The 71,329-nt window shown below is 47.9% G+C and overlaps 1 protein-coding gene and 1 long non-coding RNA gene across 2 annotated transcripts; one reads left to right on the plus strand and one right to left on the minus strand.

The window, feature by feature from the left end:
- Positions 1–4,941: 4,941 nt before the first annotated feature.
- Positions 4,942–7,255, minus strand: LOC125130319 (uncharacterized). Its single transcript, XR_007135716.1, has 3 exons — positions 7,056–7,255; positions 6,725–6,909; positions 4,942–5,100 (listed from the first exon to the last, which is right to left on the minus strand). It is a non-coding gene; the product is annotated as an uncharacterized LOC125130319 (long non-coding RNA).
- A 5,796-nt stretch (positions 7,256–13,051) lies between these two features.
- Positions 13,052–49,290, plus strand: E2F7 (E2F transcription factor 7). Its single transcript, XM_047788378.1, has 13 exons — positions 13,052–13,291; positions 14,006–14,098; positions 19,818–20,093; positions 22,531–22,699; positions 27,854–28,144; positions 29,346–29,504; positions 30,933–31,067; positions 38,197–38,382; positions 38,903–38,975; positions 41,016–41,511; positions 42,614–42,869; positions 44,468–44,889; positions 46,466–49,290. Exons 2-13 carry the CDS (start codon positions 14,006–14,008, stop codon positions 46,634–46,636), a joined length of 2,727 nt encoding a protein of 908 aa, XP_047644334.1. The 5' UTR covers positions 13,052–13,291; the 3' UTR covers positions 46,637–49,290.
- Positions 49,291–71,329: the final 22,039 nt, after the last annotated feature.

The raw sequence follows: 71,329 nt of genomic DNA on the forward strand, positions 1-71,329 counted from the left end.
TAGTAATTTTTACATTGTGTCTATTTTACCACAACAAAAAATTGAAAAAAAAAAAGTTATTTCAAGGAGTTTACATATAGTGAGAAAGAACAAAAATGAGCAAATAAACAACATAAAAACATGCTGTGCCAAATGGTGGAATGTTCTAGAGAAACACGAAGCAAGCAAGGAGACAGGGAATCAGGGTTGGACTGAGGATGGTGCGGTGGCCAGAGAGGACTTCACCAAGGAGGTGCTGTTTCAGCAAAGACTTTTGCGGGCCAGCTGCCCACAAACCTTGCCCTTCTCTTCCTAGGGCAGAACTGCTGCCGGCGGTCTCTGAGCCACGACCGCACTTCCCAGCCCTTCTCACATCCTGCTGGGGCCCCATCATCAACTCCCTCCCTAGAATCTGAGCAGAGGCGCTTTCTCTCACCTCAAAGTTGAGGTTTTTACTGAACCTGAAGTGGCTCCTTCACTGCCTCTTTCCTTTTCCGCCAACCGAAGCAGAAGTCTCTGAGGCTTTAGAGCAGTGCTGTCCAAGAGAGATATACTGTGAGCCATACGCGTTATTTTCAATTTTCTAGTTGCCATATTAATACAGGTATGAATATTTAGTGTAGAATGTACGTACTATCACTTTCTATAGTGGCAGTGTCATAGCTAAGGAAGTTTATCCAAGATGTGACTCATGTTAAAGTCTTCGTGGGTTAATTTAACCTATGAATTTAATGGGTTAAATTCATTGCAATTATGCATTTTTGAACTCAATACTTCCATAGTTTATTTCAATATGTATGGAGTATAAAATATTCATGAATACTTTATATTCTTTTTCTAAAATCCGGTGTGTGTTTTGCACTTGCAGCATATTTCTAGTGTTACCTGCCACTTTTCAAGCACTTAGTAGCCACAGGTGGCCCCACATTAGACAGTTCAGGTTTGGGGTATGGTGGAGGTGGGTCCCTGAATCTCCAAGTGGAAGACGGCCATGCTCCAACCATCCACATTTTAGTATCAAATGAGAGAAAAGTAAACTTCTTTTGTGTTAATCTTCCAAAGTTTTGAGGCCCATTTGTTATAGCAACTGACTCCTTGAAGTGGAATATTAAAAAAAAAAAACTAAAATATAGAGCTTTGGTTTAGCAATCCGGTAAGAGGTAGATTAGAAAACAGATCTTCGAAGCTGGGACTCGGAGACCCAAGTTACATGGTTAAACTATTACATACGCATGGAGACAGAAGACAGAACAAGTACGTGGTGATCCTGTAGCCTTAGAAGCTGTCTGAAAGATCCAGAATGCCAACAGCTGCTCTGTTAGTGTACTAGGGCTTCCAGAACAAAATACCACAGACCGGGTAGCTGACACAACAGACATTTATTTTCTGGGAGTTCTGGAGGTTGGAAGTCCAAGACCAAGGGCTAGAAGGGTTGGTTTCTGGTTAGACCTGTGTCTTCACGTGGCCTTTTCTCTGTACACATGTACTCCTGGGATCTCTTCCTCTTCTTGTAAGGACCCCAATCCTGTTGGGTTGGGGCCCCACCATTATTACCTTGTTTAACCTTAAACCCCCCCAAGTGCCTCCATCTAAGTAAGTCACATTGAGGTTAGGTTCTGCAATATAACGAAGTGGGGCGGGGGCGGTGGATTCTGCCCAAAAAGATGCTGAGTGTTCCTCTCTGCACTCAACAAAGATTTCAAGAAAGAAATGTGCTCAGGAAAGAACTGGCTGGCTTGCAAACAGAAATGGAAGGGACTAAAGAAAATCTAGAAATAAGGTGGGCTTGGGGTCTTGCAGGCTTATAAAGCTGCCTGCAGATAAGACCTGAAGTGTTGAGCAAAAGCACCAGGAAACTGTCTCAGTTAAGCACAGGTGTGCAAAGCGGAAAGTCAGGCCGTGGTGCCTCAGCCTCTTCCCACCAAGTCTACTGCCTCCCATGAACCCCTTAAATTAAGAGGAGACATGGAGGAGCAAGAAAGGAAAGAGACAGAGCAGGTCCAAGAATCATTTCCAAGAAAGAACTTGGGATATGGTTACTGCACATGGAGCTGACTAGAAATCAAGGGAGTAAGTTTTCTAAAGAATCGAAGTCGCCTGTGACAGTAAAACATCCTCCGAGGGACCTCAATATCCAGCAGCAGGAAGCAGGCTGTAAAAGCCGCGCAAGCTCCAAGGAGGTCATATTCCTTCACGCTCATCAGCAAGAATAATGGGTGAGAAAGAACAGCCCTGAGGCCAGAGGCAAGGGCCACAGAGAACGGTGAACAAGCAAGTTCTGCCCATCGAGCAGGACCAATGTCCAGGGAAGGAAGCTGCCTGACCTCCGGGGCCGGGAGCCTTCCAGGGTCTGTCCAGTCGGACTGCTCCTTGCGACGGACCCACCACCGCCTTGGATCTCCCAGTCTGCCCTTTTCCAAAATACAAGTTTCCATTGCAGTTATCCTGTTCCTAGTCCTTTTTTTTTTTTTTTTTTTTTTTTTGACGAGGGAAGGGGGAGGTGGGCAGACAATTCGTGTTTGAATTCACTGGTCTCTGGACCAAAGGGACACATGACCAAAGAAGTCCCTGGACCTCAGCACAGCGGAGCGGGGGGGGACTGTGGGTCTTTCCTTCAGGGAGGAGGTCGTGCACACAGATATTAGGTGGCCAGATGGCAGTCTGTGGCGTAAAGGGCCAGCTGCCCCAGGAGTCCTTACTCCCTGTTCATGGATTCTTGTTAGATTCTTGCTGGGACATGTTCCAGAGACAGCGGTAATCATCACAGCTCCCCCTGAAGCCAGAGCGGCCCTGTAACTAGTTGTTCTCTCAAGAGAATGTGAGAACACGTGATGTATTCCTGTCCACTGTCTGATTTCCCTTCCACTATCTAGAAACAGAGGCCTTGGGGTGTTCCCGTTGTCTCTCAGTGGTGATGAACCTGACTAGTATCCATGAGGACACGGGTTCGATCCTTGGCCTCACTCACTAAGGATCAGATGTTTGGATGAGCTGTGGTGTAGGTCACAGATGCATCTCAAATATGGCGTGGCCGTGGCTGTGCTGCAGGCCAGTGGCTACAGCTCCGATTCGACCCCTAGCCTGGGAACTTCCACATGCTGCAGGTGCAGCCCAAAAAAGACAAAAAACAAAAAAGGAAACAGAGGCCTTGGAGGCCTGGCCTAAGAGACTGAAGAGCCACAGAGGGAAGAAGCCTGGGTCCCAGAGAGGCCATTTTAGCGAAGCCACGTGCCACCCAGGAGTACCAGCATCAGCTGTCATGTGAGCGAGAGGTAAAGTGCTTTGTCAAGGCATTGAAAACTGGAGGTTTCTTTGCTGTGAAGCTAAGAGCACCCTAATTAACAGGAAGGAGAGAGTACGGAGAGGTACGTAGCTCCCTGGACAGAAAGCATTCCAGACAGAGGGAACAGTACATGCACAGCCCTCGGGCAGCAGCAGAAGTGTGTCCAGGGATTAGCAAGGAGCAGAGCACGACCAAAGACAAGCACACAAGGGGAAAAGCTGAACCGATAAGATCAGAGCTGGAAAAAGGGGCCAAATCCTTAAGACCTGGTCAGCCACTGTAAGGACTTGGCTTTTACTTTGAAGGAGCTGGGGAACCATGGAAGCGTTTGGAGAATAAGGAAACATTTGGACCCTCCAGCAGGTGCTTCAGAACAGATTACAGGGGGCAACAAATAGGTCTGTTCAAACAGTCCGGGGAAGAGGGAAAGGTGGCTTGGAACTGCGAGGTGGTGGCGGAGGTGGGAAGCTGTGTTTGGATTCTGGGTATATCTTTGAAGCAGTGCCGGAATTCCCTGGTGGCCCAGTGGTCAAAAATCTGGCCTTGTCCCTGCTGTGGCTCAGGTTCAATCCCTGGCCCGGGAATTTCTGCATGCCATGGGTACAGCCAAAAAGGAAGAAAAAAATTAAGTAGTGCCAAAGACTCCTTGTCTGAAATGCAGGCATAAATGATATTTCTGCTTCTGGCTGGTTCATGTCAGAGAGCTCTATGCATCGAGAGCAGAAACTGGCTCTGAGCAGCTCCGAAGTACTTGGTGTCCTCTGCAGGGAAAAGGGCCCCGTCAAGGCATGACAGCAGTGTGGTTTCACCCTGGCATCAATAACTGATGTGTACAAAGTCCATGAAACTAACCAGAGGCCTCAGGAAAGCTTTGGAGCCCCCAGCCCAGAGAAACTTTCCGATGATATTTGATGCTATTAAAATATATTCATCCTCTGTGCCATCATTAATGTGAACGTGAAAACTGCCACTGGCCTGAGAGACAAGAGTGCTTTGGGTTCTTTCAAACAGCCAGCTGTGACTATTCCAAAACAGACAAAACTGACAGGCTACCACTTTAAACGGGAAAACTATCGAGATGTCAGGGTTTTTTTTATTAAAAGTGTAGCTGATTTAAATGTTGTGCCAATTTCTGCTGTACATCAAAGTGATCCAGTCATACATACTTATGCACTCTTTTTTTTTTAATATTATTTTCCATCATTATCTTTCCCGGGAGATTGGATATAGTTCCATATGCTATACTCTAGGACCTTACGGTTTATCCATTTTCAATGTAATTGTTGGAAGATGTCAGTTTTTTGGTGTGTTTTTTTTTTTTCTTTTTTTAGGGCTGCTCCTGTGGCATATGGAAGTTCCCAGTATAGGGGTTGAATTGGAGCTGCAGCTGCCAGCCTATGCCATAGCCACAGCATAGCTGTGGGATCTAAGCCTCCTCTGCAACCTACACCACAGCCTGAGGCCAGGGATCAAACTTACATCTTCATGAATACTAGTCAGGTTCTTAACCTGATGAGCCACAATGGGAACTCCCAAAGATGTCAATTTGAAAGCCAGGAAATTCAGTGAAGCTTGACTCACAGACTGTACTGAGGGTTACCCTCTCTAACTTCTAATTGCATATTTAACATAAGAATCACTAGATAACCGTGAGAGCAAAACGAATTACTTACTACTGCATAAGCTTTAATTCATCTCTTGCTGTCCCTTTCAAAATTTTAGTCCCGTGGTTACAGCACATGGTGTCCTCACTGGCAGCACTGTCTGCTCTCTTCTCCGCGTCATACGTCCTCAGCTATGCTCCGAGTTGGTCATTTTTCACTCCTTTAGAAGAACCACTGGGAGGAAAAGCAGGTAATCCATTTACATAGCTGTATTGGGTTTTTTCCCACCGTAGAGCACGGCGACCCTGTTACACATACATGTACTGTTCTTCAACCAGCAGCTTCACCTGGTTTAGGCTGACAATGACGAAGACGGAAACTTTTTGAAATTTGTAATTATTTTTTTAAAATCACAAGATTACAAAAAGTTTAGGAAAAGAGCAAACATGCAGTAGCCTAAGGGGATGCTCTAACATCATGCCACTGTAATTGCAAACATCGGGAAGGTATTTAACCATGAGACAAGTGAAGAAATGAGTAAAATGGAAAAGTGTGCTCCCGAGTGATGTCAGCAAGCTTAAGAAAACGACAAAAGTGGCCACATGGGAACGCGATGAAACAACGAGAAGCCCAGTCAACTGGGCGTTAGAAACAGGAAGAAATCCTCCTGGAATCAAAAGGAAAGGCGGAATTTAACATCATCAGCTTGAAGCCTGATGAAAACTGAAAACAACGAGGAATTACACACTCACGAAGGATGCTGGACCCATCTTCTAAATAGGGGGAAGGCCTACGAGGGGAGAAACCAACGCCACCGAGTATTAGACTCCATTCGCAAAAAGCAAAACACATGAGGAATAAGAAAATATTGTCACTTTAAACTATATAAAATATAAGATAAAGAAAACTATGCTCCCTTGCAAATAAGGACTTACAATTTTTAACAATTAAACAAAAGAAACAATTTAGGGGCACCCTTTTGCCCAAAACACAATCATTTTTGGTGGGACTTTTATAACACCCATGTGGAAAGGAGAGAAAGGAAATTAAAGTAAGCATGTCTTTAAAAGATAGACCAAAAGAATATGTCCTAATTTGCAAGGCCTTGTGGGTTCCCATGCTACTTGTATCATTGTTTATAATGGGTGCAGCTGAATATAAGAACAAAACAAAAGGAGTTCCCACTGTGGCACAGAGGGTTAAGAATCTAGTGTTGCCACAGCTACGGCATAGCTGTGGCTCAGATTTAGTCCCTGGCCTGGGAACTTTCACATGCCACCAGGGTGGCCCCCCCCCAAAAAAAAAAGAAGAAAGAAAGAAAGAAAGAGAGAGAGAGAGAACGGAAGGAAGGAAGGAAGGAAGGAAGGAAGGAAGGAAGGAAGGAAGGAAGGAAGGAAGGAAAAAGAAAAGAAAAAAATAAAAACAAGTCTCAGCTGTTCCATCACAGAAGTGGCAGGTTATTTGACAGGCACCCTCTGTCTGGAGATTTTATCCACTGCAGATTTTATACATCTTTTAAATTTCTGATAAGAGTAATAATCCAGGATCCCAAACGATTCCATGAAAGTGGTCATGCGAGCCTCCACCCTGCCACCCTCCTTCCTGAACATGTCTCCTTTTATTGGGAGCCTGTGTCTCTTCCTACCCCCCAGGAATGCAGAGTCACCTCCATTCAAGCCTTCCTCCTGGAGGAAGGAACACCTCCTGCCCCCCCACCCCCATCTTACCAGATTCCACTCACATCTGCCCCACTAACCACACCTGCCCTTGGCGCTCCCTCCAGGCCTTGCACCTTTAAGGTCTCATCTACAGCCTCACTGATAAACGTATCTGATGTAGTGAGGCCACTAGTACACACCCAAGACGTGGCCCTCTAGGTTTGCAACTAGAGGAGACGTGAGGAGCATTTGAAATCATTCATCCAGAGGGCGGCGGGGAGTGTGGGAGGGCCTGGGAGCGTGGGGTGAGTAGATGAAAATGACTGCATTCGGAACGGACGGGCGAAGGAATCCTGTGTGCAGCGCCGACAGCTCTATCTGATCACTTGTGATGCAACGTGGTGGAGGGTCATGTGAGAAAGAGAACGTAGATAAATGTATAACTGGTCACTTTTCTGAATAGCAGAAACTGACAGAATATTATAAAGCAACTATGATAATATTTTTTTAAAAAACCCTTGGTCTACTTACCATGTCTCAGCCACTGGGGGTGGGGAAGAATTATGAGTAGAATACAGTGTCTACTAGGCAGACTTGGCCTCCAGCCCAGGTCCCAGGCCCGAATGCTTAGGAATAAGGATAAGAAGTGAAAATAAGCACACACACAGAGTATTCTCTGACTCCCTATTTCAAAACCGCAGGGAACTAACCCGATAAGACTTCGCTGGGGGATAGGAGGAGGGCGCAAGGTGGGGGCCAAGGCCACCTCCCATCTAGAGCAGCAGCACCAGCAAAGAACCAGACCTGGCTTCACCTGATAGCAGCGGCCGCAGGCAGCGCCCTTGATGAAGGCCGCAAGGTCATCACAGAGCATCCCTGACCTTCTGAGTGCCAGGAGCTCCATGGGTAGGAGGTGGCACTCCATGCGAGAAACCTGATGTCATGCATGCCCAGTGGGGGCAGAAAAAAACCAAGATATGGAGGGCCAGAATGTCAGGGAAGGTTGAATGGTCTTGAGAGTATGTGAGCCTGGGGATGCCCAGGATTTACTTGGGGGTGGGGGTGGGGCAGAAGTGAGTCTTTGAACAAGGCTACAAAGTCCAGTGTGGTAGAGACGGTATTACAGAGAAACAACGCTTTATACTCCAAGGCGCTCACCGTGCCGCACCCGCTGCCCCCGCCAAGGTGTGGTCTGAGGACAGGCGTCTCGATGGCTCTGAGGGGATGTGAGTCAAGTGACTGCTCTTTGCAGGAACAAAGAGGGGCCTCTTGCAGACAATACCTTGGCCTTTGTGTATCAACACGTCCCCAGTTGCTTAGTGAAGTTGAGGGCTGTTATCTCTCTGGGGGCTGAATACTTCATTTGTCCAGTCTTTCCAAGGCTGAAGGACCCTGCGTAGGATGAGGTGGCTCGAAGTTGGGAGAAGGCAACATGTGAAGTATTTAAGGTTGAGTGTCTGGGCCCTGACGCCCTAACCCCAAACCCCTTTCTCTGCTTCCCAATGAAAACCATTACCAGTCAGTCCTACAAAATATTCTAACCAATACATGCTATTACGAGCATGCTGTTAGGAGGTATGAAAAGTTCCATTCAGCCATTTGACTCTAAGCTTAGAAAAAGGAAGGCGGCAGACATGCGTCTTTGGCCCGAAGCTTTTTAATGTGCTCGTTACTCATGTGTGTATGTACATGTGTGCTACGATGCACAGCAATGTGCCCAGTTTCACCAAATATGGAAACAGAAAGGTGCTTTCAGCAAACATTCTTTCCTATCCACTCTAGGTGATTAGGCGTCAGTAGCAAACGGTTTCGAGAGGCATCCTAAGTGTCCAATAGATACTCAGAATGTCAGAATTGCACTGGAAGGTCTCTAAAAGCCAGACCTTCCATTTTAAAGAGAAAATGCGGTCTAGCTGGGCAAGACCTTTTGTTCCATCCAGCAAGTTCATGGCCAAGCTGGATCTAGAACCTATGTCTCGCCCCTGCTCAAAGTGAATTCCTTCCCTGCGGGATGAGGCTTTGGAGATGAAAGGGCAGCTCAACCCTATTTTACCCAGAATCTGGTTTCAGGGCAGTGGTCAATCCCCATGTTCACTCTACAAACATCATGACCCTTCCAAACAACCGTGCCCAAACCTGCACCATAAATGTAGCATCATGCAAAGGGAGGTCCCATTATATACTCTCCATTATCACGCGACTCCTAGAAAGACCCAACCCAGCTCAAAATCCACCCCACCTAGTGTGTTCCGAAATATTTGTGACAGCACAACCCACTCCCTGCAACCTTGCCTAAAACATGCACACACGTGCATGCATACACACACGCACCCAAAATAGGCTCTTTCATTAAGTGAGAACACAAATCACACAACCATTAAGGAGACTGACGCTGCTCGACGGTGCCAAGGATGGCAAGGAATCTATAAAGAAGGAATCCCCTCTGTTCCCTGTGGGGACATGTAATCAAAGCCTAGGCACCTTTTCGGAACAGATGGATATCTGGATGTCATTTGAGATGGGAGCCGTAACTGCCCTTTGGTATTAATACGACCTTTTAAAAAAAAAAAAGTTTCGAAGCCCATGAGCAGGAACCAGTCACAGACTCATTTTCCTGACCTTGCTTGCGGTCAGACAAGGATAAATCTTCTGCCTTCTCCGAACTTGCAGGCGATCAGAGAAGCAAATGGGTCACGTTCCTGGACTCGGGAATGGCTGAAGACAACGGCCATCGTACACGGCAGCCCTCAGTTTAAGAAGCAGCATTAAACTGATCCACCAAAGAGACCTCAGAATTGCCAGGATGTGAAGCCAACGTCCCTCTGTGATCCATGTGGTGAAACATTACCTTCTAACTGCCTCCTATGACCACGCATTTGCAAACAGATGTTACACCGAGATGCCTGCTCCCAGCAGTGGAAGAAAAGGGAAATATCAGGCAAAGGTGATACATTCACCGGACAACTCGGACTCAATGACATGAATTGTATTTTACCACAGTGTATTCTTTCTGCAGAGTGGGATCAATCTTGAGACTTGGAGCCCCAAAGGGTACAAGAGTATCTGCAAGTCTGAGAAGCTGTGGAGCAAGGCTTGTGCACAGAGGAAAGTCAGGCCTCATCTGGCTACCTTCTTCTGATCACAGCCCTCGCTGCTCATTCTTCTGTTGTATCTCTACCTACCCACCAGATTTCTCATTTACAACCTCAACCCCTTCTGAAAACCAGTGATGACATGGCCACAAAGCAGCAAGACCCAGCCATTGGAAACCTCTGCACCTATTCCAGAGGGTGACACACCTTCCCCCTGCTTCCTGTTTTCATTGATGGGAACGGAGGATCCATCCCTGAGTCAGAAGCATCCAAAGCAGTCGAGGAATAACTATATAATTAGCATGAGCCTAAGGACCAAGACACTAGGAATTGAAAAAACACTGAATACTCAAGTCCAAATCCAGATTGAGTAAACTAGAAATCTCTGAGTGTGCACTTCAAGTAGAGGGTTTTTTTTTTTTTTTTTTTTTCATCTCTCCAGATTAATTTTAAAGCATAGTCAGGGCTGAGAACCACGGTTTAGCACCATAGAAAACCCTGGGGATTGTGGCCATATAGGAAATAGTGTACTATTCCAAAGTCAGTGAACTTTCAGGCAGAGTTATTGAGGTAGAACTGCAAATACTTCCAATAGCGTGAGATGCGGTGCGGCAATTTTAAAATACGGCCCCAAACTCTTGGACACTCCTCCCACTGAGAAGTAGGGCCCATGTTCTTACGCCTTTAATATAAATTGATCTTTGGCTGTTTCATGTTTAAAAGTATCACAGAACTGATGCTTAGTTCTGAGGCGACATTACGGAGGGCAATGCAATGTCCACCTTGTGGGCTGGAAGACTCATGCGGAGACCTGGGTCACCGTGTGAGTCTAGCCACCTTGAACCACCACGCTGTGACGAAAGGCAAGCCACACGGAGAAGCCACATCTTCGTGATGCCCTGGCTGAGTTCCCAGCCACTGTCAGCATCAACTGAATAACGGAGAGACTGACAGATTATTTACAAATTCCGGGAGCTGAAAACATCAATATAAGTAAGTGTGTTGGAATACAACCTGTGAATTTGCCCATCAAACATGCATTTTCCAGCTTTCCTCCAAACCTAAGATAACTCTTGCTTTAAGCAATCAGTGAAATTACAAGTGTCTGAAGCTACATATTGAGCTGTTGCTTGTTTCGAATAGATAGAGGCTACATTTTAATTGAAATAGATCAAATACTCTGAAAGTGCTAGGAAAAGGTCCATAACATAAAACTGCCTAACTTCAAAGAACCAATATTATTTTCAAAAGTCAGAGAAATGAACAGGATTTACCATTTGGAATGTTGATCCAGAAGGCAGAAGGGGGGTCCCCCAAAAAGGCACACCCAGGTCCTAATCCCTGGAAACAGTAAACGTCACCTAATTTGGAAAAAGGGCCTTTGCAGATGTAATTAAGGCTCTTAAGATGAATCATCCTAGATTTTACACATGGGACCTAAATCCAATGACAAGTATCCTTATAAGAGGTGGGCGCGGGAGGGCAGAAGAGGAGAAGGCCACGTAACTGCCCAGGCAGAGATCCGAGGGAGACAGCCATGCAGACATCAAGGATTGCTTACAGCCGCCAGAAGCTGGACGAGGCCAGCAACAGGTTCTTCTCCACAGCACCAGAGGAGGGTCGCCTTGCCAACATCTTGATTTCGGACTTCTGGCCTCCAGAACCACGAGAGAATAAATCCCTGGCTTACCAACCCATTTGGGGTAATCAGTTACGATAGCCACAGGAAGTCGACACAGCTGGAACTAAAACCCCACACATTTCTTCATCTAATTTTCTGCTTCCACATAAGTGCAAACTAACAAATTGCAACTTTATTCTTTAAATATGTCTCCTTATACTTCTACCTACAAGACAGATTTCAGTTCTAAATATCATTTTATTACAAAAGTGTCAAATTTTTATTACTATTCTTATTTATCTTTATGGTTAATGTTTCCAACGTTTTTTAAAAAATCTTCTTAATGTATGACCTAGCGGTGATTTTTAGGCTGTATTTATGAGCAATCTAAATAGAGTAGAGACTGAAGCACTCGATTAAGTATTCCGAATTCTGCAGTATGTTTATGCACACACACATGTACAGACGTGTGTATATATTCATACTTATATCTACATACATACATGTGGAAGGTGAGGGGTGGAAAATAAAGCACTTGGTTCAGAAAGAATAATAAGAATGACATCCTTGCTCGAAAGCATACTGCTTGTGGGAAGATGTCTGCAGACATCGAGGAAGACTGGCAAGTTCCGACAGCGGAAAATCCTGCAAAGCGACTCACCAGCGCTCCTCGCCACGGTCGGGGTCATCAAAGACGGGGAAGGCGTTGGGGAACTGTCACAGCCAAGAGAAGCCTACGGAGATATGGAGACTAAATATTACGCTGTACCTTGAAGAAGGGAAAAGGACCCTGAGTAAAGAGTCCGGAGAGTTGAATAAGATGACGACTTCAGTCAAGAATAATATGGCGCTATTGGTTCACTCACTTTAACAAATGTGCCACACAGATGCAGAGACCTTAACAGGTGGCACCGGGTCTGGATACATGGGAACTCTGTACTATCCTCTCCGTTTTTCTGTTCTTGGTATGTGTATTAAAACACACACACACAGAGGGCTGCCGCTATCAACATTCACGTTTAAAGTAAGTAAATAAGGTTGAGGGAAGTGAAACACTTAATACAAATCAGCAACGTTGAGGAAATTTTCTCGACTGTTTCCCAGAATGCTAGTCCATTGCAAGAAGTTACTTAAGAAGGCTGGAGATGTTCTGAAAAGGGATCACCACCAAGCAGCATTTCTGGGTTTGCAAAGAAAAAACCCAGCTGGTTCTGCTGGTAGCCGAACTTCCAGGACTAACTGGCGAGCCATCTGCTCGCCGCAGAGAGTGGTAACCATGGTTCACGTGTCGCATCGGCTTTCGCGTTAGGAAGTTTGCCCCAACAAGCCTGGGCAATTTCGCTTCCGCGCGCAGGTTGCGGGGGGAGGAAGGGGTGGCGGCGGCAGCATCCAGAGGGTGTATATCGTTTTCCAAACCCCATCTGCTCTCCCCTCCCCGGGCTGTGCCCGCGGTCTCCCCGCGCGGCAAGCCGAGGGCATGAGAGCGGGCCTTTTACGCGTAACAAAAGAGCCCTCCTCCCCGGCACCTCCTCCCGCCGCCCCGCGCCGCCCCCACCTTGGCTTCCCGCGGCCGCGGGGCCCGCGTCCCCGGCAGGAATTGGCTCCCGGGCGCGAGGTTTCCAGGTACCCGGAAGGGGGAGGGGGCCGAGGCGGCAACAATTGGGCGGGTGAAGGCGAAACGCGCGCCCAGGAGCGCCAAGATTCCGAGGGGCGGAGAGCCCGGGCCGTGCAGCCGCGCGATTGGCCGGGGCCGCTCCGCCGGCCGCCGCTGATTGGTGGGTTCTCAAATTCGGTCTCAAGGCGCCAGAGGAGGTGTTTTAGCGGGGACCGCGGTCCGAGGCCGGAGTCGCGCTCGGCGGGTCGGAGCGCTGGCGCGGCCGAGACGCCGCGGGGTCCCCGCCAGCGCGAGGCACTCGGAGCGGGGAGCTGCGCGCCTCGCTTTCCCCGCCCGATGCCGCCGATCGGCTGCTGATCTCCTCGCGCAGCTGACCCCGCGCCGCTGCGGGGTGGTGGAGGTCTCGGGAGACGCAGGAAGCCTATCTCGCCGAGGGGGAGTGAGTAGCGTGCGGCCCTGGCGCTGGCGGGGAGGCGGGAATCGGGGGCGGGGGGGGGCGGGGAAGGGACCCTCCCGCCCCGTCCGCCAGCCTGCCACCTCTCCCCTCCCGGGCTGGCGGGGAATCGAGGCGTTCCTGCCGCCGGGCCAGGCACGCGTGCGGTGTCTTGGCTCCAGCCTTCCTTACGGCCGGCCTTTTAAGGTACTTGCCCTTCCTCCCGATCTGGGGGTTCATTGGAAGAGTTCATCCTTGGGGTCTGTGCAGAGGCCTGCGACGGGGCCACGCTCAGCGCTGAGTGGGTTTGGTCGAGCGATCAGGTTTCCTTCCCTCTGATTCAAAAGCCCCTCAAAGCCGAATTCCTCCCAGTTCTTTGCGCCAAAATTAACTGACCTAGGAGACCCTGTACTTTGTGACAGATTTGCCCTACACCGTCTTGAATTGCAACTTGACTTTGTCCTGCTGCTTTTTACAAAAATGACCCTTTTCGTCGGGGTTTTTTCCTTCCCAAGTTTTCGGAAATTACTAAGCACTCTTTAAAGTGCTTGTGTTCCTTCATGTGCTTTTGAGAGAGGTGGGGTGTCTGTGACCCTGGAAATTCCCAGGATGGGCTTAGGGAGGGGACGTTCCTGTTCATGAGCAAGTAATAGATATTTCTGTTGAAAGAGAAAATATCCCGTTGTAAAGTCATTTTTCTAATGTAATCCTGCGTTACAGATGGAGGTAAATTGCTTAACACTAAAAGACCTGATCAGCCCCAGGCAGCCCAGACGAGATTTTGCGATTGAAGACGGGGAAAATGTGCAAAAGGTAAGTGAATGGGAGTCCTTTAAACTCGGTCTTGCTTAGGATGGCGATGTCTAATTCAGCTGAGGATTCCAGCATGCCGCTTGTATTTGTCTTAGAAGCATACTTGCTGATTTGGGTGACCCTTACAGAACTGTGCTTTTTCTTTTTAAAGGACGAGGCCTCCAATGGTCAGTGTTGAATGTCTCAGGCGTTGTGCGGTAGAAAGAGACTAGGTTAGATGCAATGTTGAAATCAATTCATATGAGTCAAAGATATGCAGGTACTAAGGTCTGTCGTACTTGCAGTTGCGAAGAGTAGAGTTAGCTGTTACTGGGCAGGAGTGCTAAGCCTCAGTTTACAGGCAAGTCGACTTTTGTACCATAGATGCTAGCTTACTACGTGCCCTGAAATGTTCTTCACGTGGCTGAACCAGCTCCTAGAGGCTTTTCCTCTCTCCCAGCATCGTAACCTGTGCCTCCCGTAGAGGGAGAAAAAGCGACTGGCGCTCCCCAGCATACTCGGAGTATTTTACAGAGCCCGGCTGGTTTTGCGCAGAGCCCTCCCGTGTGGTTTTACTTGCGATTTCTAAGAAGGTGGTGGTGTCCACAGAAGCGTTAGGACGTAAACTTGCCGCAGCAATATCTACACTGGACCCACGTCAGCACAATGTGCTCACCGACCAGTGCCCTCCTGAAAAGGTGTAATAACTTATTAGCAGCGAACATTTAAGCATCTCTCAGCAAAGGCAGATAGATATAATGAAACTGGATTTGGAATCTTTGACGACCAATCTGAGCTTAGCAGCTTCCTCGGGCACTGAACTTCTGGAGGTTCCTGGGCTTGACTTAACATCCTCAGTGAAACTGCCTGGTTACAAAGCACCTGTTACAGGGGCCTTTGAAGAATACTTGACAGCCATTAATTCTGGGTAGGTGTGAAATTGTATGCTTTTTCACGTAGGTTTTTTTTTTCTCCTAGCACTCAATTTATTTTTCTTAGGAAAAGTAGTATACCAAAACATTATTGTTTTAAAGACGACTTTTAAAAAAATTCCCTCTGCTACAGGAGGGTAGCAGTGCTCAGACTTTAATGTTTATATCCAAAGTCTTCATTTGGGGTGTTTCAGAGTGAAACTTTTTGCCTTTATAATCTGGATGGAACAGCCTTGAAAGAATGTGGATACTCTTATGAAAAGCCAGAGTCAGCGTCCCCCACTTTCCCTCTGTGTCAGAGATTTTGTCTAGTACCTTCCAGAAGGGGACTCTTCCTACTCTAGTGTGCTCAGTGCCTCTGTGCCCAGGTGAGCGTTTGTGTTTTAGTGGGTGTGGAGAACCTCAAAGGACTTCATAGAGACCTGGGAAGGTGGCTTACATGTGTGAAGTAAGTGTGCCTGAGCAGGGGTTATTTCACCTGTCAAAGAGGAGGCCCTTGAAGAGAACGGGGAGTTCCTTGAGATACCAGGTTGGGCTTTTGTCTGTCTTTTTCTGCTGCTGTGGCGTAAAGGCAGGAAGACTTCTAGGGATGGGGTGTAGTGGGATTTGGAGCCAGAGATTTGGGTTTGATTCCTGCACTACCATTTATTAGCTCTGTAACCAGAGATAAATGTATTCATTCAGTCTTTCAACACCATATGTATGTTCCTGGTGCTGGGCGTACAGTGGTTTAATAAGTCTCCTATCCTCTCTAAGCCTATTTTTTCTTGCTTAAGTTGGAATTAATAAACAGCCCCTGCTCTTTGGGTGTCTGTACAGCACCCAGCAACACATGCCATTCACACCTTACTCAGCTGAACGGACAGACCAAAGATGAATAGAATGCAGGCCCAGGCTGGCGGCTGGTTACCCAAGAGACTTTCAGAGCCTTAGATGAGCTGCCGTTCATACCATCACATTGACGAAGAAGAAGAAAGAAGTAGGGAGAGAACCAAGAGAAAGGGCGCTAGTGCAGAAGAACTGAGAGTTTTAAAGAACACAGAATAATCAGGAGTCTTGGCCACCCGGGTGAGGTCAGGTGGGATATTTTTGCCGTTGACGGGTCCAGCAAGAGGTGACCTAAGTGAGAGCGGGGATCAGAGCCGACGGTGGTTTGAGGAACCCCTGGGAGTTAAGAGGGCCGAGTGCTCAGTGTGGCAAGTGTGTCCCGAAGGGAAGGCGTAGAAGCTTCCAGTACCTTGAAGAAGATGCTTCTGAAATGTCTTTGCAATAAGCCTTAAACAGTAGGTCGGGTTTCAGCGGGCAAGGCGGAGCCCATGGCTTTAGAGACGATGCGATGGTAAGAACGGCGGCTCAGATATGATAAAATGCAGGGCGGGTTTAAAGAAAAACCCGCACAACTGGGGGTGTGCGTGAGATGGACTGGGGAAGAGGGTGGCCACGTGTCACCAGGGCCCTTGCACAGGCTGATGATGTTAGATGACAAAGCTGAGACAGAAGCAAGACTGGAACCTTTGCACGGGCAGGCCCTTCCCGTGCCAGCCCGCAGCGCAGCCATACTGCTGGCGTAATGAGTCATGATCAACAGCGGACATGTGCACAGCACCTCACAGACCATAAGCCGCTTTCATTATCTCATCTGATGCTCACAGCAACTCCATGGGCAGGGGAGCCAGGGTGCATCGCCTCAGTCTGCATATGGGAACCGGAGAACCTGCTTCCTGGGTATTCATTCCCCCGCCCTCTCTGGTTGAAGAGGCAGACAGATCTGCCCTGGAGTTTAGCATGCAAGGGGCTGACTGGGGCACGGCCCGGGCATTGGTGCCCTTTAAGGGAAGGAGAGGCAGCAGAATTCGAGGGAGAAGCATAGCTGCAGAATAGTCTCAGTGGAAGTCTAGTGTTTACCCTGCAGGGGCTTCTGGGATGGCCCCTCCGCGGCGTCCTGAGACAGGGCAAGGGGACCAGGCTTTCAAACGTCAGTGCTCCTCTCCCTGCACTGAGGACAGAGCCAGCCTCTTGGGAAGGGGCGTGATCCTGGCTGAGTCAGCCCCCTTCACCACCCAGCTGGGAAGCCTTGCTGGAAAGCTTTGGAGAAAGGTCCTTCAGTCTGAACGCCTAATTTTATAGATCTGGAAATGTGGGCCCAGACACGGTGAACCACTTGTCCTGAGACAAAAACCAGGTTTCTGACTTCTCATTACAATCCCCTCTCCTCTGCCTTCTACAGCGATAGGCTGGCAGGACAGATGGACAGAGGGAACGGGGTGTGGGTGGACTGCACCTGCCTTCCCACCCACCTGAGACCTCAGAAAATGATTTGCTGGGCAGTTTTTTCTGTTGGTGCAGACGTGCGATGGAATCGAACCTACCACGTGACCTAACGCCCCTCCTGCTTAATTACTTACGTGGCAGTGAAAACAAATCAAAGCGCTGAAGGAAGTAACCCATCTGAATTGCCCTGAATTGCTCCTCGCTGCGGAAAGAGTAGGAGCTCACTGTTCTGGGAGGGCAGGTCCTACGGAGGCAGGAGCGGAGGAAGGCGAACCTCCGTCCAGCTCCAAAAGCCTGGGCCACACCCTCCAGTGTGGGGGCAGCTTTTGGAAGAACTAGATAATTAAGGCACCGTGTTCCCCATGTTCTCCGAGCACCTGCGTGGGGCAAGGCATTGCATCAAAAATTGCAGGGAATGAGACATGTGGCACGAGCTCCCAGGCCTCCAGAAGCACATAGTCCTGTTAACGAGATAAGACACACATCCAGGAAAGTCAACAGCTTTCCAAAGTGCTGTCTTATATTAGCCTTCGGTGCCAGGATGGACGGTAACAGAGAGCAAGACTGGGCAGGGCGGGGGGGGGGGTTAGAGAAGAGCTAAGTTTTATGGAAAATTCACTATGTGCCAGGAACTGTCCCCACAGCGCTGGTGGTTGCTATTTGCATGAACTTCATTTTCAGTTGAAAGACTTAAAGTGCAGTGAGAAGGAAGAGCAGAGCCAGGCGAGCTGGCCGTACCCGCCTGCCAGGAGAGCTACTTCCCCCAGTCGCCCCTTCATAGGTGCCAGTGGGCATCACTGGCCAGCTGGTACCTTTTGTTGGCACCTCCAAAAAGATACCTTCTTCCCAGTTCACACCCAGGAGAAGCTTTTGCAGAATTTTAGAAACTTCTGCTGTCAGCTCTTCCTTGCATGACTGATGAATTTTACACTGTATGTGACTTCAGCCAAGGTACCCTGTGGTGCCTCCATTCCTTCGTCTGTGCTCTAGAAAAATAACAGTACCTAGGGCACAGGATGGGATGAGGAGTAAACAGGGGTAAAGTACACGAAACAGGTGTCGTGTGCAGCACCTTGTAAGCACTCAAGGCTTTCCCGCGAGAGGTCCTGTGCAGACGACGTCCTCGGAGTAGTACACGGATAGGACGGGTTACGAGAGGTGAGTTAGATGCCAGTGCCCCAGGGTGGATGCTTCCCCCTGCGGTGGCATGAGAAATCGTCACCCCTCTCCACCCCCTTCCTGCTACTCCAAGGTGGAACTGCACCACATCTAGCAGGCAGTTTCTGCTGATCCTGCAAATACCAACTCCAGTTTCTGCCAAGCAGTTCTTTCTCTCTCTTCACATGTTGCTCAGTTATAGGAAAGCCCTTTTTTTTAAACCACGGCTCAGCCCAAATCCGAGCGTGCAATAAGCTCTAGAGTGATACTCTGAACAGGAAAGGGAGTGGCAAGTATTTAACCCTCTGCCTTCCTAATTACACACGGCCCTGTTGCCTGGAAGTGAATTCAACCACGAGGAGAGCAGAGTTTCTGGTTTTGAGTGACGAAATCTTATTCTGGGGGAAAGAGCTTTTTTGGAGTAACCTAGTGGTTCCAAATGTGACTTCTCCATTCTCAGTCCTTTTCCTTAATGGATTCATCCGTGGACCCGTTATGAACTAACCTTTTCTGAAAATTTTCGAAGACGCCCTGCTCAGAGTGTGATCTGGAGGCAAGTGCTAGTCCACAGACTGTGACCCACCTGCAGAAAACCGAGACCAGTGCTTGAGAGTTGAACACTCAGGAACCTCTGAGTGTCGTTGGATCTTGCCCCTGGGACCGCGAAGCCTGTGATCAGTGGTCTCTCCTTGTCAGGCAGGCTCGAGGTCAGACTGAGTGGCACACGCCAGGGGCCTGCCACCTGAGATGGGAGTTCCAGATGAGTCCCGTGAGGTGAGGCCACGTATTGGCCTGTGGGAGTCAGGACAGAGGAGCCCGGTCCTTGACCACAGGCAGTTTGAGAAGCACTGCTCTGGACGGGTGACGTTAGATGGCTGGCTGGGTTCACACGTGGCATTCTCTTAAAAATGCCCTCCATCAGCTGGTCCTGCTAATTGCTCTGTGAGCACCAGTGAACACTGAGCGAGAGCATAATTGCCCTTCACTAGTTGGGGCAACCTTGTAAGTCGTGCTTCAAAAATGTGTCACTTACAAGCCAGATGGACTCCACCCACCTTTGCCCTGAGTGGCCTCCTGGTGCCGCCAGAAGCGTCCGCCAGTGACAGATACGCTCGCAACCTCGTTCACAGCAATGCCGTGGAAAACACGTTTAAAAGGAGTGGCGGATGACAGTGGGTTTCTCTTTGGAGTGACCGCTTGGTTCCCGTGGATCCTTTTGCTTATTGTCCTTCGTCCTGCCCTGGTAGCTTTCAGCCCCGAACGTATGGTCTGTTTGCATTTTCAGTTCTCGGTGAGTGACGGGAACAGAGTGTACTCTTAGCTGGTACCTGCCCTTTCTCATATTTGCTGCAAGGTTTTTGTTTTCTTTTTTTTAATAGGAAAATATATTTGTTGATTGCTCAAGGATGGCCCCAAAGACGCCAATAAAAAATGAACCCATTGACCTATCGAAGCAAAAACTGTTCACTCCAGAAAGAAATCCCATGACTCCAGTTAAGCTTGTCGACAGGCAGCAGGCAGAGCCGTGGACGCCCACAGCCAACCTGAAGGTGCTCATTAGTGCTGCCAGCCCGGATATAAGGGACCGAGAGAAGAAAAAAGGACTGTTCAGGCCCATTGAGAACAAGGACGATGCGTTTACAGACTCCCTGCAGGTAAACAGGCCTGCTCCTCCTAAGGGCTCTCTTAGAATTTAAAAGTTTTTACTTGACTGTTAAAAAGTCTCAGAATTCTCCATTTTTTGCTTACTATTGACTCAAAAGGAGTCCTCAATATTTTTATTTATTTACAGCTAAAATGGAACTCTCCTTTGGTATCTCATTCCTCATACATGAATGCTTTCTTCTGTAAAATACACTCTTGACCAGTACATTTTAAATGATAAATTTTTAAGCAATGATACTTACTAATCTTGATTTAACGAAGAAATTTGCATTACTTTTAATGCTGCCATAAATTATAATTTTCGCTCCAATTTTAAGGGTAATATTAATCTGGATATTTTTGACTTGGGAAATTTTATCATTCTCATGTATGTTTAGTTCATTGGTTGGGACTTTAGAGTCATCTTTAAATTGCCTGTACTCTGGGGAACCAGAGCTACTGAACAAGCAGCATACCCATGCTTTTTTAAAAAAAAAAATCAGTGGTCAATCATTGTCACTCTCCATCAAACTTTTTCCCAGACTTGCTAAGAAAAGTCACTCACAGATGTGTTATTTGTCTTCCATTTTTTTCTCCTTTTGGTGGATTTTTTTAAGCCATAAAAATAACCACAATGAAGAAAATGGGAAGGGAGAGTAGAAAAATCCCAAATTACACCATGAAATCAGTAGAACAAAATGAATAGAATACTCGGTATACTGTATTGTAACAGAACCACAGTGTAACAAATACCAATCACACAGGTGTTTGTTTGTTTGTTTGTTTGTTTATGGCAGTTCTCCTGGCACATGGAAATTCCCCGGCCAGGGGTTGAATCTGAGCTGCAGTTGTAACCTACGCTGCAACTGTGGTAATACCAGATCCTTTAACCTCCTGCCCTGGGCCAGGGATTGAGCCCACACCTCGGCAGCAACCCAAACTGCTGCAGTCAGATTCTTAACCCACTGCGCCACAGCAGGAACTCCCAAATTACATGGGGTGGGGGGGGTTGTTTCTTGTTTTAAGGCCACACTTGCAGCATATGGAAGTTCTCGGGCTAGAGGTCGAATCGGAGCCGCAGCTGCCAGCCTGTGCCACAGCCACAGCAACTCAGGATCCAAGCCGCATCTGTGACCTATGCTGTAGCCTGTGGCAATGCCAGATCCTTAACCCACTGAGCCAGGCCAGGGATTGAACCCACATCCTCACGGATACTAGTTGGGTTCGTAACCCACTGAGCCACAACGGCAACTCCTTTTTAATATCTTTTTAAAACTGATTCTCTGATATCTTTTGATAAACTATTTGGTCATATAAAATGTACTTATCATGTGTACTATCGTTAATGCTCATGAATCTGCCTACCAACCCAGAACCCAGACAACACTCTTAATTTATATCTGCCCTTTCCACAGAGTAAGCTCTCTCCAGAATGTGTATTCATCATTCCCTTGCTTTCTGTGCCGTTCATATAAGGGACTTAAGCACCCACAGATTTTTTTATCTCCATGGCCGATGGGGGACGGGGGAGGAGGCGGTCCTGGAACCAGTTTCTTATGGATACCAAGGGATGACCATAGTATATGGTCTTCTGGGACTTCTTTTTCAATCAGCATGCATCATTAAGATTCATCTGTGTTCCTGCTTATAGCTATGGTTTTCCCATTTTCATGGCTGTATGATATTCCATTGCATGGAATGGATATACCATGACTTATGTATCCATTTCCTGGTTTGTAGCCATTTGCGTTGTCTCCCGTTTGGGCTAATAGGAACTGGTTCTTATTGAAGCTGCTGAAATAATCATGTCACTTTTCTTCTTGAATATGTTCATCAAAAAGCCTTTTCCTTCCTTGGAGCTTGAATTGGGCCTTTTTCAAATGTGGGTTGATGAGATAAGGACACTAGTTTAAGGTACTTACAATAAGGAAGAAGAATATCTAGCTGCCCTTGTTCAGTTCCACCAACCCTTGGTAAATTGTAAAAAAAAAATAAGCATTTGATGACACAATGCAGGCCAGTACATCTCAAATTCTCATATTGACAGAATTACACAGGATCTTAGCAGAAGACAGATTCTGATACATCGAGTCTGAGATGAGGCCTGAGGTTTACATCTCTTCACAGGCTCCCAGTGACACTGATCTGCAGGGCCTGTTCAGACCCCACTAGCGGCAAGGGTGTAGCAACCGATGCGTGACTGCTTTATCTGCATTTCATTGAACCAGCAGACTCGGTCTCAAAGCACAAGGGACGAACAGCTGGGTTCAGAGGCAGCAATAGGTAAAAGAAAGGCTAGGAAAATGAGATGAGGAAGTCTCTTTTAACCAGCATCCAGGGCGGGATGGGTTACGCTCCCCCGACTCACCAGTCTACCCGCTGCAACGGCAGTTTCTCCTGCAGGATGTTAACGGTGACGTCTCCCTGCTCCCTGTCTGCCCTTTGTAGCTTGATGTTGTTGGGGACAGTGCTGTGGACGAATTTGAAAAGCAGAGGCCAAGCAGAAAACAGAAAAGTTTAGGACTCCTGTGCCAGAAGTTTTTAGCTCGCTACCCAAGTTATCCACTGTCCACTGAGAAAACCACCATCTCCTTAGATGAAGTTGCTGTCAGCCTTGGTATGTATCATCCACTCAGCTGGAGGCCTGTCTCCAGGTACAGTGGGAAATTGATTCCTCAAGCAGGTCGGAGGTTTCGGGTCACCTCCTTTACGAAGTGAAGAGCAGGCCCTTGAAAAGAGCGAGGACACAGGGGCAGGCAGAGCTTGCTTCTGTCCTCAAGTGTCTCATCATCCGCGCGGAATTCCTGGGAGACTTCTAGGTCTCGGGCTCAAGCCAAAATCTGGTTTTCTTAACCTTAAAAAATGTCTTTCCTGGGAGTTCCTGTCGCGGCTCAGCAGAAACGCTGAGGATGCGGGTTTGCTCCCTGGCCTCACTCGGGGGGTCAGGATCCAGCATTGCCATGCGCTGTGGTGTAGGCCACAGACACGGCTCGGATCTCACCCTGCTGTGCCTGTGGTGTAGGCCAGCAGCTACAGCTCTGATGCTACCCCTGTCCTGGGAACTTCCATATGCCGTGGGTACGGCCCGGAAAAGACCAAAAAATTTTTTTACCAAAGACTGACATGACAAATTAATATCTAATGTCTTACTTCCACCTTATCTCAGACAGACTCAAAAGATATTTAAAAACATCCTGCTGTTTATTTTTAAAAATGCTTCTAAGAATTCAGAACCGGTGTTACTTCTGTCACAAAGAGCGATGTGAAAGCAAGGCCATTACGCTTGAAGCCATGTCCTGCGACAGTCGCAGCATGTCTGCCCAACTGGAAAAAGCACGTCTGGATGTAACTCAGCTCAGCCTTGCAGCAAAGAAGAATGCCTGCCTTCACACGGCTGGGCCTGTGTCCTGAGCAGCCGTGTCTGGGCTCTAGATGGGCAGTGGGCTCCCTCAGAAGAGCGACCCCTGGTGGATCCGGATTGCTCTTGGTTTCAGGATGAGCACACTGTTGACAAACCATAAACAAGGAGAAGTCACGGTGATTTAAGATGTCAGGGTGCTCCCTTAAGAGATGACAAAGGTTAACATCCATGGGAAATAGAAAAGCCTCAAAGAAATCAGCCCAAGAGTCTTCACAATAGAGGCTGCGTTTAGGTTGTTCCTTTGATCTGTATCTTCCTAGAGCCCAGAGAATGTGACCCAACACCTGACTGCCGATCTGAAGTATTCAAACGGGTGGCTAAAAAGGTGTTACTTGCTGGAAGTTGAGACAGTGAGCCAATGTGTTGTGATGGGAAGAGCATGGGCAGGACTTTGGGTCGGATAGAGCTGGATTTGAAGCCCAGCCCTCCACTTAATAGACTGGGAGAGCTTTTAAAAGTTAACTCATCTTTTCTCATCTATAGCATAGGGCCCATCGCATCCTCCTTGCAGAACCTTAGGAAAAATAGGCATCATGTCAGGAACGTGCCCAGTTCAGAGCCTGGCTGGGATGACTCTTCTCCCTGCGTGGAACAGTTTCTCCTCAGCTCTGATGAGAGGTACCCCTCTCTCCACCACCCCCAGGCTGTCTTGGCAGCCTCTACAGCTGGGAGGTCAAGCAGGGCGCTTTGACGGGGGAGCCGTTTTGGAGGGAAATGGAAAACAGTATTCTGGCACCGTAGCAACGAAACAAGCAGGGAAGGTGGGCCCGCTGGACACAGGCTTGATGTAGATGCGGCTGAGAGACAGGGTCCTGGAAACCCGTCTTCGGAGGGTGGGGGGGAACCCACCGAAGAGACGACGTCTTTCTCACTGGGCTCCACGAAGCCAGCTTCGTCCATGTGCGCAGCCATCATCAAGAGGGCTTGCACTCGTGTCAGTGCAGGAGACAAAAGATGTTGGAAGGCTGAGTGACAGGTCCCAGGGAGGACAGAACGACGGACTCCCGGTCTCATATGGGCCGTCGGTCCCCAGGTTATAACTGCCTGGAGCAGAACTCCAGATATTTTTGCAACAGCTTCCTACTGCCTCATGGTTACCCAGCCCTCCCAAATGAACCTTCTGTCTCGCTTCATGTGAAATCGAAAACTAAGGTCCCTTCCTAGACGCTGTGACCGTCTCTTAGGGTCGAGTCTGAACTCCCTGCCGTATCCCAGGTCTCAAGCTTTGGGGCCATATTTCAACCAAGGATGTGGAGAGCATTCATGTTGCACTGCTTCCCAGTTTCCGGTCTTAGGTAGATCGGATACTGATACTCTAGGTAAGAAGTTCAAGAACTGGGAGTGGCGTTAGGAAATGGAGAATTACACAGCCTGGGAAACTAGCTCAGTGGGCTGAGATGCTCCCAATAGGCTCTTTCAGGGACTAAGGGCAGTTTGGTAGCGATTGCTCAGTCCTTGAGGGCGTAGCTCCTGCCCTGGCTAGGATGAATAGGATTGCTTTGAGTGCAAGACAAAAAGGGCTGAGTGCGAGGGAGAACCTTCCTGGCAGAGTGAGCCCCAAACTAACCTGCAGGTCTTGAGATCTGTGAAAGAAAACATTTTGGTCCGCCCAGCCAGGGACTCAGTCCAGATGCAAAGGCGAGTGATGATTCAGGCAACTGGCTGCACATGGGCTTCTGCCAGCCCCACCTACTAGCACGTATTGTGTATGTCAAGCATCGTCTTACTCTCCACGGGGTCCAAGTGGTCTTTTCTTTATTTCTTGGGAAGTCTGGCCACTAGGTGGAGACTGAACAGCTTGTATCTAATACAAAATAACACAAGAGCCGGGCACATGGCTGGCCCTGGGGTGTCTCAGCTGCATTCACATGACATTTCGGATGGGAAGGTTTATAGAATGTTACACTCTAAACAAGATGTGTTAATAAATGAAAACAGACTGGAGTAAGGAGCCAGGCAGATCTGGACCAGGGGCTGCTGCTTGCTCCCGCCAGCCCCTTGCAGCAGGCGTCTGGCGCCAAAGCCGGAGCTTTTGAGGGTGAAGAACCTTTCAGGGTCATGAGCCAGGGTGTCAGATTGACTGCAAAATGCCTCTTCATCCATGTGATGGAGCTTTCTCCCGGCGCCACAGTTTGCATTGGAATTTGATCTATTTCTTGTGCTAAATCTACAAAGGGCCACAAGCTACCTGCACCAAATTTGTCCTCGTTATGGAACAGCTCCTGGTGTGAAGAGAAAGGAGGCATTTTGGTAGCTGGGCTGGTGTTCTGGAAGATGCCTGGAGGCTTTTGTTACCTAGATGGGTGCAAATGGGGCCAGTGGGTTCCAAAGGGGCTGTTGCATAACAGGGTGAGACATAGACGGGAGACTTTAAAAATCTGTTTCTACTGTCACCTCTTAAGCTAGCGGGGATTTTAGCTCTCTTCCAGGCCACACAGAAGTATTGACAAAATAGTATGCAAACAGTCGGTAAATTGACAACCTCTCGGAAGCCCTTTAAGTTTATGGTTGCGTTTAAGACTGATGATTTTATGAGATAAATACTATGGCACAGAAAGTTTAAGTAACTTCTCAGGCTCACCCAACTAGTAAGGGGTAACGCAGGGACTCAAATCCAGGCAGTCTGACCCTGAAGCCCCCCCCCCACTTAACCAGTGTAAGTGTTTTTAGGAGATTGAATAGACTGCTCAGGATCCTAGCTGTTTGTGGAGTGCTCGGAAAGTGGCTAGGGAACTCAGGAACTGGATGGCCAGCCTGTGCCAGAGTCCCCGTGCCCTACTGATGGGCTCTTTGGAGGGATGTGGTGAGGGGGCAGCAGGGAGAATTGGACAGTTGCTGTCACCGGACTGACATTAGCTGTGATGAGCAGAGGGAGACTTATGTGTTACTCCAGCCAGGGCACCAGCTTCTTCCAGCAGCGTGAGAAAGGTGCCCCAGCTCTTGAGCCTCGCGCTTCCAGGGCAAAATCGGAAACAAAATATTTACCATCTGATTTCCTGACTGGCCATTAAGAAAATTAACAAGGTAATTTTTTCACATCATTCAAACTCCAGGAAAGGACAGTACTGTCCAGTAACAAGGTAGCAGTTACTGGGCACAGTTTTATACTCTAATTAGGAATATAAGTCAAAAGCAAGTACCCAGCATTCATCCAGAGTTTATTATTCTGATATTGCTCAATCCCACCAGTGTTAACCCACTGAAATGTTTGTATGGTTTGCCTAACAGTTTCTCCCCTTTTTTTTCTTTCTTTGGTCTTTTTCGGGGCCACGCCCGTGGCATATGGAGGTTCTCAGACTAGGGGTCTAATCAGAGCTATAGCTGCTGGCCTACACCACAGCCACAGCAATGCCAGATCCGAGCTGATTCTGTGACCTACACCACAGCTCCCAGCAATGCCGGATTCTTAACCCACTGAGCAAGGCCAGGGATCGAACCTGCAACCTCATGGGTCCTAGTCGTGTTCATTAACCAGTAAGGCACGATGGGAACTCCTTTTCTTTAATGCTTGTTTTTTGTTTTTTGTTTTTTTTTAAGTTTCTCAACAGTTGGTATAATACAGATGGATCTGTCGTCCATCTCAAGGTGGATGTTTATACTGGATCTTAGCGAGGGTTGGATCCCAGGAAGAAAAAAGAGAGAGAATTTCTGTTGCTTGCATTCTTCTAGGGTGAATTTATTGAGCAATTATATTTGCTGGGTAGAGGATGACACAAAATAATTCACAGACGAGGCCCAAGCCCTCAAGAAATTTACCCTCAAAACTATTCGTCAGCGGACTCGTGGTTGCCAAAGGGAGGTGGGGGAGGGATGGGTTAGAAGCTTGGGATTGGCAGATGCAGACCAGTCTATAGAACACAGCCAAACAGGTCATGCCGTGCAGTGCTGAGAACTCTGTGCGGTGCCCGTGGGAAACCGTGATGGGAAAGAGGCTGAGAAGGAGTGTCTGCACCTGTACACCCACTGCTGTACATGAGACATCAGCACGACACTGGGGATCAACCATGGTTCAGTAAAATACTTTTTTTTTTTTTTTTCTTTTTGCCCTTTCTTGAGCTGCTCCCAAGGGCACATGGAGGTTCCCAGGCTAGGAGTCGAATCGGAGCTATAGCTGCCAGCCTACACCACAGCCACAACAACATGGGATCTGAACCGTGTCTGCGACCCACACCACAGCTCACGGCAACGCCGGATCCTTAACCCACCGAGCAAGGCCAGGGATCGAACCCGCAACCTCATGGTTCTTAGTCGGATTCGTTAACCACTGTGCCACAATGGGAACTCCAGTAAAATACATTTTTTAAAGATGGGTATCAGCCTGCTGACGGTGGGCTCCTGTTTTTCCCGCAGGCGTGGAAAGGAGGCGCATCTACGACATTGTGAACGTGCTGGAATCGCTGCACCTGGTCAGCCGGGTGGCCAAGAATCAGTATGGCTGGCACGGTCGGCACAGCCTGCCAAAAACCCTGCGGACCCTCCAGAGACTGGGAGAGGAGCAGAGATACGAAGAACAGATGGCACACCTCCAACAGAAGGAGCTAGACCTGCTGGAGTATAAATGCGGAGAACGCAAAAGAGACGGCTGTGCGGAGTCCCAGGACCCGCACTTGCTGGATTTCTCTGAACCGGACTGTCCCTCTTGTGAGTCCCCGGAAAGCGCACGAGTCGTGACAGAGAGGGTGATGGGTTCTCCTGAGGACAGTCATGGCTAAGAGGGAGCTGCCAGACTGACAGCCCCACGGGACCTGTCCTCTCGTTCTCCCCGCTGAAGACAGGAGGCCAGATGGCCACTCGCCGGGGCGGCCTGTGCACCCGCGCCGGAAGCCTGTCTAGTGGCAGCTTTGCCCGGTGTTTGGTTGGTTTGGCCCGGCGATCGCCAACTGCGCTCCCGTTTCAGATTGACAGCCCCGTGCTGATTGCTTTTCTGAGCCTTTAAGGAAAATGTCCTTGGGAAAATTTCTCCCTTCAGAGGATTCTATTTTTTTAATTACACATTGGGGTAGATGACTTTTCAAAGAACCCCTTTAGCAGAAAATGCTGATTAGAAAGATTAAGACAACCTGCTTCATTGGATGCACATTTTTTTTTAACTTACACTGTTATTCCCTTCCCAGCTCATACTCAGCCCGTTCCTTTAAGCCCTCATCTTCATTCTCCCCCTGCTCCTGGCTGCTTAGATGCTAACATGCAGGTATCCCCCAGGCCCCTTCACCTGCAAGCATGAGAAAGAGGAATGGAAGAGTGGACCTGGCTTTCATTCCACCTGCCGCCCCAGGCATTTTAATTCCACCCTGTGCGCAGGTTCTTATCCTAAAACCCGAGGCGGCGGCTGTCCGTTGGGGCCGCTTTGCCTGCCATCTGCAGCCGCACATCTCACCAGCATCTCCTCTTTCCTTCTTTCTCCACGTACTCCCGGAAAGCGGGGGAGGAGCTGGGTGCCTCCAGTGTGGAGGGTGTGTTCTAGCTCGTGGGGCTCAGAGACATAAAACTGGAGTCCTCGCCTGGAGGGAAGAGCTTCATATTCCGAAAACGGTTCCTGAGTCCCTACCCTGTCCTGTGTCCTACTTTAATCTCTCCCCAAAATTGCCTCAAGAGAACGGCTTCGTGGATTCTCGTCCACGAAGTGGGAGGGTACAGCACTTCAGGATTTATCCCTCCTGTGAGTTTCTATGGTTCTTATTTCTTCAGGAACCATCTTTCTAGGACGGCTCATGGGCCTCTGCCACCACCGTCACAGGAGTGGTCTTTCCATCTGCTGATGGACCCTTCCGGCAAACCGCAAGCGCAGCCTCTCTTGTGGTAAATTAAATGTGTTGATGCTTTCCTTTCATTCTTCTTGTAGCATCTGCAAGCAGTAGAAAAGACAAGTCTCTGAGAACCATGAGCCAGAAGTTTGTCATGCTGCTCCTGGCCTCCAAACCCAAGATTGTAACCCTCGGCGCGGCTGCCAAAGTACTGACAGAGGGAAGCCAAGACACGGCAGACCACAGCAAATTCAAAAGTGAGTGTCTCGACCTGAATCCACCCAGCGCGGAAGGGGTGGGAGTCCATGTGTGGGTGTGCTCCGCCTCTGAGATTTAGAAAAAATTGTTTTGAGACGTACACCCCTTCCCGCCTTCATAAAGGTCCTTGGTGCTGTGAGAGGTAAGTCGGCCACATGCTCGGATTCCTGTGAAGGTTCTGTCAGATCCCAGCAGAGTGGACCCTGGAAGCAGAGTGGCGCCCACACGTGCAGGTCAGGGAGGGGCCAGAGGCTTTGCATTTCTCTTTAGTGTCGCTGCATCCGAGACGGAATGTCTGAGTTTTCTTTCCCTTTTCTCCTCGCCCCCTGCATACTCTTCTGATGGGTGGACATGAGAGTTGTCTACAGGTAAGAACCAGAGGAATGAGCAGGGCAGGGTACGGGTGGTGGGACGCGGCTGCTGGGCAAGGAGAGTGTGTCCCAGTTTCACATCTCTCTTCCTTTTGCCGTCAAGCCTGGGCCGAGCTGGAGGCCTCTGGCTGCGGGCAGCTCATCCAAGCCTGGGAAACCATGAGCTCGACATCCTCTAGCTTTTTGTTTGTTTCCAGCAAGAAGTGTAGCCCCCCCTGGGAGAGGCGACTAGGCACCATGCCGCTCCGTCAGGGTTGAGAACAATGCTGCGTCCGGGATGAACGCAGTGTTTCCAGACGAGGATCAGAGCCCTTGGCATGATCTTAGGACCCGAGTTAAATGTGAAGTGATGCTTGAATAGAAATGACATCGTGAGCACCACCCTGCCCGGTGAATGTGTTAGGCGCCCCCCCCCCCCCAACCCCGGCTGAATGTCTCCTCCAATACCTATACTTTCAAAGTTGCAAAAAAATTGCCCCGCCGTCTTTGGACTCGGGGATGCCTGACCCACCGCGCCCCCGCCCCTCGGGGCCTCGGGGTGGCGGGACTCCGGGCCGGGAGGGAGGCGCTGCTTGTCTGGCGCGCAGTCACGCCGCCTGACCTGGCACCGCAGACCCGCGCGGGGCCGCTGGGGAAGCCCTGTCACAGCCGGCTGCCTGGTGGAGCCGGGGCCGCCGCCTCCCGCCGGGAGAGCTCGGGGCAGGCCTCTGATGGGCCACAGGCCAAGAGGGACATTTCCTAAGCTTTTCGTTATGGCCCGTTTCCCTCCCTCGTGTTTCGGCCGTCCCCGCCGTCCCAGCCTGTCACCAGGTACCTCTTGCAAGAGGTGCCGAGCTGCAGAAACGAAAGGACCCGATGCCCTTCCCTGAGCAGAGTCCCTGGGTGCCCAACGCCGGGTGCCGCCACGCCGGCCCCGCCGTCTCCTCGTCCCGCCCGCCCGCTCCCCGCCGGGGGCGGAGGTGGAGGCTGAGAAAAGCCACCCCGCGCGGAAGCGGAGGCCTAACGGTGTCGCGGCCCACCGCGTGGGGTGACCACACCTGTTTTTGTATCTTCAAGCAAAGGTACGACGCCTCTACGACATTGCCAACGTGCTGACCAGCCTGGCGCTGATAAAGAAAGTGCACGTGACCGAAGAGCGAGGCCGCAAACCCGCCTTCAAGTGGATCGGGCCGGTGGATTTCAGTCCCAGCGGTAAGGCGGGCCGTCGGTGGGCGCCCTCCTAGGCGGCACCCCCCGGCTCCTCTTCCGGACCCGACGGCTCCCTCACGAGACTGGGCTCCCCCCCCCGCCCCCCCCGTCTCCCATCACCCACATCGCCTTCCGAATTGGACCAGGGATGGGATGCTTGGGACCGTGAGCCTTGTCTACACATGGTTATGCTGCTCCTCCTCCTGCGAGCTCGGAACCTAGCGGATGCTGGGCCTTAAGTGACACCTCTTTCACCTTTTTCATTTTATTCCAAAGTTTCTGGAGGTTTGGGGCTGAGGATTTAAAAAAAAAACATGACACTTCTTAGGAACTCTGGTTGTTTCTGCATTAGCAGAAGAAAACGGTTCCCTTTTAAAGGTCCAGATAATGTTAAAGTTATTATCAATGACTAAGTCAGTGACTCTCACAAAAATAATGTGTGGTGAGATGGCTTTTACATACAGTATGCATGTACTGAACCCCCTTTTTGTAATTTACTTAATAGGTTGCAAATGTCATACTTTTATTGAACTAGAGCAAAAGACGGTGTTATCTTCTTCCATGGCTAATCCTTGAGAAACTGGGGGCTGGATCCTTCTGCACCGGCTACTTTACACATAACTATGCTGCCTGGAAAAAAAGCCTTTACCGTTATTTTTCAATGACCCTTCCAATTGTAATCGTAGCGTATAAATTCCTGCCACTTCACCCAGGCTCACAGAAGACACGGCACTCTATCTCACTTATAACGCATTATTCACTTAGGATCTAGATGAAACCCCTTAAAACCAAGTATAAGTAATTCAACCCAGCAAGTACTTACTGCACGTGGACTCTGCGTCATTACTGTACAGGTGTACTTTGTTTTATTGCATTTTGCAGGTCCTGCGTTTTTTACAAATTGACCGTTTGTGGCACCCCTGTGTTGTCACGTGATACTTAGCATTTTTCAGCAATCAAGTATTTTTTAACTAAGCTATGTACATGGTCTAGATACGATGCTATTTCACGCTGCAGTATAGCGTGAGCATAACCTTATGTGCACTGGGAAACCAAAAAATTCATGCGACTCACTTTATTACAGTGTTCTGGAACCAAACCCGGCGTCTCTCTGAGACAGGACGGTACTGATGCCACGAGAGTCACAGACGCTCTCGTGCAGTGAACGACTTTGCCACCCTCTGCCCCTCTACCTTTGGCTCCTCCTCGTCTTTTCACCTGTCTGTTCACTGTCCCTTTTCAGCGTAAAAACAGGCCACTCCACCTTCAAGATGCGGCTCAAATGTCTCATGACCCAGCGTAAAGGGTGTCTCGTCTGAACTCCTGCAGTTCAGCTTTGTGCTATTTCCTTGGTGATGACACTGTGCCACAGTCCCTGCTGCACACGTCTGAGACCAGACGGGGTCTCTGTCTTTGATTATATCCTATCACCAGATCGGCACCTTAGGCGCTTCAGTTAATGAGCTTCTCTCAAAGTTGTATAATTAGCACACCTTTGAAAATGAAATAACTCTTAAGCACCACACATGGCAGTATTGGCTATGTAGGAATTCAGACAGGATGTGGGTTCAGTTCTAATGGACTGTCAGGTTTTAGAGGGACAGAGAGCTCTTTTTCAGCTGAAGGAACAGATACCTAAGACGATACCTGGTTTGTGTTGGAGAGATGAACCACTCTGACTTAACTGGTGGGCACAGAATAGAAAAAATGAGACATAAGATGTGATCTCTTGGCACCACATACTGGAAGGCCTCAGAAGTTGCCTTTTTTTCTTTCTTTTTTTTTTTTTAAAGGACTGCACCTCATGGCGTATGAAATGGGAACTCCTGGAAGATCTCAAAAGTTAAGCCAAGAGGAGTTCCTATCATGGCTCAGTGGTAACGAACCCAACTAGTATCCATGAGGACATGGGTTCAGTCCCTGGCCCTGCTCAGTGGGTTGAGGACCCAGCATTGCCATGAGCTGTGGTCTAGGGTGCAGACACGGCTCAGATCTGGTGTGCGTGTGGCTATGGTGTAGGCCGGCAGCTGCAGCTCCGATTCGACACCTAGCCCGGGAACCTCCATATGCCACACATGTGGCCCTAAAGGGGGAAAAAAGAAGCCAAGAGATTTATACCTGATGTAGGCAGAGAACAAGGGTTCTTTAGATAAGGAGATGGAAAGAGAGGAGGGATTCAAGAGTGGTGATGTCATCGAGGAAAATAAGATAGCCAAGCATTCAGCTGGTGTTGAGAAGTCAAGTTCACGGGTCTGTATAACCAGTGGGACAGAAGACAGCAACTGGGCAAGTTCTGATCTGACGCGGGAGAGAGGATGTGGCACTGGGTCAGGAGCCTCAGCTCGCACTTCCTTTCTCTGCCCTTCTGAAACCTGGCCCTCTCTCTGTACGTCCTGCTGCCACTGCAGCACCACTGGCATCAAGCCAGCAATCAAATTAGGAATGTCAAACTACCTTTGATTTCCGAGTTCGCTTTCCTTTGCTCCTGGATGAGCAGTTCCTCAGAGTTCGGCTTCCTCACTGCCGTCTCTTGCCTCGTCTCCCTTCCCACCTCATGGCCTGTCCTTCTTGTAACAGTTCTGCACGGTATGCACCTGAGAAATAATCTCCACCAGCAAAGGCGGGAGCCCATCACCCCGCAAAGTCTCCCGACGCCTTTTAAAACCTCCCCCTTTCCCCACCCTCAGCTGGGGTGCTGTCCTTCACACTAGATTTGGTTGTATTTTCAAGAAATTTCAATACACGAATCATAGACCGGCAAGGCTCAGTATTCAGATTCCATGTTTGCGAATTTACCCACTCACGAAACTTTATCGGTAACTCCAAAAGTAACACTCACAGCCTTTTCTGAGTCATTCAGAGAGCAGCAGATTTGATTAGCCTCACACATCCTCCTGCAGAGGCCCGAACCAGGCAGCCGTCTGCCTTCTTGTTTCTCATGCTGGTTTCTTTTGACTCATACTACACACAAGTGTTCTTCTCATGGTCTTTTTTGTGCCATGTTTTCACGTCTTTGTGGTTTGCTTTGGCGAGTTCTCTGTTTAGAATTGTCCCCAGGTGTCCTACTGAAATGCTGTCTAGTGGTTCTAAGTGCAGGAAGGCTGCGATGTGTCTTATGCAGAAAATATGTACGTGCGAGGAGCTTCCTTCGGGCACGAGGCCTAGTGCTATGGACTGCGTCCAGTGCCGACAAACCAAAACTACATATTAAATAAGGTGTCTTTAAAGGGACCCACATGTGAAACAAGGTGAGGCATCAATGAGTTGATGCAAATGTGACCGGAGGCTTGCAGGAACCTGCAACTATTTCCTCTAGGAGTGGTGGTTCAGCATTGGCTCATTCCACATTCCTGGTGACTTTACAGAAGTATCACAGTGATGACAGTCAGCAGAGCAGTAGTGTCTACACTGTTTATCAGGCCTCTTCCACTCCACAGAGTGACTCTGGGATTAATCACATAGTCGGCGTCTCCCATTTATCCCGTTTTACTGCTGAGGATTCGTCGTTGGGTGTCTTTTTTGTTCATGCACTTCTTGGGGACCTTCAGCCACTGTGATAGGCATGCAGTGGAGCCCCACTGGGGGGTTAATTTCTGTTTCTCCAGTGACTAGCGGTGTTAAATATCGTTTCGAGTCGTTGCTTGGCCGGCCCCATGTCTTCTCTGAGGAAGCGGCTCTTCTTTGGGTCCGTGGATGTTTGTTTCCTTATTTTTGAATTGTGGGTGTGCACTGCGTACATTCTTCACACAAGTCTTTTACCGGAGGCGTGATTTTCACGTTTTCTCCCATCCGTAGCTTCTCTTTTCCGTTGCTTAGCAGTGTCTTTTGAAGAAGCAGACAGTCTTCCTTTTGAGGAGGTCCAATGCAATAATTTTTTCTTTTGTGATCACACTTCTGTGTTCTTTCCAAGAAATCTTTGCCTGACACAAGGTCACGAACGAGGTGTGAGCTATGACCGTATTGCTTGTTCGTATTTGGCATGCAAATATCATTGTGCCAGGATCAATTTGCTGAAGACGAGTCTTTTTCCACCAAATTTCTTTCGTACTTGTATTGAAAATAAATTAACTGTATGTGTATGGTACTCTCTGGACTCCCAAAACTGCTGATTTCTCTGCCTATTTGGCTTCATGGTGATGCTGGCCTCCTGGAGTGTGTTGGGAAGAGTCATCTTCAGTGTTTGAGCAGAGTTTGCTTAGAATTGATATTGTTGGAGTTCCCATCGTGGCTCAGCGGAAACAAACCTGACTGGCATCCGTGAGGACACAGGTTCGATTCCTGGCCTTGCTCAGTGGGTTAAGGATCTGGTGTTGCCATGAGCTGTGGTGTAGGTCACAGACGCGGCTTGGATCCTGCCTTGCTGTGGCTGTAGCGTATGCCAGGGGCCACAGCTCCGATTCGACCTCTAGCCTGGGAACCTCAAGGGAACTCCTAGCTGTGGTCGATCTTGATAAATGTTTCTTGTGCACTTAAAGAGAACATACACGTGACCTTTGAACTATGCCGGTTATTTTCTTTTCTCTTTTTCTTGGCCCCACCCGTGGCATGCAGCAGTTCCCGGGCTAGGGATCAAACCCACGCCACGGCAGTAGCCAGAGCCACTGCAGTGACGATGCCAGAACCTCAATCAGCTGAGCCACAAGGGAGCTCCTGTGCAGACCTTTCCTTTCCGTTTTTTGACGGCCGTACCTGCAGCACGTCAAAGTTCCCAGGCTAGAGGTCACATCAGAGCTGCGGCTGCCAGCCTACGCCACAACCACAGCAACCCCAGATCGGAGCCACATCAGCGATCTACGCCACTACTTGTGGCGACACTGGATCCTTAACCGACTGAGCGAGGCCAGGGATTGCGTCCACAACCTCGTGTCGGGTTCTTAACCCCGCTGAGCCACGGTGGGAACTTCTGTGCCGTGCTTTTTGAAGCAGACATTTTTCAGTAGTAAATACTTCAGTCCTCCACAGTCTGAAGTTGGCTGAATCTGCAGTGGGTTTGGAGGGCCAACTATAACCTCTTTGTTAAGATTTCACTGTATATCCTGCTTTGCTAGATGCAGTTGTCTCTAAGTGACAGCAACGTCAAGTTGGCTGGTAGTGTTGTCTAATTCTTCTATGTCCTTACTGATTTTTTGTTCTGTCAGTTATTGATAGAGGAATATTGAAATGTCTGTTTATAATTGCAGATTTGTCTGTTTCTCCTTGAAGTTCTATCAAGTTCTTGCTTCATGTTTTGGAGCTATCTTTAGGTGCATAAACGTTTAGGACTGAGCGCTCTGCCTTCTGGATGAAGTGACCCTCTTCGTACCTGACCTTCTTTGCTCCAAAATCTGCTTTATCTGATAGTGGGCACTTCAGGTGTCTTTTGCTTAGCTTAGTGTATTACTGTTCATCCTTTTAAACCATTAAAGGTATCTGTGTTTAAAGTAAGTTTCGGGTAGCCTGGGCTTTTTAAATGGAATCTGACAAACAATGCTTTTTCATTGGGTTGTTTAGACCATGCATACTTGATGGGATTATTGATATAGTTGGGTTTTAGTCTGTTATCTTGCTGTTTGTTTTCTGTTTCTCCCATCTGCTCATTGTTTCTTTTGACTCTTTGTCTCTCTCATTTTGGCCTTATGCTCCCATTGTATCTCCCTTATTGGCTTATTAGCTATAACTCTTTGTTGTGTCATGTTAAGCAAAACTGAAATTTGCCACACACCAGCAACTATTTCCACAGCGTTTACATTGCATTAGGAATTACAGGCAGTCTAGAGATGATGTAATGTATACAGGTGGATATGCATAGGCTGTATGCAGATACTGTGCCATTTTCTACACGGGTCTTTAGCATCTGCAGATTTGGGTATCCATGGGGGGACCTGAAATCTGTCCCCTGGGGATATCAAGGGCCCACAGGGGGTCCTGTGCAGACCTCCGGCATTCTTTCTGCATGGCTCTACTCTTCAGTACTGTGCCTGCAAACTCCAGCTGCCTTGGCTCTCCTGCACTCCCAGCTCCATCCGCAACTTAGGGAGACGTTCAGAGTCCCCTAACCCGGACACATTGTCCAGGCAGTAAGCTGCGGCAGTCTCAGAGCTTACCTCCTCCAATTCCTGAATCTAAGGGGTCACTGTCCCTCATGTCCTCATGGCTGGTGTCTTGAGAGCCATTGTTTTATACAGTTTGTCCACTGTTTCATCTGTTTCAGGAAGGAGAAGAAATACGCCTGGTACTGACTCAACCCATTTTCTTTTCGATTCTGTAATTTCTGATTTTCTCAAGAGTGTATTTGTTGGGTTTTTAGCATAAGAAAAAGAAAACCATACAGGTGATTTTCAATTTTTGTGTGTTTTAGAAAATCTAAGTCTAGCTGGGCCTTTCCGTTTTTTAAATTAGTCTTCTAATTAAAATGTGCCTGCTTTGAACTTAGAAAACAATAGCGTAGAAGAGCAGGGTAGCAGTGACTGTCTGAGCAGCGGGGACTGTTCCTTTACAGAATATAGGTCTGACTCTGTGGAAATTTCTGTCCTGATTCCACGCGGGCTATTTAAGCATAAAATGGGCCTCCGAGGCCCAGCCTTCTCTTGTGCTGGCTGTTCAGCAGCCTTTCAGCCTTGACATTCTGCTGACCTTACTCCTTTGGTCCTTGGTAACTGAGCCTCCTACTCCGAGAGAAATAATAAAGCATAACAATAGAAAATAGAGCTTCTTACACTCACTGCCCTAGGGCTCTGGCCTACGAGGCTAATCTCAATCAATGTTAACGTCTCTGATGCGCCCGTGTTGGGCTGAGTCTGACTGGGTTTTCCTTTGATGCCTCTGCCCAAAGGAAGCATCTGCAGTGTCAGGTCCATTCTAATTTGGGCCGAAGGACATCTTGCTCTACTTTTGTTGCAGTTGAGTTCATTGTAGACTATAGACGGATTCGGTCTTACTTTAAAGTCACCCACTGACTTTTAAAAAAGATTAGTATGCTGAAAGAAATTGGGGATTGAAAAAAGTTTACAAAGCTCCTTTGATTGCCTTAGTTTTTAATTTACAGGGGAGCTCGATTACAACTAGAGGTTCTCAAAGCCGTATCTTTAAAAGGCTAAAATTATCCTCAGTTATAGCTGGAATAACAAGGCTACCAATGCTCTTATTTATTTAGATGAAGAACTCGTGGATGTTTCCGCATCTGTCCTACCAGAACTGAAAAGAGACACATATGGCCACATTCAGTTCTGTGCAAATCAGAAGCTCGCTCGACACGGTTCTTTTAACTCCGTTCAGGCTTCGGAGAAGATCCAGAGGAAAGTGAACTCGGAACCCAGCAGCCCTTACAGAGACAAGCAAGGTATCTGCCTTTACTGAATCCGTGGACTCTGTCAGTCACCACGTCGTTGTCGTCTCGGCCAGGGCTGGCAGTGTAAAGGGAGCTGACTCAAGGCTCTGCCTGTTTTGGTGGGGATTTTTGGTTGGTTGTTGTCACCTGCCCAAAATGAAACGATCTGGAGAGGTAAAAGAGTTGGTGATGTCACAGCGTATGAACATGGTCCGTGCCTGAAATTGACCCTAGTCAGCCTCGAAGACTGAAGAGCAATTGGCTTGCCATGGTTGGCCTGTCTGGTGCATCTCAGCCATTCATCACACTCACAAAGCAATACGGGCTTTGTTTTGTTTTCTTGCTAATTTTTAATGAGACCTGAGTTCACCATTGACAGCTAGATTCTAGACAGTTCTCTCTTTGAAGCCAAACCAGCATGGATTTGAGATAGTCTTATTTATAATCCCTGAGCTGTGAATAATGAATCCTGCACGTAATTGGTGTATATAAATCCTTGCTATATTTGTCAGACCTTCATTTTCCTTTTTAGAATCAGGTGGCTACTCCTTAGAAATTGGAAGTCTAGCAGCTGTCTACAGACAGAAAATAGAAGACACTTCACAGTAAGTAGTCCTTTAAAAACTTCAAGTATATTTTTTTCTATTTCCTAGTTTTAACCTTTAACTATGAAATGCCACCCATCAAAAGGTCAAATGTAGCAGTCTTATTCAAAAGTCAGCCATTTGTTTATTAAAAATTTTGCAATTTTCCCCCTTGTACCCAACACTGTGCAGGATGTGGCACCAGGGACACAAAAGTATGAAAAATTTACTCCATAGGCTATGAAAACTTACAAGGAAAAAAAATAGACATACACCGAGAAAAGACAATTCGCTACTAATGTGACACTGAGAAATGACACATCATAGTCCCATGAATCACTCTGTCATCCTTATAGCTAACGTTATTTATGAGCTACCAGGTACTGTCCCTAAAGTCTTCTGTGTATTGTCGAATCAGAACAACCACCTTTGGAGGCTGGTGCCGTTATCCTCATTTTACAAAGAAGAAACTGAAACTCAGAGACGTTGAGTCACTTGCCCAAGGTCATGATGCTAATAAGTGACGGAGCTGAGATTAAAACCTAGGCTGAGTCAGACTTAGGGTCTGATTTTGAAGAAAATCACATATTATCAGAGGAAATGCCAGAGAGAACCAAGGAGGCTTAGAGTGATAGGTGTGGGAAGAAGCCGATGGTTGAGCCAGTGTCAGGGAGTAGAGGGGAATAAATAAGCTGGTTAGTTTAGCCATGATGATATGTCCAAATAGAGTCCAAATAAAGGAGATATTTATAAGAGCTTGGGGTGTTGGAAGAAAGTGGGTCAAGTTGGCAAAAAGCTTTGGAAGCCAAGTGGAAGAATTTAGATTTATCAGATGGATGGTAAAGAGTTACCATAGGTTCACTGGAGAAGACCCCTATTCTGGATGCTTTAAGCAGGGGGCTTTGGGAGTAGAGAAAGGCTCCAGATGTGGAAATCCCAGAATGGAGCATTCCCAGACTCTCTGGCCTGCCAAGGTGCTGGCATGAGCCAGGTCAGCTGGGGATGGAAAAATGGAGATCAGAGTAAGAGAGTGAGTCACTAAGACTCGCTGAGGTAGAAAGAGGCAACGCACGGAGCACCTGGGTCTCGGGTGCCGGTGGGTGATCTCGCCGGGGCAGATGGGGAGTCTGAAGCTGTGAAGCGCCAGAGGCAGGGCAGCAGGTGTGGGCGCACCGTTGGACCGAACGGTAGCCATTGCTCGTTCGGCTGCGGTTGGAGAGGTGGACTTGTCGCTGCAGCCCCAGGCACAAATTGCCTTCCACGCCTCCATCACCAAGGCTGAGAGGAATTTCCGTCCTGCTTCCTAGCTCTGGACGGATTTTCCTCATCTATTTCTCAAAATATACCAAAAATACACACACGTGTTCTAGTATTTGGAAACCTTTCTGCATAAAAAGCCCAGACATTATTTAGAATCCCCTATATTGATGGGACTTAATTTTGAAGGTGCGCTGCCTAAAACCTCTTTAGTAAAACAGCGCAAAATGGGACAAGAATGGTAGAAAATACCTGTGTCAATAAACCCATTTCTTCCCTGCCCACTTCTTTGCTCACACAGCGGATGTGAGACAGACTAGATGCGTCCTTTAAATCAGGGTCTGGTCCAGTCTCCTGTTATCTACCCGGGATGTCGCATGATGTCACCTGCAGCCCGGCCAGGTGACCTTCAGCCGGTGGATTAGCCTCTGAGCTTCAGTTTTCCTCTCTAGGAAGCTGGGGGGGGGGGTGAGAGTAGCTAGTGTTATGATAATTATATAAAATTAGGACAGTGTTCTGCTCGTGGTCAGAGCAGCTTTGTGCCCGGGAAAGGGCAGGCGCTGGGTGACTGCGGATGGTGGCCGCTCAGGGGCAGGGGAGGAGCCACGCGTTAGCCCCGCCCTGAGGTCGCTGGGCCCGTCGCGATCCGCCTCCGGGCTGGGCGGCAGGTGCTGAGGGAGGGCGCTTCGCCTCAGTCTGAGCCGTGTCTCTCCCTCCCGCTTCGGTCCCTGCGTCTTGAAAGCGAAGAGCCCGGCGGGGAGAAGCAGTACCCAGATGAGCCCGTGTCCGTGTCTTTGATTCCAGGGGGGGCGCCTTTGCCCGTCGGAGAGCGATGCCCCCATCCGGCGGCCGGGACGCCGCCGCTGCCCCGCTCCCCAGCCGCTCCGCTGACTCCGAGTCCTGTGCCAGCCCTCCGGCCAACCGCGTCCTTTCTGGGGCGCCCACGGACTCGCAGGCCTTCTCCGCCCAGAACGGACGGGGAGCTGTCTCCCTCGGCCCTGTGGCCTCGGACGCCGCGGAGAGCCTGCAGCCGGCCCTGCTGCCCGGGCAGCCCCTGGTGTACGTGCCCTCCGCGCCGCTCTTCATGCTGTGCGGGGGCCTGCAGGAGGCGCCAGCCCCGGGGGCAGGGCCAGAGAGGGACAGCAGAGGCTGGGAGGTCATGGCCGCAGAGCACACGTCCAGCCCCTCGGTGCCGAAGCGCCTGGGCGAGGAGAGGAGGCCCCAGGAGGAGGAGGGGCCCGCCACCAAGAGGCAGAGCAGGGACTGCGAAGAAGGCCCCCTCTCGCTGGTCATGCCCAAGGTAAGGGGGTTCGCGTGGATGTGCCAACCGACCGCCCACGGGCCCAGCTTCTTCCAGCGAAGACCCAGTCCTAAGCTACCGCCTCTGGAAGAGGAGGGATTTCCCACATCACTTGTAAAAAGCCCAGGATCTGCTCTCCCGAAAGATCCGGCCGTAAAGTAGTGCTGTCATAAAAGTGATTTTGGCTCTGCATAAAATGCCAAAAAAGTCTAAAGAAAACAAAAAACCTGTGCATACTGCCGCCACACAGAAGCAGTCACTGTTAATATGTGTGTATCTTCTTTCCCCGTCTTTTTTGCTGTACGTTAGTTTTTCTTTAAAGACGTTGATGAAACAATCTGAATCCAGGGCGCACCTGCCGTCCAGAGTCAGGAATGTGGGTGCCATGTGGCTCTCGGGGTCTGTGTCAGTGCCTGCGTCACAGCTCAGAGAGCCTGATCTCCTGGCTACACAGTGAAAAGAACAGAAACCTGAGCTGTCAGGGTCTCCCGCTTAGCAGCCATTTGGAGGTTAATGAGCTATGACCAGCACAATGCTCAGAAAATAGAAGCACTGTCACTACAGCCATGTGCAGAAGGTCAGCGAGGCACCCTTCATGGAAATCAGTCCGTTAATTAAGACTCTTCCTTCTCTGTGCCTTCCTCTTGCCAGAATGAATTCCTTTAATTTTGTATATAGCCTGGGGTTGCAGAAGAGAAGAGAAAGGCTGACTGGCATATCTGAGATACACGGCTAAGATAACCAAGATTGCTTTGGGCCAGCCCTGCAATTCTTACCGAGGCTCCAAAAGCCTGCAGCATCAGTGGCCTTGATGTGATCCGGATTAGAAATGTATTTCACAGTCTGACCACCACGGCTAGTTTTCATAATTAAAATCCCCATCGCTTCTAGGCTTTAAAATCATTAGCCTGCAGAAGCACATGACGTGACATTCATCTTCAGACCCTTCCTATAAATATGACAGGAACTAACTGACATACACACATCGGGATGGCACACCTGACCCTTTTGCTTGTGTGTCGCTATTTTGAGAAAGCTCTACTGTTAGTTTACTCCTGGGGTTTTGACTTGCTTTTCTGGTTCCCGTTTGGATTGTGCTTAGAAACCCTCAGATCCCACAGACATCGCCTCTTCCAAGAACATGGAGACGAGGGGCTCTGCACCCCAGGAAGACCTTCGCAGGAACGGGCAACTTTCCGCTGCAAAGGAGGCTTCGGGAAAGGCTCTGGCAAACTGCTTTGTTTCTGCTGAGTGGGGAAATCCTTCTAGAAATTCAGAGATAGAAAAGCCTCTGAAAGAAAACGAAAGCACCAAAGAGCCCTCTTTGCTGCAGTATCTCTATGTGCAGTCGCCAGCAGGTAAGGGACGTCCTGTCCTCGTGTCCCTTGGGGTCGTCAGATCACACACTGGATGTTTACATTTGTGTGCATGTCACCTGACCACACTGGTGCGTTGATGAGCCACCTCTGAGTCACTTTACCCCTCAGCCCTTGCTTCCTCCGTCCATGAGATGAAGGTGGGGCTGCTTGTACTTTCAGCAACCTCAAGGATAATGAGAAAGTGATTAGGGAGGTAATTCATTTTTAATGCACTTGACTTGACTTGGTAAAAGAGCATAATGAATGCAAAAGACGACGCTGGTTTTCTAAGGCAGCGGAATCTGGCGTTGGTTCCGGGTGGCATCAGGAACCCCGTGGCCGCCATGCGCAGCCAGCACGCTGATCTCTTAAACATCCAGAAGTGCTGACAGGCCACTGTGGTCGAGTGCCAGGTCTGGAGTGAGATTGCCGGACGGTGAAACCACTTATTATCTGCATGAACTTAAGTATTCAGCCCTCCTTGTTGGTGAAACAACAGTAATAGCACCTGCTTCACGGGGGTGCAATGAAAATTGAATTAAATTTAATAAGATAATACATCTAAAGCACTTAGAATAATAGTGCCTGACACTTAGTAAGACTCAATACATGCTTTTACTCTTTGGAAATAAAGCTGAAATACAACAGATAGCTAATTTTTAAAATATGCACTGTGTGCATGAAGCTGCTCTTGATGCAAAGAGACTTGAGGTGATTTTCTTCGATTCCTTGTTCCCTTCGCAGGTTGGTAGATATTTGTTACTATTCATTTGTCTAGAAAATATTCTTTATTCCTTTACCAAATATTGTGTGAGGGTTTCATCTAAGCATGATGCTCCGTGTTGCCGATGTATGAATAAATGAAAACACTGACCCAGCTTCTTCAGAAGGACAGCGGTAACCCAGCTCAGGAATCACGGGCTATTTCTGGGCTGTGGGCCCTTTGACACTGTAGTGAAGCCTATGGGTTTCTCCTCAGGATGTTTACAAGGACTTGGAATTAAATACACAAGATTACAACGGAAACCAATTCTATTGAAATCCAGTGAGAAAAAAAATTGAATTGTAGCCATAGAAAGATCTGACAGCAAGCCCAGGCCTCTCACGACTTCCGAGTTGTGGTGAGCTTAAACGAAATCTGCCCTGGCTGTAAGAGTGTATGAAATTAATCGTGCTTTTGACTCGTGATAAAGTCAGGGTGCTCTTTATCCGGCTGTGATTCGTTGCCCGTGATCTTGAAAGAGGGCACCGAGAATGTCGGACATGTGTCCAAGGAAAGACAGTATTTCCCCGTCCACGTTTCTTTCCTCCTCACCTGGGCTTCCGTGGAGCTCACGTTAATAAACTCCCGGGAGAGGCGAGCACCCACCAACCTGTGACGCAGGTGCAAGTCAGGATGGGGTGGCGGCGGCGGCTGCAAGGAGGCGGTACTTGGGCTTGGGGGGCGGGGGGGGGGGGGGCGGCACCGGGAGGGCAGGCCTGGCCTGGGGACGGGCTCCTGCGCTCTGGGCTCTCACTCCAGACGGCCCTGAGGGGTGGGCGCCTGGACGGTGTCCTCGCCTCGTGTTGACCTGGGCCCTGTTCTGCTTCTCTTCCAGCATTAAATGGTTTCAACGTGCTTTTATCCGGCCATCAGACGCCCCCTGCCGTGGGGGCGTCCCCGGGCCCCCTGCCCCCGCTCAGCGTCCCGTGCATGGTCGTGCCGTCGCCCACACTGGGCCCTTTCCCGCTTGTCTACTCCCCCGCGGTGCCCGGACGGGTTCCGGCGGCACCCGGCCCTCTCCCGCACGCGGGGCCCGCGCCTTTTGGCCTGTCCGGCCTCGGGTCGGCCGCTCCGCTCCTCATCGGCCCGGCCGCCGCGGGGAACCCCAAGCCGCCGCCACTCCCCACCGCAGATGCGCCGCTCCAGGGTCCGCGCGCTCTTAGCCTGAGTCCGGTGACGTCGAGATCCCTCCGTGTCACCCAGCCCGAGTCCCCCGTGTACAGAGGACATCAAGCGTCTGTGGCAAAACCACAGCAGGTGAGTCTGAGGGTCCGTGTCAGCCCCGCGCAGGGAAGACGCAGGGCTTGGGGACGGGCTGCCTGCGTGGGATCAGATTTCAGCCCAGCGGCTGTGGGACGGGGACTTTAGCTCGGGTTCTCCCTGGTGGCCGCTGGAGACCCAGAACTGTCAGCTTAGTTCCTAGAGACCGAGGCAGGAGAGCCCGTGCTTTACAAACAGCCTTAGGTGGCAATCTGTTTCTTAGAATTAGAAGGGACTTAGTTAAAGAATAGTTCAGGGAGATTTTTTAAATTATTTGTTGTTTTGGGGGGTTTTTTCGTTGTTTTTTGCGGTTTTTGGGGGCCACTCCTGCACATATGGAGTCCCTGGGTCAGGGGTCAGATCCGAGCCACAGTTGCGACCTACACCACGGAGATGCTGGATCCTTTAACCCTCTGTGCTTGCTGGGCCAGGGATCAAACCTGTGTCCCCGCACTGCTGAGATGCTGCCAGTTCCATTGGGCGCTAGGGTCAGGGGGATTTTTGATGCATGCTGACTATTCAGACGATTTCTCCAAACCCTTATTTCACTAGATCAATAAAGGACACCATCCTGAATTTTAACTGTGCGGCTGTAGCAGCAATCACACGACACCGAAGTCTTGATACCAGTTCAGAGATTTTTAGCACCTATCATTTCTTAGAACGTATTGTTTAGGAGGCAAGGGATATATATATATCCACACACACACACTCATAAAATATATACAGATGTACATAGATAAATGTCTATATAATCAATATAAATTAATCAGTACTTTATTTGCCCCCTAAAACTCCATCTGCAGTTCAGTCAGTAAGCATCTCTTGAATTCTGCTATGCCTTGGACATTGTTCAGAGTCATTACTTTCTCTCCCATAGAGTTATACTGTGGCCAGAAGTATTTTAGACAAGTAATTCAGAAGCTCAAAAGCTGGCAAAACTTCAAATAAAGGGTAGCTTTTAAACCAGGCAGTTATAACAGAGCCTGTGCCTTTTGCTCACCAGTTATGTGCCAGGCACTGCCCTGGGTAATCAAGAGGTACCAGCCAGCAGGGTAATGGCTCCTGCCCTTTTAGGGATAGATGTCTAACACGAGAGGATAGATGGTAGCGAGTGAACGAAAACAGCAAAGATCCGCATATGTACCACTTGCCTGGCGTGACCTGAAGGGCGTTATAAACATATCTGGTTTAAGTCTCACAGCCCTGTCACGCCAGTACTTGTATCATCCCCATTCGTGGGTGAGGAAACAGGGGCAGAATGGTCACGTGATTTTCCCAAGGTCACACAACTAGTTATGGCAGAGCCCAGAGCCTGGCTCCAGGTGCCCGGGCCACGCCCGTGGCCTCTCTGTCGGGCTTCCTCTCGCCACGCGGAATAACCAGCGCGTTTCCAGTTCTGCTCAGCGCGGTGAAGGAGATAAACTGGCCACGTGTTACAGAAAAGCGAGCAGGACGGAACACCTGCTCAGGGACTCCAGGGACACCGGTCCAGAGGGGCCTTCCGGTGCAGAGACTGGAAGCCACCTGCCCTCACTTCTGCTGTGACGCATTCTCTTTTCCCCTCTTTCAGTCACCAGCTCCAGTCACCCCCAAGAGCGTCCGGTGCACACAGCGAGACACATTTTTCAAGACACCCGGCAGCCTCGGAGACCCTGTCCTGAGGAAAAGAGAGAGGAATCCGTCGCGTAACACCACTTCAGCACAGAGGAGACTCGAGATACCCAGTGGCGGGTCCGACTAAGCCGCTGCTCTGCCCGGCAGCGGGGGGACGGAGCTGCCCGAGCTTCCCTGTGATAAGGTCTCGTCCTAACGCCGAAAGAAACCGGAATGCAAACCAAACCATCTCGTCTTCAGCATGCCTCCTTCCTCTCTGCAGCATCCGCTGATCCAGACATTCACTCCCCATCGTCACGAAGCACCTATTTTCCTAAAAGTAGCTGTCATTCATTGTGCATTGAAAACCAGTTAGAGTCGGGACCCTGCGTGGTGTCACAGGGAAAGCACCAGCTGACTTTCGTGGTTTTGATTCAAGAATCGTCTTAATGCCGGAAATAGATCCGAGCAGCCTCCTGGAGCCTTAGGGTTTTCTGAAGTGGGGGGTCGCATCTAGCACTTAACTAAGGTGAACGTTCTTGACACGTATTTCCACTTGCCCTGAGCTGATCTGTGGTGAGAAACCTCCTTTCTGCAGTTTAGAAAAGCTACTGCTTCCTTTGGCTTCATCAGGAAGCCAGCTTCACTTGTGACTCCTATGGTATTATTTATTTTTTCCTGAAATGGGATTTAGTGCAAACAAGTTTACATCTACAGCAAAATACATGTTTTTCAGGGTATGACGACTTGAATGTTTATGCTTTTTTCCCTATGATTTGCCCTGCACTTACTTTACAACCTATTAATAATGTGGACAAATGTATGTGCGTGACGGAAGGCCAAGGCCACGCTAACTGTGAATGACACACCTTGCTGTCAGGAGCTGTGTGCACCCCATCTGGGCATGAGTCTTAAGATGAGCCCCAGCAGCCCGATAGCTGCTTCTCGGTAACTGAGAGATTTGTCAGAATCCTACCGTGTCCAGTTGCCTTCACTACATGCATGCCCTTGTGGTTTTTTTTAATTTAAATGTTAACTACAGAGGATCAGGTATGGGATATGCCTTCTAACAATTGCTGTTTATCAAATGAATCAGGATGGTGGAAAGTAATTCTACAAAAAATTGGAACCTGGTTGGGAGCTTTTGGTAGGATTCTGCTGACGTGATGATGTAGAAATTGACATAGGACAATAAGGGAGACCTAACTTTTTTCGTTTCCTTTTTTTCTTTGTTGTTGGAAGAGGAAGAGGGAAAATGAACACATTATGTTCAGGATCCAAGAGTACTCATTCACACCCGTTGTTTTTCAAAGTCCTTCTGCAAAATAAGGACAGGGAGTGCAGGGCTTCATTGTTCTCGCATAAATTTAATTCTGGAAACTGTTATGCAATATCCCTTTGTTAAACCGTATTCCTTTAGGGTTTCATGAAGCGGCCAAACTAGACTTTGTATTCTTTGATTTACTGCTGTTTAACTCATCGTCTCTCCCGAGTAAATGGCTTCCTTCCTTCCTCCCTCTTCTCCCTTCCATTTTTCCTCCTTTCCTTCATTCCTTACTCTTTCTCTTCCTGCCTCCTTAGATTTCTTTTTCAAATTCCTTAGATGTGGGATCTTGGTGTAGGGCTTTATTTTTATTTTTGGACCCAACAAAATGTTATATAAAAGAATAAAGCATATTAATTGAAGAGACTCTGGGAGTCTGAGTGAAATAGCTTTACATTAACTGCAGGATAATATTAGCCTGATCACCCCCACAAGATTTTTGAAAATGTGAGATAGGTAGCCAGGTTAAATAAATTTGCCATGATACAGAATTTTTATAAACACTAAACTTCTAAAGTTTACCAGATGGATTCCCCCCCCAGTCTTCTCTAGAGTTAAACATGAAAAATGTGATTCTCGTCATCAGCTGATCTAATCGCATGGTAATGATTACCCTCAACTAATATGACGGATTCCCGATCAGAACAAAAATACGTCTTTTTCAGGAAGAGTATGGGACACACGGAACGGAGGTGTGCTTCGGACTCTCCACGAAACATTTCCTCTTGCGAGATGTGCATGTAGATGAAAACAGGCACTGATGCCCCTCCCCGTCTTTGGCTGCCTGCCATTTAACCTCTCTGATACCCTTTTTAAAAAATTCTGTTCGTGAGATGACCACATAAACCTCAGAGGATTCACAGCTCTTGAGGGGTATTCCGCAAGCTGGTAAATGAGAGTATGATTCTGTGACCATAGGCTTCGCGAGAGAAGACCGACAAGAGAGTCCTTTTGTATCCAGGAGTCATTTCTTCGGGTGGCTTGGGGATGTGTAGAAAATAGTTAGGCAGTGGTTCTTTCTGGCAGGAATGGGAATCTGCGACAGAGCCAACGGATGGTACTGGGGCAGCTGGCATTTCCCCACACTTGCATGTTGGGAGTAGTGAGAAAGCCATGGCACGCTCGAGTCTATCCTGATAACGTGGTAAAATGTTAGTACATGACTGTCGGTGATCCTGCGAAGGAAATGCAGCTTTGAGTCCGCACTGAGGGAGGTGTGTGTCCCCTACACTGTCCAGGGTTTGAGAAACCCTTTCATTCTGGTCCAAGCGTTGGGGGTATAACGTTTATACTTGAATCTACCTACCAAGTTTACATTTCTCGATTCCTTTTGCGAGGTGCTATTTCTGTATTTAAATGACTTTTTTCCCCAATGTAAAGCTGCTTTCTGCTTTATCTTATTGCACTGCTAGTTTAATGTAGGTCTTAATTTTATTGCTGCTTACAGCTTTTTTCATATTACTTAGCTCTGCTCTTCTAATGACTATATTATCTATATAAATTTTTCTTTTAGAAATTTTTTTGCTTTTAGGAAAGTATGAAGCTTTATAAAACAGCAATAAAAATCAATTCATGTAACAAGAGATACTGGTTGTTTGTTGGTGGGCTCCCTGTGGGCACTAGTTTCAGTCAAACCATTCCTAAGTTGCAGAATGACCAACCAGCCCTTCCTAATCCCAAGTTAGATCTTTTGGCTGAGACATTCCAGTGGTTTCCAAACCCCAAACACTTACTATATCAGAACCAGGTGGGGGCTTGGGAGGGTTGAGGGACTCTGCCGTTGAGTTTTTTATTTCTACCAGAGTTTGAATCTCTGGAGGTTTGGAGCTTCCAGATGGTTCTGATGCTTAACCAATCTAAGAATCCCAGGGAGGGCAGACTGCCTCCCTGACTTTCCATGAACTCTGCAGCGTTAAATGCTTCTCAGCCCAGCAAATGCCCACCCTTTTAGTTCAAAGCTAAATTCTAGGGAGTTCTCATTGTGGCACAGCGGAAATGAACCCGACTAGTGTCCGTGAGGATGCGGGTTGGATCTCTGGCCCCGCTTAGTGGGTTAAGGATCCAGCGTTGCCATGAGCTGTAGTGTAGTTCGCAGACAGGGCTCGGATGGCAAGTTGCTGTAGCTGCAGTGTAGGCTGGCAGATGCAGCTCCAATGGGACCCTTAGCCTGGGAACTTCCATATGCTGCGGCTGTGGCCCTAAAAAGCAGGGGGAAAAACTGTTCTATTGTTAACCCTCTCTTTTAAGTAAACCTCCAAGCAGACGTAATCTGACTTTCCTTAGCTCGTGTTATCTCCGGAGTCAGTTAGGGGTTGCATTTTTATCAATCTCCCCAGCTAAATTGACAGGTGCTGGGGAAAACAGCTTTGAAACCTCAGTATCGAGCCCAACACTCGGGACTTAGTAGAAGCCCCCAAAATAGTGAACGGGGGAACCATGGGACCCAACACAACAGGGCTTGTGCCTCTAATTTATTCCAACTTCTTCCTTTCAACGTATCACGTCCCGGTCTTTAGTTTTCCTTCTTGCAGATGTAGACAGAACAACCCAGGAGAGAACTGCTTCCACACACACACACACACACCCCTGGATTAGGGGTGTGCCAGCATATATTTAATGGCAAGTTCGAATAGGGCCCTGCTGTACTGCAGGCATCCACCCGTATCTTCTCACGCATGCTCGGTACACGGATTCAGCGGGACTATGGAGTATCAGTGGAAGCAACTTGGTTTTTCTCCCAGGGTCCCTTTAAGCCTGGTCCATGAGGGTAACACACTCGCTCCTGTACAAACATGAGGCCAGATGCTGTGACCTCCCTGTTACTGTAAATAATAGGAGTTCTGTCGTCATTTGAAGTTAAGACAGAAGGCCCAGAACCCTCACACAAACTCTCCCTACCAAAACTTGGAGTGCTCCCAGATGCCACAGGCCAGAATCACACCACAACGACTGCAGGCAAGAGGTAAGGGGAGCAACACCCCTTAGTGACTCTAGAGAGACAAGGGTGAGCAACCACAGCATAACTGCACAAAACCCATTCCTGCCTCCCTTTGCTCAACCCTTTCAAGACCTGTGGTTGAAGGTGTTCCAGAGCGTGCATAGCGTGTAGCTGGTTTGCAAAAGCCCCCCACTAATTTTTTAGAATGCAAAATCATTTACCATAATTTGCTGCTGCAGCCAAGCTCACCATTTCACATCCTGTTAAAATAGTTGTAAACATTCATTGTCCAAGATTCCCACTCCCTAGATGACTGTTACAGCGCTTACTATGTCATCCTTAAGAATTTTTTTTTTTTTTTTTTGCTTTTTAGGGCTGCACCTGCAACATATGGAAGTTCCCAGGCTAGGAGTCCAATTGGAGCTACAACAGCCACCCCAACACAGGATCTGAGCCATGCCTGTGGCCTACACCACAGCTCATGGCAACACCGGATCCTTAACCCACTGAGTGAGGCCAGGGATCGAACCTGCATCCTCATGGATACTAGTCAGGTTTGTTCACTGCCGAGCCGTGAAGGGAACTCCCAATTTTTGATAGCTCTTAATTTGTTACTATTAAGATCAGATTGATTGGTTCGATGTCCTTTCCGTCCTGAAAATGCTTCTGAAATGATGAAATGATACCTAAACCTGTAAGCCGTCTTCTTTTCATTCTCTAAATTCTTTGTTGTCAACACCCCATGGTAATCTTCAATGTCACAGGCTCTTCCGTACGGCCAGCTTTTCCCCAGTCGTGCCCTGAAGAACTCAACTGCTGGTGGACATTAGGAGTCAAATAAAGGTGGGTAATTTTGGTAAAACAAAATTACACAGCTGATTTGTTTGCTATGGGATTTATTAGAGACTTAAATTTGTAAGAGGGAATGTAGTATATATACAAATTCTTTAAAACTGGTTTTATAGCCAGGCCAGTTTCATTCTTAGAGCAGCTTACAAGAACAAAGCTCAGCAGAAGCTACCTTGAGAAGCAATGAATTAATCTACAGAACAAACCTCTGAAACTTTCTTGGTCTTCACTGAAAAGATAAAGGACATCGGTTTCTTAAAGTCAGACACCGCAGATGCTTTACACCTGTATTCACAATGCCTGCCACGAAATGTGCACCCAAGAAAAGCTAGGGGGGAAAATACCGGACGGATGACTTAGCACACACACAGGTGACCCCTGAGTAACCTGGGCATTAGGCACACCGACCCTCCGTGCCGTTGAAAACCCATGGGGAAGAGTCTGCCTTCTATAGTCAGTTCTACCATATTTTAGTTTCTTCCATATCCTGGTTCCACCAGTTCAACCAACCCCAGACTGTGCAGGAGTACATGTTTGAAAAAAATGTACAAGTGGATCTGTGCAGTTCAAACTTGTTTTGCTTAAGGGTCGACTATACATAATAATAATAAAAAAAAACTTAGAGGGTTTTTCATTGCATGGTTCTATATACATAACAGCTATTTGATAAATCACTGTATACAGCTAAGAGCTTTCTTCATTTAGAAGAATTGTCTCCATCATGCCATCAGCGCTTATAAAACTGACTGCATAGTGACATTCCCAAGTTTAACTTTCGATGGCATCCCATACAGCGTTTGCCTGATTCTTTTGGCATCCCTTTACAGTCCCTTTCCAGTCCCTTTCCAGACTGATTCCAGTTTGCCTTCCCAGCTACGCTAGATATTGTCCACTGACCCTCAGCATTCATCCCCACTCCCCTTCCGAGTTCCTTACCACAGGGCCTGGGAGCCTGGGAACTACATTTCCCAGATGCCCCCGCAACGAGGTTCTAGACGCGGCTCTGTCAGCGGAGGACACGGCTGCAGGATTTGGCAGGGAGAGAGGCAGCCGAGGTTGCTCTTCCACTCACACTGGAGCAACTCATGAAACGATTTCAGCAGACGGTTTTATACCAGCCGTTCTTTATCCTGCTGCCGAGGCCAACACCATGGACGGGCTCTGATGCTGGCAGTGATTTCACACTGCTCCGAATCAGTGTGAGCCTCTGGGTCACAGCCATGGCGACACGATCAAAACACGTCACATCGACCGGCTGCTTTCACTTTCTCTCCCTTCCGGTACTTTTGGAAGCACCCAATTCCCACTGTTAAAACCTTCTGCTAGGAATACCCAGAGTGCTTTCTAATTGCTACACAAAACCCCGCAGTCTTCTCCCCGACTCCCCCTCGCATCCACCTCAGCCCCTCCACTCTCAGGGCCCACGCTCTGCCTGCTCCTTTCTGCATCCATTCCTTGCACCACCCGTCCCCTCTTCCTAAAATGCCCTCCTCCCAACCCCAGTTCTCCACTGGGCTATCTCATGGGCATCTTCCCAAACCCAGCTTAAATGTCTCCCCCTTGGGAAGGATGAGTTGTTTGCCCCAACCACGCTGGGAGATCCTCCGAAGCAAGAACGGAGTTTTTCTCATATAGTGCGTCGCGCTGAGCCCAAGGAGTATGTGAATAAATGGTCCACGTGGCTGGAGACACAACAGGGCACCCCGGGTGAGCAAGGTGGCTGTAGTTTAACATGCAAGGGCAACACGAAAAGAGTGAGTACAATAAACAGCAGCTTCTCACCAGAATCGAAGTGTGCATAGCCCTACCTACCACACCAAAACCATGCTAACCATTTATTCACTCCATAAACATTTACTGTTACTATGCAAACGGCAATAGCCTTTTTGTGTGTGGGGGGGGAGATACATTTTTCTTTTCTCTCCCTTCCTTTATCTCTCTTTAAGAATGGTAGAAAATTATAGAAACGCAGTGTCGGAAGGAAGCCTGAAGTCACAGTTCACTCTGTTTTACAGACGTGGAACTAGAAGGGGCGTAAGTAACTTGGCCTGGATTACATGACTACAAAGTGGGATTAAAACACAAGGCTCGGAGAGTTCCTGTCGCGGCGCAGTGGTTAACGAATCCAACTAGGAACCCTGAGGTTGCGGGTTCAGTCCCTGCCCTTGCTCAGTGGGTTAACGATCCGGCGTTGCCGTGAGCTGTGGTGTAGATTGCAGACGCGGCTGGGATCCTGCGTTGCTGTGGCTCTGGCGTAGGCCGGCGGCTACAGCTCCAATTTGACCCCTAGCCTGGGAACCTCCATATGCCTCGGGAGAAGCCCAAGAAATAGCAAAAAGACAAAAAAAAAAAAAAACCACGTCTCCCCATAACCCAGTCCAGCACCCTTGTCCTACACTGTGCCACTATCAAGGGAAGGCAAAATCTTTTATCAAAATGTTGGCGTCTCCCAAGCAAGTCTATCCAGTTTTCAGGATGCATGAATTTTGTAGACCCACGGACTTGTGCGTGCAGAAAGTTGTGAGTTTATTTCCCCGGCAGTTCTCTCTTTCCACAGCACGCTGAAATTCTGCAAAGCAATCTTAACATCCAACCTGGGTTTGGAAAATGCATATGAGATCGCCAGGTAGAGAAACAGGTGGGAGGAGGACGTTTTAGGTAGAAGGAATGGCGGGGGCAAAGGTATGGGTGCTTAACTGTAATTGTTCTGTGATCTTTAAAAACGTTTATCAAAACATTAAAAACTTTCCTGCAGTTGACTATAAGGATTTAGGGAAATGAAAAAACAGTAAAACTAATATTGATTTAGTATGTAATTTAAAACATTAGAACATTGAGAATTAAGGTGTTTTACTTCATTAAAAACTTATCAAGAATAGTTTGAACAGAGCTTACCCTCTCGTTGCAAAAATTACCAGTGCTGATCACTCGTAGGTCTTGATAAATTATGATACTCTTTTCTAAGTTTGGGCCAGCTCCCAAATCTTATCCTTAGTACATTCAATTCCAAGAACTATCTCTATGAGTTCATCTGCTGTCATATTTCTGCAGGCATCATTCTCTCGGGAGCAAACTTGCCCTTTTCAGCATGATCGTTTTCCTCACTTGTGATGACAAATTCCCCTTCCTTACGTTCCTCTCACTGCGTCTCAGGGCATAGCTAGCGCCTTGCAAAGACCGCAGGGTCAACACCCCCACTCTCCATTATTTCTTCCTAACTACATTTATGTTCAGTTCAGATTTCACCTTCAGCATTATCACTTCTTCTTTTCCTCATTTTCAACTTTCTTCAAGTATCGATTTTTTGTGAACATATGTATTCACAGCACTAGGAAACGCAGAGGCACGCCTACACACTACACGCCTTTCCACCTGCACGAAGAGACTCTGCGCACGCACAGCAGACTTTGCCAGAAGTGACGTGATTGGTCATTGGTCCCGATGGGACCTCTTGTTTCTGTGTTGATTTGTGGGCTGCAACAGCGACGTGTGTACGTTCATGCTCACAGTTAATATATCGCATCGGAGGAACTGAAATTTGTTACCATGTTACTGGGGGACCGGTGTTATGTAACTAAACCATGGTAACCGACAAACGTGCGTATCAGAACCGTGCACGCGAGGACCGCTTGTATAAATTCTAGGATTGAAATCAATTTCCCTTTTAACCTGTTCTTCTCCCTGATGGCAGAAATTAAACTCCGTCAATGCAGAACGGCATCAGTCGGTTCAGCACCTCCCTCCCGACATGTACTTCCTGCCATTCTCTTGAAGTAGTACTTTCAGTGATAGGTCTTTAAAAACAGAATTCAAACAGGCGTCAACAGCAAAGGGCCTTGATTCCTTATGTCACTGCAAGCGCAGAGCTAGGACCGTGATTCAAGCTCATTTTCACTTCAATCCCTTTGGTTCTGCCTCATCCTTCCCCATATGTCAGTTTTGCCCCGAGGCTACAGCAATTATCGTTCCACCCAAGCCAAGTTCAAAGAAAGAGAAGAGGAAAAAAACAAACAAACAAAACTCATTGGAAATTCTTCCAAAGGAGTAAGAAAGAACTTAAGAGTTCCCCAGAAATGTTCCTCCTCAGTTCTTAAATTGGCTCAAATTGCATTACCAGTCCATTTCTAGACCAATTACTGGCAGGGGATACAGAAGTAACTTTATTCCACTTAGATCTATCTTTGAAACTGAAGCCCTTGAGCTCCGGAGGGGAGGGTTGACACCTGAACAAAATTTGAGTTCTACTAGAAGGGAAAAAGCAGGAAACAGATGCTGGCTAGCCACAGCAAATTCGCCACAGCCCCACCCGCTCTCCCTCCAATCCCGCGGCATTGGAAGGACTTCGGGGAAGTGCTTTGTGCTTCTCTGCTCCAATCCGTAGCGGCACAGAGGCACGTTTTTCCCTCCGCCCCTTGGTCCCTATGACCCTGCTGACATCCACTGCGACATCTCCGGACACCGAGTCCACCCCCGTGGCATCCCCTGCTGGTCCTGCCTCATCCCACCAGAAGGCATCTCCAAGTCCGCCCGTTCTCAGTTCCGTTTTCACCAGAGCACGCGCAGCCCTAGGAGCACTGCTGGTTTTCAGGGATAATGCCTTTGATCTGCTCTGAGCAAAACTGAGAGGCCCAGGAGAGTCTTGCGAGGCTGCCTCTGATCCTCTCTGCCGAGAGAATTTCAGCTAACCCTGAGCCACGGTGTCATTTTTTGTCCATCTTCCCTGTTAGAGCCACCGTTTGTAAAGCAATTAGCTTTTCAAGTTGGCAAGGCCACACTGGTGAAGCGTTTCCATCGGTTGGCATACATCTTAGGGAAACTCTTGTGTTACACAGAGAGACACAAACAAGGGACTCATCATTTCACCGTAACAACAAAGAGCTATAAACAAACTACAGTTTCAACAACATGGGCAAACAGTGACTTCTACCCCATGAATTCAGTTGGCTACCACTGAATGCGTCCGTGAAGGAACCCGATCTACAGGTACGAACCAGGATACATCTAAAATGTATGTTAAGCGGAGAAAGTAAGTTGTAAAAAGAAATGTTCACTTCACATTATGTGTATTTTAAAAACACTTTACAATGAGTATGTAAAAGAACCGACACAACTAATACATATTAGCATCAGACTGGAGTTACTGCTAGAAAGGGAGGGTTGAAAAGGGAATGAGATGGGATGGGTGGAGGAGTTTCCACTGTGCCTCTGATATTTTCTTCCTTTTTTAACAAAGGCATCTGAGGTCATACGGCAAATGTTCACCGTGGGTAATTCTGGGATGTAAGCATTGATGTTTTTGCTATATTAATCTCAGTACTTTTCTGTATGTTGGAAATATTTTAGGATTTTAAATGAAAATTTTTAATATGCTAATTTTAGAAAATGCTTACCATCTGTTGACTATAAATCAATGGTTCCCAGACTGGGGGCTTCAGGGAGTGTGGGGATTGGACTATCAGTCAGAATTCTCAGTGCCTCTTCCTGGAGGAAGTTCGTTTTTCCTCATCGTGTTGAACTCAGCAGAGGCCATGAACTTATTTTTTGCAAAGGAATATAGACAGAAGTGATGCGTGTCCCTGGGAGCAGCAGAAGTTCATGAGAATGCTCGTAGTTTTCTGTCTGTTTTTACCTCTGCCCCAGATCCAGATGTCCCAGAGAGAGGCTGCTCGGTCCCTGTCTTAAGCAAGGAGCAGAGACATAGCAACCTGGAATGCACATGTAGCGTGAGCAGAAACAAATAAAAAAATAAAATAAAGAGTTCTTAAATCACTGGGGTTTGGGGTTGTTTGCTACTTCAGCATAATTTAGATTATTCTAACCAGCACAATTTAAAAAGCGCTCTAAATGAGGAACCCAACATAGCACAGGCTTTCAAAATCACTACTGATAGCTCCTAGCACCATCTTTTTTCTCCCCCAGTGCCGAAGACATGATTGCAAAGCAGGAAGAGTTATTTCTACTCAGTCAATTGAATGCTTTGTAACCTTAACTCTGCCCCTTGAGCTCCTCCTGCCACAGTCCAGTTTGAGACTCAGGCAAAGTTTGATCACAGAATGGCTTTGGGATCCACCAGTGATTTCAAGCTGGGATGTGCAAAGACTTTGCAAGGGAGAGGTATATAGTCAAACAATTTAAACAGAAGACACTTTCCCTGTATCTTCAAACTCCATCTGTATTCATATCTAAAACTGATAAACTTGACAGCCCCGGTCATCTCTGGTGGCTTGGATGCAAATCCCCAGCCTGGAACGCCCACCTGCCACAGGCGAGGCCATCAAAAAAGAAAAAGAAGAGCTTACTTCCCACACAATCAGAGTTTACAAACATACACTGTTTGGGATATAGAAGTATATGAGACATCCATCGTAGGTTCAATTTTAAACATTGTTATCTTAGGAGTGCCCATTGTGGTGCAGGGGAAATGAATCCGACTAGTGGGTTCAATCCCTGGCCTCGCTCAGTGGGTTAAGGATCCAGCACTGCCGTGAGCTGTGGTGTAAGTCACAGATGCAGCTCCGATCCCCCGTTGCTGTGGCTGTGGTGTAGGCTGACAGTCATAGCTCGGATACGACCCCTCGCCTGGGAACGTCCATATGCTGCCGATACATCCCTAAAAAGCAAAATAAATAACTAAAAAAACCAAATATTGGTATCTTAAAATGTCACATCCACAAACCACAGGACTCTACATTCCTTGCAACCCTTTACATTTAGAATTGAAATTTTTACATGCAAACTTTAAAATGCACTTGGATTTTTCAAAACTATTCTAAGGGGTACGTGAGCAGAACTGCCTGTGGACCACCGCCCTATTCCCAGAGATGGATCCTCTCTCACCCGGCCCTCATCCTTCAGCTCCCGGTGGGCTCCCAGCATTGTCCACACGGTGGCAGTAGTGTCTGTGCAGAAGGATGGATTTGCAGCTCTAGATGACTTCTGAATCATCCCCATATTCCATTTGCAATCAACATGTTAAATAAACAGTTTACATATTGCATTAGAACAATAAAATCCCCACTGTGACTTTCCACTGTTGAATTTCAAAATACTTCATTAAATTTTCCAGTCATGTAACAAATAAGCTGTAGCTATGAATACCCAAGCTATGCAAATCTCCTTCACCCACCTGGGAATGACCTGGACGTTAAATTCACTTTTACACTCCTCTCTGCTTTTCTCTTCCCCACGGCTCACTCCGTCTCTGCCCACCCCCTAGTTGCTAAGCAGCTAAAAGAGCGTTCTTGTTTTTGAACACGAACCATTAACTGCCCTCATTTTCTCTAATGAGGACATGGCTGAAGCCCAAATTACCTCCTTTTCCTGAAAAACAGAGCAAGATGCTTATGACTTATGCTAATAGTAAAGCAAATCACGTCTCAATAGATACATGCAGGACAAGGAAACTCAGAATGCTTGAGCAACCCTGAGCACACATACCCAAACACTGTACTACTAAGAGTCATTTGCCTTATTTTTGAAAATCATATTATTGAGCGCCTATTATATATGAGGCACCTGCTTCACATTTACTATTTCTTTGAATTTTCAAAATACTATTTCTTTCAATAGTCAACCCTATTTTGAAGGTTTTTGTGTTACAGCACAGGACAGAGTAACTTTGTAAGATTTGGTTGGGTGCAAAGTACATTGGGTTTTTGTGTGTGTGTTTGAGAAAGGACTGTTTCCAAAAGGGAAGAGGAAGTAGAAGACTTCTCCTATAGGAAAGTGGTGATAGGTAACCACTCACCAGTCATTCTTAAGCAAATCCGTATTTGTCTGTCTTGCTTTTTAATTTTTACTTTAATTTTCTGGATCAGAAAGCTGAGCGCCATAGAAGTTAAATGACTTGCCTAAGTCATAGAGCCAGCAAGTGGCAGATTTAGATTCTGACTCTAACACCATCGTAGCACCTCGCTTCTTGCACATGCGAGGTTCGGAATGATGCAGGAATTAGCATTCTTAGCTCATTCATTCATAAGAAAGTGTGCTTTGTCCAACATGAAAACACATGATGGGAATTTCTACAGTAAAACTCTAGCAGGCTCTTCTTTGCCCAGATGGAATGCTCTCACTCCCTGTGTGAGCAGAGTTGGTTGGATGGACCCAAGCTTAAACCTTGCTTTGCCACTTGTATAATCTGAGAAAGTGATAAGGTCACCCCCTCTCTTTGAGGCTCAGTTTCTCCTCCATACAAAAAAAAAAGGGGCATCTGTCCTACAGAGATGATTTGAAAATTAATGTTGTATGTTCATCGGGAGGTCAAACTGTTGCAGTAAATGGACTCCCAAATGTATAATAGCTCAAACAGTCCACAAGCTTCCTTCTCACTCTCCTTGTAGCCCAAGGCAGCCAGGCCTCTTTGGCAGTACACCTCTCCTCCAAGGCAGCAGGTGGCTTAGCAGCTGTGCCACCTTCAACAAATGAGTTTCAAGACTACCCCAGCCATCAGCTCCATGCAGCTAAGCTAGAACTGGGAAAGAGTTGGAGAAGTAAGTTTGGGAGAATTTTAAAAGTCAGACCTGGAGGCAGGACCCCTCACTTCCACTCACATCCCACTGCCTGAACTTGGGCACATATGCAGCCACCTAAAAGGGGCTGGGGGATTAACCTGGCCCAAGAAGAAAAGGACCTAGAATCTGGGCAGCATTTTAATCCTTCCAAGGAATCGTGTGTCTGTGATGGTTTCTTAACCACACACAGAGTAAGAATTCAGTAAATGTTAGTTTCTTCCATTTCTCCCCCTGCTTCTTTCTCGTTTTTATATTTCCTTCTGTCATTCATTCATCTACATAGAAAATATTTCTCATGTAAGACATAATCACTGATCACAGTGTGATAACTCTTCAACTGACACTCAATCATAGGTGATTTTTATGGTAAACAGCTTTTTGTCAAGCAGGAACCTAAGTCTTAATAAATATTAGTTATTTTCATTATGATTTTGATTTCCTCTTTTGTAAGTTGTCATTGGCTATAAAATTCTTGATCTACAAAGTCACAAAATAAAGAAATATGCGAAACAATCTGGGATTATCCATGTTTCACTTTTTTTGGGGCCACACCATGGTATGAGACAGTTCCTGGGTCAGGAATCAAACCCACACCACAGCAGTGACCCCAGCCACAATAATGACACCGCTATCCTTTTAACCACTAGGCCACCAGAGAATACTTCCATGTTTTACTCCGTAAATCTTCTGGAATATCGTAACTTCTCAGAGCTAGAAGAGCCTCTCAATTTGTCAAGTTTAGAGGTGAGAAAAGTAAAATATAATAAGTGAGGTGATACGTCCCAAGTCACACAGCCAGTCCATGGCAGGGCTCAGGCTTTTGACACCTTATCAGTGATCAAGAAAGAGCTGCAATTATTTTAACAGCTGCAAAGTGTTTTGAGAACCCAGAGAAGCTTAACAGAAGTGTAGGTATAATCCTGATTTCCTCAGAAGGCTGTGTCAAATGCCAGTTTTATCTAGAATTGACATCATTTTGGGTTGAGGTCATATTTCAAATTAGCTAATTTCAAAGCAAGAAAAAAATAGGAGGGTTGGGTTTTTTTCTTTTCTTTTCTTTTCTTTTTTGTCTTTGTCTTTTTTTAGGGCCACACCTGTGGCATATGGAGTTTCCTGGGCTAGGTGTCGAATCAGAGCTACAGCTGCCAGCCTACACCACAGCTCACGGCAACGCCGGATCCTTAACCCACTGAGAGAGGCCAGAGAGCGAACTTGCATCCTCATGGATACTAGTTGGGTTGTTAACCACTGAGCCATAATGGAAACTCCTAGGAGGGTTGATTTTTGATGGGAGGATGAAGTAAGAGTTGGAGAAGGTTCAAGCCAGGATATAAGGAGGTTTTTTGAAAGACAAACCTAAATGGAGCAGAAGGTCCTTGCATGGGCAGGTACTGGGAGGTGATGGAAGGGCCAGCACCCAAGAACCAACATCCAGCCTTTGAACATCTCAGACAGAGATCTTTTAACTTTAGTAAACACAGGAGATTTTACAGAACAACCACAACAAGAAACTCACCAGGCAGATGGCAGCATATGCTTAAGATGAGCACTTTCATGTTCAGAGAGCAGAATGACTTCCCAAGAGAAACAGCAGAGCTGGGAAGCGAACCTGGTCTTTTGACTTGAACCCATTAAGCTTTCATTGAACACGTGCTACAGGAAGGGAGCACTGAGTGCCCAAAGCCCAGCTCCTTCCGCGTCACAAATTCACCACTCCAGGCCATGGTAGACTGTAAAAATGGCCCCGATGCTCCATTCGCCCTCGTCTGTCCTTTGCTCAACGCAATGCAACTCTACAGTTCCTCTTATCAGCCGACAGAGTGTATATCTTAAATCTGGCCAGTCTGTTACATGCTCTGGCTTATAGAACAAAGCAGAAACGATGAGATGCCCAGTTGAAGCCAGACCATATGAGACTTCACATGCTTCAGCTTTCTCGAGTTTGGACTTCTGCCTCCAAAGGAAGAAACAATTTGGTCGAGCCAGCTGGAAGATGAGACGCCATTTGGTATAGAGACCATTTATGCCAACAGAGACCTTCCTAAATTCGCCAGATCCCGACCAACCCACCAACTAACAGGAAACACATGAAGAATCCAGACAGTATCAGTCAAGTCTGGCCCAGGTCGGCGGACCTGCCAAGTAGACCTGTAGACTAACAATAATAAATATTTGCTGTTTTAAGCCATTACATTTTGGGATGATTTGTTACTTAGCAATTGCTAACCGATACAGGGAAACCTTGCTTCAGCACTAGACTGAAGATCAGCAGAGCCCAACAATCCATATTCACCCAAACATTATAGGAATATACTGAAAATGAGTGCCAACTACCTCTGGTTCCCGCAGCTTTCTTATGTAACTGGCAAAATGTATATTGCTCCTGCTTCTACCAAAGTAGATAATATCGTTAAGTGAAAAAAGAAAAATGACTCCTTTCAGTCACAAGCATACCCCCATTAATCAGTGCTGAACAAATATCTAAAAAAATTAATCCTAAGGGCATCAAATAATGAGGTTGCCAAGGAGCCCCTATGTTTTCATTCAACTTTGGCTGCTTTGTATATAGATTATGGCATAAAGATACTAATATAGCCATGTGCTAACTGTCCTCATTTTCTTGGAAAACATCAAAAATGAATGAGAAGAGCACTGTTTTAGTCCAGAGACGGAAAAGTTGTTAGGGCTTTGAGAGGTAAGATCAGGTCAAAAATGGATGGCTGCGAGATGTCTCATTCCTTGCAGCCTGTAAGTCTCCCCTGCTTCCTCAACAACTGGCCCTGTCTAACAGGCTAGCCTTTAGAGTCTCAGCTGTAGACACCAACTCATCTTCAGACTTTGCTGAGTATGGAGTCTGGAGGGTCAGATTTCAAGGAAACCAGGCAAAGCCACTTATGAGTTACATGAGAGTGGAAATTCCATATGGCTTCTGACTTGTAAAAAGTAAAATAATGTTTTGTTTTAAAAAAACTCTATCTTCTCCACCCAAACTTGGTTGCTTAAAGTATAACCTTGTCTTGTGGTTACTCTCTTTAAAAAGTATTTTAAAAGGTCTCCTTTGGAAATAAAAGTTACTCAAGTTCACTTTTGGTCTGTATCAGCAAGTATTTCCACACACTGTTTGCCAGCAGGCTATTGGGGCCACACAATTTGCTCCCAGCAGCCTGCTCTCCCAGACCAAGGGTGGATGAAAAAAAGGAGAGTGATTTGACGGTTACATTTTAAATCTAGTTAATATTGAAAACATTTAAATAGAACATAGGGAATTCAGTTCTCTGATGCCAGAGGCCAATGACTCCCCCACTTAACTTATGCAAAGGTGCCGCCCCATGGCTGGGAGCATGGCTTGGACATTCCAGTTCCAGCTCTGCTACTTACTGGCTGTGTGACCTCAGTCTCCTCTGTAAAATGGGGACAATACTAATGCCAAGAGTGGCTTTTGGAAAGGATGCTAGTAAACATAATAAGAAGTAGCCAACATGCATGGACCTGAGCCCTGCATTGAATATGGGACATCTCATTTAAATCTCAGACAAGGAACTGAGCCCTGACAGTTTCATGCTTAGGCTATAAGCTTGCAAATGGCAGAGCTCGTACTTGAGCTCAGATGAATCTGATTCGAAACCTCCTTCATGCTGCTCTTCCTCTTCCCCTTCTGTCAGCATTTTAGAGATAGAAGGTTCTAGGGAACGGTCACGATACAAGGAAGAAACTTAAATTGCTGACTTTTTTTTTTCTTTTTTCCTTTTCAGGGCTGTCCTCGCAGCACATGGACGTTCCCTGGCTAGGGATCCAATCTGAGCTACAGCTGCTGGCCTGCGCCACGGCCACAGCAAGATGGGATCCACGCCTCATCTTGCTGGATCCCTGCCCCATGGAGCAAGGCTAGGGATCGAACCCGCATCCTTACGGATACTAGTGGGATTTGTTTCCGCTGTGCCACAAAGGGAACTCCGAATTACTGACTTCTTACATGGAGAAGAGTCACTTGCCAACTTTTCTCTGGGCTTTGCCTGAGAGAGAAATAAACTGTTATATTCAAAAGCTTGTGTGTTGAGGTCGGGCTGCTTCTTGGAGCAGTTTGATCCACCCGACCAGTGCAGTTGACAAATACAGGATTCAACACTCAATACACTAGCTGAACGATGCTGAAGTCTCGTGAGATCCGCCTGTCACGGTCTAGTCGCCCCATTCCCAAGAGGAGCCATACCCGAGAGACAGGAGAGCAGGGAGTTCAGAGCACGGGCCTCCGTTCCGGTCAGACTGGGCTCGAACCCCAGCCCTGCCACTAACTAGGTGTGAGAGAGCAGGTCAGCGAGTGAACCTCCCTGAGACTTGGTGGAACCCGGGTGTAAAGTGGATGATAATAACCACGCAAGGTGTTTTCCAGGATTGGATGCTCTCGGAACGTCAAGGGCTCAGCACAGGGACTAGATTCCATGACCGGAATCCCATCAGCAGCCCCTGCAACTGGGTGAGAGGCTGCCACCAGCTGGTCAGAGCACCCTCACCACAGAGCAGAGAGCTGATTACACACAGACAATCCTTCCTCCCCGACCCTCTGCGCTCCCAGAGCAGGGCTTCCGAAAGTTAACATCAGGTAGGGAACCACTGTCTCTCCTACTCCCTTCAGATCTGATTTGATTTCCGGTCCTTGTCAATCTTCTTTTTGACTTACACTTCCTTTTTTTTTTCCATTTCTTGGGCCGCTCCCGCAACAGCATATGGAGGTTCCCAGGCTAGGGGTCTAATCGGAGCTGTAGCCGCCAGCCTACACCAGAGCCACAGCAACACGGGATCCGAGCCGCATCTGCAACCCACACCACAGCTCACGGCAACGCCGGATCGTTAACCCACTGAGCAAGGGCAGGGACCGAACCCGCAACCTCGTGGTTCCTAGTCGGATTCGTTAACCACTGCGCCACGACGGGAACTCCCCCCCCCCCCCTTTTTTTTAACGCTGTTCTACGGCTATAACTTAGTCTAAGACAGGAACATTATTTCCCTGCTTCAAAGGCCTAAAGCACAGTTTCCTATCAGCCCCAAGCACTCATCACAGGTGCTCAGTTCCAGGCGCACGCTGCCCACTCATCAGCGAGCGGACGCCCCGAGGAAGAAAGAGGGTCTCAGCTTGGAACTTCCACGGAGTGACAAGCACTCTTAGATCCACTTACAGCTCCCGACGGGCGTCTGTCACTGGCAAAGAGCCCTGGTCACATGTTCTGGATCAGCCAAGGCAGTGATGCCACCGGTGTGGTCCTGCATCACGTGAGGAGGGACGCGGTGTTGGCGTGGGCACCGGTCCACCCGACAGCAGAGCGGCCACCTCCAAGCGGCAGGTGTCCCCTCGCGGCGGTGGCTGCCGCCATGAGGAGAAGGCCCCTGGATTCCCACCCTCCCTGTGCCTCAGTTTCACCGTTTGCCTGAACCCTGAGGCGTGGCAGTTGTGTAGCGGTCTGCCCAGCAGCCCGGGGGGTCCGATCACTTGTTTGTCCCCTTCCCCCATCCCGCCAGCGCCACCCCTCCGCAGGGGCTTCAGCAGGATGTCAGCCTCCCTCTCTCCAGTCTCGCCCCTGCTGTTTAGTGTTTCAACAGTTCTTTCTTTGGTTCTTTTTCAGCCGCCCCTGCAGCATATAGAAGTCCCTGGGGCAGGGATCAAATCTGAGCTGGTGCTGGGACCTGAGCTGCCGCTGCAGCGACACCAGATCCTTAATCCACTCCTCCGGGCTGGGGATCCAACCACCGCCTCCGCAGAGACAAGCCAGATCATTCCCCCACTGTGCCACCGTGAAAACTCCGCATGTTTCAATATTTCTGCTTTGCTTTGTCTTAGTATTTCTTGTAATGGACTGCACGCCACAAAAGGAGTGCAGATTATTCCTAAGTCATCTTGCTTTCCGTCTGTATTTTTAAGCATCTAGTAAAATCTGACTCCTCTTGGGTCTCGTCACCACGATCATAATCAAACTACCAAGATCATGAAAATCTTCCATGACACATTAGACGGCGCTGTAATGCACCATTCTTTCTTTCACTTGATTAGTGCTACTTGGTTACAGCTGTATGACAGTTACAGCATTTCCTGGAATAACATTTACTTTATTGCAAAATCCTACAAACCACATTGCTTCACAGCAACATTCAACGAGTATTTTAGCTCCGGTGTGTCTGGAGTAACTCAATCTTACCCTCCTTTTCTCCTGTTCTAACGCTCTTCAGTATCTGAGGAAAAAGGGCAAGTAAGAGTTATTCAAATAACTGGATATAACTAATTCTGTGGAAAATGTTATTTTTTTCAGAACCCCAATTCAACCAAAGTTCCTGGAATCTCTACCAAGATTTGTAGAAATGTAGGCAGCTATATATATTTTTTTCTCTTCTTCAGCAATTGCTCAGTTCCATAGATCAGGAGCCCTAGCAAATTCAGCCTCTAGCCTTTTCTTTCCTTTTTTTGGCTGTGCTGCAGCATGTGAAAATCCCCAGGACAGGGATTGAACCCATGACACAGCAGTGACCCCTGAGCCACTGCAGTGACCATGCTGGATCCTTAACACAATAAGCCACACAGGAAGTCCAGCCTGTTGTTTTTTGGTAAACAAAGTTTTATTGAAACATAGTCACAAGCATTTGTTTCTGTATTGTTTGTGGCTGCTTTCATACTATGACAGCAGATTTGCTGGCCCACAAAGACGTATCTGGCTGGTCCTTTACAGATGAAGTTTGCTGACTCCTACTACAGATGAATGGTTTATGTGAATCAATTTGTATCTGTGAGGGTGGGGAGGGGTTGGGAGAGATTATGATTGGCAGGCCTATGATTGACAGGCAGTTTTTACTTAGGATTTAATAATATCCCCCTAAAATTCATGTCTATCCAAGACCCGTGAATGTGACCTTAGTTGGAAACAGGGTCTTTGCAAATGTAATCAAATTAGGAAGAGGTCATCCTGGATTAGAGTGGGCCCTAAATTCAATAACTGGGGTCCTTATAAGGAGGGGGAGGTTTGGAGACACACATCAAAGGCTATGTGCCAACAGAAGCATAGATTAGAGTGATGCTATCACAGCTAAGAAGTGCCAAATACTGGCTCAGGCACCTGCAGCTGGGAAGAGGTAAGGAGAAGTTCCCTCCTAGACCCTTCAGAGGGAGAACGGCCCTGCTGACATCTGGATTTCAGATTTTTGGCCTCTGAAAAAATGAGGGAATAAATTTCTGTTGTTTTAAAGCTACCTGGTTGACGGCCATTTGTTACAGCAACCCTAGGAAACTAATACACAGGTTTAGGCTGTAAAATCCTTTGACTACTCTTCTGTTTCCATTGGAAGAATGACCCGGTAGCTAATGCAATGGCAAGTCACTGATGCAAAGAAAAGTTTAAATACACATAAAGAGGACATATAATGTTTTTTCAACTATGGAAGCTAGGACTGGGTTGGAATAGAGAGAAGAAAGGAAGGGGAAAAGGATTCTAAAATGAAAGTGGTGAAATAAGATAACTAAGAAAGTATATGTTCTACATAAACTTATCTACAGGGCAGAGGCCGCCTCACAGCCATAGACAGCAGACTTGTGGTTACCAAGGTAGGGGAGGGAGGGAGGGGGAGGCATGGAAGTTTGGGGTTAGGGGACCCCACGATCACGTTTACAATAGATAAGTAATGGGGTCCTGCTGCGGAGCCCAGGGCACTATGTCTAGTCTCCTGGGATAGACCACGACGGAAAATAATGGTTTTTTCCATATATATATATATATATATATTCACATGGCTGAGTCACTTTGCTCTACAGCAGAAATTGGTACCATGTAAATCAACTGTAGTTTAATCTTTAAAAGTGTACGCTCTCACAGTGCTCAAATTTTGTTTCTTAGCAAAAGCAGAAGAAGAGTCTTACTTCTATCAGGTCTCAGAAGAATCACACGCTGAACCGTGTCCTTCCCTCGCTCTTGTCCTGGATTCACACTGTTCCCTCGTTTCCCTCAGGTCTCTGCTCAGGTGATACTTTCTCAAAGAAGACGTTTCCCGCCACTTCACTTAAAATACACACACACACACACCCCTAGGCTCAATCTCTTTGTCGCCTCTTCAACTTGACTTTTTCTCCTGGAACTTAGGTTCATGTATTGCCATCTCCCTCACTATGTGCTCTGTGAGTTCAGGAATCTTACTTCGCTTTGTTCACTTACGTATCTCTGACGTCTGCATGTATGAAGTAAGAATATGGGGAGATACGGGTTCCCATGTTGGAACAGTGTGATCCCAGCAGTGTGATCTTGGCTAAGTTATTCCTCTCTCTGAGCCCAACCGGCCTCACCTATGAAGCAGAAATCAGAAGGCGGTAACAGTCCACCCTGCACACACATTATCATCGATGCGGAAATATAAACTTTTGGGGTGACTCCCGTGCTCACTCTCCATTTTCTGGAGTGTCTTGGGGTGTGAGTGACTTCACAGTTGAGACGCATATGAAGCTGACCTTTACAAATAACTCTTCGTACACACAATATGCAGTATAATCAAATTGTCTTCAACACAATCATACGAATTCTTAAGATTCCTAAGAATGGAGTCACCACTTTCTCTCTGAGAAAGGTAAGAAAAAGGAAGAAGACAGTTCGGCTAGTTTCAGCTAAAAGGGGATATTTACAAACTACGGAAGAACACAATACCCAGAGTCAGGGGGCGGAGCCAGCGCTCAGAGGGGCCTGAGAACCAGGACCATCAAGGGCCACGCATCCTCTTCCTCCCTTCCTCCTCCTCCCTCCCTGCCCTCCCGTCCCTCCCTCCCTCTGCCTCTCTCTTTGCTCTCTGTCCCTTCTTGTCGCGCATGCCAGCATAACACAGAGTAACAGACGCACTTGCCTCTGCTTCTGCAGGCAGACAGTAGTCGCTATAGCTCCGGCTCCACGTGACCTCTTGGCTGATCTGCCCAGTGACAACTAGAGCCACATTTCAAGGTGTGATCTGCGTGAGACTCTCATAGAGGTGGTGTGTTGCAAATGGACACCTGGCACCCACCAAAGGGGAGAACTGGATTCTTCCTTTCTCACAAGCTCTTTGTGGCCTTGCGCAGCTGCAATTGGAGGACCACAGAACTAGAATCTGTGTCCTAATTCTGAATCACAGGCGGGGGGAGACCGCTTGGTCTAACTAAACATATGCCCTGGTCTTCCGGTCATCTGTGGCCAGAGGGGGCAGAGTCAGGAGTGGCCTCAGGGGACCCTTCCCGAAGTAGGACACCATCTCACGGAGAGGAAGAACTTCTCTCAAGTTGCATCTGTCCCTAAACACCCAGCGAGCTGGAGAACGGGTCCCGGAACACTGCTGTGCCAAAGGGCACACTTCTACAAACGCACATGCCAGCAGGAACGGCCAGGAACCACAGGAAGATGGCTTCTACCTCACTCCCACCTTTCATGTCTCTCTTGGGTGCGTTCAGTAGCAGAATCAAATTCACATTCAGAACCCTAGCTTCAAAGAAGTCCGAAATATGCCGTCGTACTTTTTCAACCTCTCCAAAAAGATGAGATGGAAGTTGAGCAACCTCAAGGGTAGTATCCAACATAAAGGGCATTCTGTACCATTTCTGTACTTTCGTAGGATGATAAGAATCAACTCATCATTTCATCTTTAAAGTTCCTCCTTTGTAGAAGAGGAAAAATAAAGTATGTTTAAAAGCCTTTTGATGTCTTAGTAATAAAACTACATTACTAGGAGCCTTCAATTTGGCTAATTTGCTTGACAGTCACTGGATTAAAAACATGCAATCCAAACGTCATACAGAAGCCTTCCAACTCCAATACCCAGTGGTTTAAGCCCCAACCGGAAATAGTACAACCTGTACAGGCATCGAGCCCACCCCCAAATTCCCATGAACTCCATGTGGACTTACATTCCTAGAGTGAACTTGACCTTGGGACCCTCACTTCCATATCCATGTTCTCTGTTACGCACCTTTTTGATCCAGGTGAGAAATTGAACCCGGATCTAGTTTCCCTAAGATTTCATTCACAGAACAGTAATCAAGTGAATACGTTTTACTGCAATAATGCAACACTGCACACCACTTTCAGCAACAGGCAGCGGAGTTCTTGAGAGAGCCTCTGTGGGGCTGCCAAGGGCACCAGCCCAAGAGAAAGAACGCAGTCATCAGAGCCAGACCCAGTGTGGCCGCTGTGCAGCCTTCAGGACTCTCTGCGCCTCATCCGTTCCCAGGGGTCTCCTGCCTTTGTTTCAGGTGTGCCAAGAGCTCCCCTCTTCTTCACTGCTTCACTCAAGCAAAACAAGGTCAGGTTTATTAAATGGGCGTCTGCATTTGTTCAACAGCTGACTCGTGACACTTTGCTGAAATACGTTCCAACTAAACATTACCTCATCTAGACTTCAGCATTCTGTTTTTCCCATGAAATTGTTGAGTGAAAGATTGTTCGCTGTAAAATCGTCATGTACAAGTACCTAAGGAAAGATGGAGAGGGAATGAGCAGAGGGACTTTTTAAAGAGAGTATGTTTCTTTTGTTAAACCTGCAGGAGACCTGGGGATGAAAATAAGAGGCCCTGGAAGCTCCTCTCTCTCCTCCTCATGATACTTATCCCCAAAGAGAGGGTTCCAGAATATGGGTCCTTGTCTTCCTATCATCCTAGCACACGAGGTCCCTGCATCTGCCACATCATCTGAGCCCTGAGACGCCCCCACTCTGTCCTGACCCAGCTCCATCTCTGCAACAGGGAAACAGACAAGGGCGGCCCTTGCTGTCCACCAATCACGTGCAAAGCCTATGCCCTGTGTGTCACAGGCCTGGCCTCCTCACCTCTCCTGTGAGGCAGAATTCTGTGTTTCCCAAAGGACACTGGATTGTATCAGAATTAACCGAGGTGCTTGTTTCAAATGCAGACTCCTGGGCCCTGTCCCAGGTCTGCTGAATTACAACCTTCTAGAGATATTCTGACCACTAAATCTGGGTCGAAGCTAGCTGTAATGATTAGCCCCGTTTCACAGCCCAGCAGGAGAGAAGGCAGTTAAGTAACCTACTCACAGTTACCTGGCTGCTAAGTGGCAGGGGTCTGGCTCCCTAATTCCTGCCCTTGAACTCTAAGGAGTCTTGCATCGAACACCACATGACCGAAGAGTCTGAGCATAGCAGAGACTATTCTCTCAGACAGCTATCCCCAAACGCCCAGGGCCGAATTATACAGCATTTGATCACAAATATCAAGCTGCC

This window comes from Phacochoerus africanus, chromosome 7 (genome assembly GCF_016906955.1).
Source record: "Phacochoerus africanus isolate WHEZ1 chromosome 7, ROS_Pafr_v1, whole genome shotgun sequence".
NCBI lineage: Eukaryota > Metazoa > Chordata > Mammalia > Artiodactyla > Suidae > Phacochoerus > Phacochoerus africanus.

Excerpts from the sequence above, each read along its gene's own strand:
- E2F7 (XM_047788378.1), top strand. The coding sequence starts at position 14,006 with ATGGAGGTAAATTGCTTAACACTAAAAGACCTGATCAGCCCCAGGCAG. Across the intron at positions 31,068-38,196 it reads GGTGGATTTCAGTCCCAGCG|ATGAAGAACTCGTGGATGTT; the intron begins GTAAGGCGGGCC and ends TTATTTATTTAG. Across the intron at positions 42,870-44,467 it reads CTATGTGCAGTCGCCAGCAG|CATTAAATGGTTTCAACGTG; the intron begins GTAAGGGACGTC and ends CTTCTCTTCCAG.